Genomic DNA, 72,089 nt, shown 5'->3' with positions numbered 1-72,089 from the left:
TTCATGAAAGTTGGCAAATTTTGTGCTTAGTTTCACCTCCAATTGGTCTCATACCAATTGGAGCCACACACTTAAAGTTATAGGCCTAAAACACAAACTGCCTTATTGCATTTCTTTCATACACATCAAGGATCACTCCTAACACTTACCAAACTCAATATTCAAGTCAATTCTGGTTGTATCATGACCTAAACATAATTCACAACACATTATAGGTCATTTTGGCAGCTTACAATTACATTCAACATAAACCATAAAGTGCAGAATTTTTTTAACTCAATTTACAACAATTCAATCACCTAACCATAACACTTTTTTCATGTCCAACTTCACACCATCATATATACACTCAAACTACCATAACATCCAACACAAGTCAACATTAATATACTATAAACCAAGTATGAATTCCAGCATTCTTCAACAGTTAACAACCTGCCGCAATGGTGCCTTTACATTCCATAAATTTCCAAGCTTCAAATTTCAATTCACATTTACATATACTAAGTATACATCACCCAAACAATTTCCTACACAATATACATTTAATCAATCATTTAATTCACCATTTACAAGCAAAAATAAACTGCCTTCAAAGTGTTTCCATGGCTGCCAAAAGTACACATCCCCATTCAACATCAAACCTCAAAAATTTCTCCATAAATCAAACACCCATAACATCCTTACAAACTTTAACAAAGCAACAATCAAAAACTCAAACTTACCTATTGTTAGGACTTGCTAAATCTTCACTAAACTTCCTTGATTTTGGTATCTACTTCTTCCTTGTGAGGTGGGGATCAAAATTAATGAAGAAGCTTTGGTGTTTGGAGGTGAAATGGAGGAGATGATGAAGCTTGAATCAAATGCGGCAATGGAGGTTTTGGTGAGTGTTCTTTCGGCATGGATGGAAGGAATGTTGAAGATGAAGTGTGAGTGGGAGTAATCTGCCCACTTATGATTAAATTTAATCCATAGTGCTCCACTCACCAATTATAAACTATATTATATGTTTAAATGTGTTAATTACTCCATTTACACTCCATTTTTGCTATTTACATTAGGTACCACTAAATTAATTTTTCATTATATTTTCCAAGTGTAATATTATTTATTTTTAATGGACATTTAGGTCAAAAGACAACTCGGGGTGTCAAATGACCACAATGCCCCTGTTCGGGTTACATTCCCGATTTTTCGGTCACACCGGGTTTTATCCGTTTTTCGATTTCTCACTTTTCTTTATACTAATTAATTAATTTTTCTTTGATATTTCTAATGGCATTTATACTTCAATAAGGGTCTATTTAAGTCCTAAAAATATTTTTCAGGGTTCCCCGCAGTCCAGGGCTAGTCAACGGTCCACGCCGTGACTTCCCGGTGCGGTCACTCATCGCTAGGGTTCTCGGCTCGCTTAACTTGGTTACATTTCTTTGCTATTATTTTTCTTTGTTTTTCTTATATTTTCTTTTCTTGTATTTCATTATTTTATGTCTCCCCACTCGTATCGAAGTGTAGTTCTAGGCATCCTAGCTGTCCGGACAATACTGGTCACTGGAACAGTAGAACGCACTACCGAACTTAGGGGTGTTACAGTAGGCACCCCGAGGAGCTTTATCAGTATGACAGTGTGAAACTTGTGGTAGAACTCACAGTGGGGTTTGTTTCAAGGCCACCGATGCATGTTTTAACTGTGGAGGGAGTGGACATTTCGCTAAAGATTGTACTAGTCCGCGCCGGTCTGGACCTTCTGCTACATCTGAAGGATCAGCCCAAGTCTCTGCACCTAGAGGGTCACAGTCAGCTGCTAAAGGTTGAGGCAGAGGTAGGGGTCCTGGTAATACTCCTGGAAGTCAAAGCACATTAACTACCAAGACCGTGGTGCACCAGTCAGAGTGTATACCATGCATCAGAGGGAGGAGGCTGAAACATCAGACGTTGTAACTGGTAATTTTTCCATCCTTAACCAAGATGTAAATGTGTTATTTGATCCTGGCTCCACACATTCGTATGTTAGTGCTAGTGTGATGTGTTCTACGGCTATTCAGTGTGTACCAATGGACTATGATGTGCTAGTAACTAGTCCATTAGGCCAGGAGGTCAGGGTAAATAGGCTATATAGGGATTGTCCTTTGGTGATCCAAGGACACACTTTTCTATCTGATTTAATTTAAATGCCCTTCAGAGATTATGATATTATCTTGGGCATGGATTGGTTAGCCAGGCATCACGCGATGATTGATTGTAGACTGAAGACAATCACTTTTGGTCTTCCTCAGTATGCTGATGTAGTAATTCATGGGGAGAGGCAGCTATTGCCTTCAAACATCATTTCAGCTGCACTGGCCAGAAAAATGATTAGGAAAGGGTGTGAGGCGTACTTGGCACATGTGATAGACACCCAAGTGGGGAGTCCAGCATTGAAGGACATCCCTATAGTATGTGATTTTCCGGATGTATTTCCTGATGAATTGCTAGGATTACCTCCAGAAAGAGAGGTGCAGTTTGAGATTGATGTAATGCCTGGTGTGGACCCAATCTCCATAATGCCATACAGAATGGCACCAGCAGAACTAAAAGAATTGAAAGTACAGTTGCAATAGCTGCTTGATAAGGGCTTTATCCGCCCTAGTGTGTCACCTTGGGGAGCGCCAGTATTGTTTGTAAAAATGAAGGATGGTACTCTCCGGTTATGCATTGACTATCGGCAGTTGAATAAGGTGACAATAAAGAACAGATACCCATTACCCCGCATTGATGACTTATTTGATCAGTTGAGAGGTGCAACTGTGTTCTCCAAAATTGACCTGAGATCAGGTTATTATTAGCTGAAACTACAAGAGTAGAGTATTCCTAAAACTGCCTTCAGAACCCACTATGGCCATTATGAGTTCTTAGTCATGCCATTCGGGTTAACTAATGCTCCGGCTGCTTTTATGGATCTGATGAACACTATCTTCAGACCATACCTCAACCAGTTTGTTGTGGTATTTATTGATGATATATTAGTCTATTCGAGGAATGCAAAAGTGTCACACCCTACCCCCCTGTAAGGCATAACATGATCCCGTAGTATACCTAATGAATTACCAACTTCGTCTACTGATAACCCATTAAATACACTACAAGGGATTTTAAAACTTTTCTTACTTCTTTTTATAATGGTGAGCACTATTTACAGGTGTTAAAAACCTTTTTGAACTGAAGTGAAATAGCTAACACATTTGGACTATTAATAATTTCTGTAAAAATTTTAGCAGAGTGCCATCTGTATTTTGAACAAAACAGTTCTTCAAAAACCTGTAAAAAGCACTTCAATATGTTTCTCAATCTCAACTCCAAAATTTAATCAACACAATATATTTTTTCAACTCAAATCCACAATAAATTTTCATAAACTGAGATAAAAGAAATATAATACATTTTTTTTTCAAGTCAAAATACTCATAATTTACTTTACAACTTCAATGTACAATTTTAATTTACAATTGCTCAAGACCAAAAACAATATGAACATATAGTGAACATACATTACAGTACAAAATGCAAAATATAGTATACTCAATGTACCCGACGATCTCTCGCTGAATGCACTAGCAGCCTAGTCTGCTGCCTTGTCGATCATGTCACTGCGACAAAGAATGAAAAGCTATCGCTGAGTAAAATTTACTCAGTAGTGCACAATAACAATTTGAAATGCGATACATAAATCTTTTATTGACAATTCACAAATCAAATAGTTCACAATTCCATTTCACAATTTACAAAGTTCATATAACATAAATTTGATCAAATAACTGTGTAACACAGTTTTGCCAATCAATAACACAATTTGATCAAATAACTGAATAACACGATTTTGCCAATCCATAACACAATTTAATAAAATAACTGAATAATACAGTGTTGCCAATCAATAACACATTTTAGGCCATGACACAGTTTTTCCACACATGCCGTGTTGTACACTACGACAAGACACACTCACCCCAATAATTGAAATCAATGAGGGAGGAAGCTAGCTGAATAATGAGTACTCATCCACACTCACCTCAGACTGACAAGTCAAAGAGGGAGGAACATAATCACACTCACCCAAGACTGATAGGTCAAAGAGGGAGGAAGATATCACACTCACCCCATAAATGGAGGAGGAACATAGTAACAGTGTCATGCCAAGTGTGAATCAAAACAATTTCAAATCATAATATTTCATACAAACCATAAATCACATTTTATCTCAAAATTTCCATTTGCAAAGTTGGCAACACAATAATTTCCAAATAATATTCCCAAAACCAAAGCAATCAAAAATTATTCATAACTCATTTCTCCAAATAAATTTGCTAGTAAAAGCAGTGAATATAAAAGTATTATGCACGGACACAATTTAAAACTATAATGTTCAATTAAATTTTTAAGTAGAAAATGAGAAGTCAAAATTATTGTGCACAAACATAATTTAAAATAATGATATACAAAAATCATAATTTATTTCAACTGAAAAATTCAAAAGAAATAACTATTATGCACACACACAATTTAAAACAATAATGTACAATAGTCATAATTCATTTCAATTGAAAAATTCAAAAGAAATAGCCGTTGTGCACAAACCTCTGATAACTGTCTCCTGGCCTTGACTCAGTGTTTCCTTCCCTTTCCCTGAGTCTTTGCTAACTGAGAAACACAATTTGAGGTGTTTCAGTACTCATTTAAACTGTCTCTAATGATAATGCTTGATAATTAATTCACTGAATTCTATTATTTGCTTAGTCAACCTAATATGTCGACCCTAAATGCATTCTAAGTAAATTAGGTTTTAATGTCACCAATATGTCACATTCAATAGTCTTTTAGGGTTGGTACATGTTACCAATTTCATTTCCATGTATACTGCGTTTTATTGCAACTTGCTAGATTTCGGGATACTAGTTTGACCTAGCTGGACAACCTAGTTCCCTTGGTTTTCGTGTTTCTGTCAAAACTACAAACTTGTATATCTATGTCTTATTGCACGCGGGGCAAAATTTTTGGTCATTCTGAGTTATGTAGACCAAGTTATGGTCATTTTACTATTGCTGGTCAAAGTGCATCAAAATTGGTCACTTTAGGTCATTTTAGGTCATTTTAGGTTTGGCCAGTTTTTGGATCCGAACTTGTGCAAGCTATTTGACTTGCTTATGGTCATTTCTGGGCTTTTGTGTCTTCATAAGACTTGTAGATATGGGTCTTATCTATTCGTGGTTAAAATTTCAGGTCAATTTGACCTGTTTTGAGTGAGTTATGGCCTAAACACTAACTGCTGCCCAAATGGTCAATTTTCAGGCCTCAATTGCACTAATCCAGATTTGATCACTTTTCAAGTTACCTTACAAGCAGAATTTTGGCAAGCTTCCTTCATGAAAGTTGGAACATTTTGTGCCTAGTTTCACCTCCAATTGGTCTCATACCAATTGGAGCCACACACTTAAAGTTCTAGGCCCAAAACTCAAACTGCCTTATTGCATTTCTTTCATACACATCAAGGATCACTTTTAACACTTACCAAACTCAACATTCAAGCTAATTCTAGTTGTACCATAACCTAAACATAATCCACAACATATTATAGGTCATTTTGGCAGCTTACAATTACATTCAATGTGCACCATTTAGTACAGAATTTTTTCAAACCCAATTTACAACAATTTAATCACCTAACCATAACACTTTTACATGTCCAACCTCACACCATCATACATACACTCAAACTGCCATAACCACTATCATAATTCAACATTATTATACCATAATCCAAACATAAAATAACATCCTTATGGTTCACCAAACTAGGCTACCGATTCATGCATTTACATTCCATTAATTTCCAAGCTTCAAATTTCAATACACATTCACATATACTAAGTATACATCACCCAAATAATTTCCTACACACATAAACATTTAATCATTCCTTTAATCTATCATTTACAAGCAAGAATAAACTGCCCTTAAGGAGTTTCCATGGCTGCCAAAAATAAACATTTCCCTTAGAACATCAAACTCCAAAATTCTTTCCACAATTCAAGTACCCATAACACCCACACAAACTTTAATGAAGCAAACATAAAAAATACCTACTTACCACTTTGGAAACTCTTCAAAACTTCACCAAAACTTGATCTTCTTGCTGCCTATCTACTGCCCAAGCTATGTAGAGCAACTTTAATGAAGAACAAGTGAAGAAATTATGGCTTGAAATGGTGGATTGGAGTTCATGCATGGAGCTTGGAAGCTTTGGCCATGGAGTTCTTCATTGGGAGCATTTCGGCTGAATTTGAGAGGTTGAAGAAGAGGATGAATCTGCTGTCCAAATGCAGATTAAGTGGTCCACTAAGTGTCCACTTAGTGCTCCACTAATTAACATTAACATTATAATAATCTAAGTTTTCAATTTCCACATTTAACTCCTAATTTTTGCTATTTAATTTATGTACCACCAATTTAATTTTTCATAACATTTTCCAAATATAATATAATGTATTTTTAATGGAAATTTAGGTCAAAAGACAACTCAGGGTGTCAAATGACCACAATGCCCCTGTTCGAGTTGCATTCCCGATTTTTCGGTAACATTGGATTTTGTCCGTTTTTCGATTTCTCACTTTTCTTTGTACTAATTAATTAATTTTTCTTTGATATTTCTAATGATATTTATACTTCAATAGGTGTCTATTTAAATCCTAAAAATATTTTCCAGGGTTCCCTGCGGTCCAGAGCTAGTCAACAGTCCACGCCGTGACTTCCCGGTGCGGTCACCCATCGCTAGGGTTCTCAGCTCGCTTAACTTGGTTACATTTCTTTGCTATTATTTTTCCTTTGTTTTTCTTGTATTTTCTTTTCTTGTATTTCATTATTTTATGTCTCCTCACTCATATCAAAGTGTAGTTCTAGGCATCCTAGCTGTCCGGACAACACTGATCACCGAAACAGTAGAACGCACTATCGAATGTAGGGGCGTTACAAGAAGAGCATGATAGACATCTGCAGATTGTACTATAGACTTTGAGGGAGAAACAGCTATATGCCAAATTGTCAAAATGTGAATTTTGGCTGAAGGAGATTGTAACACCCTCACTGTAGCAATTTCGCACATTTTACTGTTCTGGTGACTGGTGTCGGTTTGAATAGCTAGAACGTCTGGAAAAATATTTAGACTAGAGTGAGGAGTCATAAATAACTCAAATAAGTGTAAGCAAAATTAAGGAAAAATTTTAGAAATAAAATACAACCAAGTTAAATGAGTCGTTGCCCTAGCGATGAGTAACCTAGTGAGAAGTTGCGGTTCTCGCAACTAGGAGCCCTAGACCAGGGAGAAAATTCATAAAATAATTTTTGGGACTTCAGAGAAGAGTCATTGAGGTTTCTATGGCATTAGAATGGCAAGAAAAGGCTTAGAAAAATTTTTCAATCGGTACAGACAATTTTGGCCTGTTAAGCCAAATGGAGGAGGGCATTTTGGTCATTTCGCCTTCAGAGACGATTTTTGACCGACTTGTCCAGTTAAGTAAATAATTATTATGATCTAAAATGTGAATAAATATTGTTAAAAATTGAATTAAAAATGAGTAGAAAAGAAAAGAAAAGAAAAATGAAAGAAATTGGGAATTATGACATCACATAATGTCATTAACATGCCCCCACCCAATCACAACTTGACAAACTAATTAAAAGGGATAAAAAAAACTAATTAAAAAGAGACAAAATGAAAGACCAATCTGCACTCCCATCTTTATCCTTTGGGTAGCCAAAACGTAGAGAGAGAGAGAGGAGAGGGTTTCCACCATAGTTCAAGCTTCTAAGCTTGGAAACCTTGCTTATCTTGCACCAAAAACCCTAGATCCCTTCAATAAAAATTACCCCCACACCTTGTAGGAGTGTTTGGCTGCCAAGAAAAGCCAAGAAAGTGAAGGAATTGCTTGGGGAAATTCTGCTCAAAAAGGGTTAGTGCACTAAATAATTTCTTTTCTTTCTTTAATCTTGTAAGCATGCTAAATCAAGTAGAAATTGTGTGAAATTAAAAGAAACACTTGAGTAAATGAAATCTTTAAATTTGGCAGCCATGAGCAAGTTTAAGGATTGTTGGTTTTTGATGAAATTAAGTGGCTTAATTATGTTATTGATGAGTATAAATGATGGATAAAGTGATTTGGTATGAGTTTGGTGTGTGTATGCCATGAATTTGAAATTGGAGTTAGGGTTTGAGCATGAAATGGAGACTTTGATCATGTAATGATGAAAGTGAGTTTTAATGGTCAATTAGTGACCATTTGGTTATGTGTAAACAAGAAATGAGGTGGTTTGATTAGTGGGAATTGCAGTTGGTGTGGCTGCCCATGGTGACCTGCAAAATTAGACATGAGTCCAACAGGTTTGGGTAGCCATAACTTGAATTTTACAGGTTCAATTGGTGCAAGACCAATTGGACATGAAACTAGACACATAATGGCACAACTTTGGTGAAGAAAGCCTGCCCAGAAAACCAAACCAAGTTGACCTAAAAATTACCCTAATCCGGGTGACCTGCAGTCTGCCTGGGCAAAAGACTAAATGAACAGTATTTAGTCATTTGGTCATAACTCAGTGTAGAAAGGTCCAATTGACCTGGAATTTTACCAGAAAAAAAGAAGAGACATAGACCTAAAACTTTCATGAAGAATACAAATCCAAATTCTGATCATAACCTAGTCAAATTGCCAACCAAACTTAGGTCACCAAATCTGGCAGAACCAAATTGCCCAGAAATTCTGGGTACAGGTCACTCCGGCCAGTTATGGTAAAATGACCATAACTTGAGCTACAAAACTCCAAATGGAGTGATTCAAAAAGGGAATTAAAGAAGACATAATAAGTAACAACTTTGATGAAGAAAAGTTAGCCCAGTTTCCACTCTAAAATTGTCCAATAGAACAGTAAACTTAGGTAATAAAAACTGAAAATTTAGAAATGCATCTAGAGGACTTTAAATTGCAATTGGCAATTAATACTAGCAAATGTAAAACTCAAAATGTGGGATCTTGGTGTAATTAGAATTAACATATCCATTAAGTATGAAGAAGTCAACATTTTGGTTGACTAGTAAGGTGAATAGTAATCAAAATAATTAGCAAATTAAGATGAAGACCTAGAACCAATTCTAAGCTTAAATGCTTAGAATTCTATGACAAATGTGGACTATGCATCTTAGTCAAAATTGTTAAAAGGAAATTAAGACCATAAATTTGAAATCCATGTAATGTTCATGGATTACTTGAAACATGAAAAATAAGTCACCTAATTGATGTGAATAGACAGTTAGGGCTTATATGCCCATCACAAATAGAATTCATAAAATATTAGTAACTCAACTTGAAATATAAAATTTGTAATTACATAAGTAGATTTTTGAATGTATAAATGAGAAAGGAAAAATGTTTTGAATACAATGCTACATGTGAACCATTGTTTTGAATTGTGATCAATATGAATGACATAATGAATGAATAAATGAATCATATTAATGTATGAATGAGACATTAGTTCTCATTATTGTACAAAGGAAAAGTACTTTGAGTACAATGGTATAAAAGGATAATTGATGTGAATTGTAATCACATAAATGATCAACTGAATGTATGAATTATAACTGAAATTTATTATGAAATAATGAAATCATAAAACACAATGTATTAATATTTAATGATATTATTTGCCCTTGTATTGCCTAGACACGTGTGTCAGATTGGATAGATTGGCATGCCAATAGGGTATTGTTTTAGTAGTACTGCGAAAGGCTTTATGCCTGTATTCGTGGCTTTATGCCCGTATTCCTGGCTTTATGCCCGCATTCATGGCTTTATGCCAACATTCATGGCTTTTATGCCCGATTATGTGTTATCATGGCTTTTTAGCCATACTGACTGCATAAGTGGTTGACGTTATGCGTCCTATGGTATGACTGCCCGAGGCACAACGGTGTCTAGTGCCAACGACCCGTTATCCAGTTTAGTCAGCCTGTCATAGGTTACTTGGGCAGTGAAATTTATTGAAATAAGTTAAACATATTAGGAATTAAAAATATTAGAAATTAAATAAAATAAATGAGTAAGATGACCTAAAATAAATTAGAATAGTTATTTATTAGAAAGAATCGAAATGAACTGGACCGATATTAAAATTTACTTATTATGAGATAATCTGAGACAACCTAGCAAGTATTGAGAAAATGCTAAAAGATTAGCAAAGAAAATTATAACATAAATAAATATTGCAAATGTGACTTATATAATAATATAAGCATAAATTTATTATTTTTAGATCTTTTTTTTGTACATTATTACTATACATTGGCGAAATAAACATTTCCAAAGAAGACTAAATTAGGATAAAATATATTAAATTTTAGAAACCGCATGTGAAGTATAAATAAATCTTAATTATCCAAATTTTGTTTCTATCTTTATTTGTATATTATTTTCTTGTTATATTATTGCACCACTAAGCAGCAATGCTTAGCGCGATGAAATTGTTTCCTTCGCGCAGGTACTGAACCTAGAACCCAATGGACGTTTGACTGGGAATTTTGGGAATTCTGATCTGTAGAAGTGTCTGAAGTATTCAAGGTTGTCACCTCCTCAGCAATGCATGTAGATAGAGCCCATATAGATTATATTTTATATTTTGTATAAAATGCTTAGATATTATATTGTAATGTATATTATGAACAAGTAATTAATAGGAATGCGATATAAATTAATTAATTAGCTTTTTCATATGTAATTAATTTATATATCACGTAAATTATGAAATTTTATAATTATTTTGTAAATTATGTAAATTAAGGAAATTTGAAAATTTTGCTTATGTAATTTGAGAATGTTTACATATGAATTGAGTATGAATGGAAATGCATGGATGAGATTTGAAATATGAGAAAAATATGAGAATGATTGATGAGATAATTATGATTAGCATGGATAAGATTTTATTTTGAAAATATTGTTGAATTTCAAACAGGTAAATATTGAAATATGCCAAACGATAATAAAATAGGAGAAACTCCGCTGGTTTCTCCATCGAAAAATAATTGATGTTAAATTAAACAAATTGAAAATTATTAAAAAAATAAAGTAAAATAAGTTAGGGTGCTTGGCACCGATTGTAGCACGCCTTGCTCGGCTACACTATAGTCGGGTGAGGGGTGTTACAGAGATATCCTTTTTGGGGCACATAGTATCAGCAGAGGGTATTAAGGTAAATCCTAGCAAGATTGAAGCTGTCCTTAATTGGAAGCCACCTAGAAATATCACAGAGATTCATAGTTTTCTGGGGTTAGCTGGATACTACCGTCGATTTGTGAAGGGATTCTCCATGTTGGCATCTCCATTGACCAAGCTACTTAGAAAGGATGTGAAATTTCAGTGGACGGACAAATGCCAGCAAAGTTTTGATGAATTGAAAAGGTGTTTGACTGAGGCTCCAGTTTTGACTTTACCTACACCGGGTAAAGAATATACAATTTACAGCGATGCTTCTCACAATGGGTTAGGTTGTGTGTTGATGCAAGATCGAAATGTCATTGCCTATGCAACACGCCAGCTAAAACCGCATGAGAGGAATTATCCGACACATGACTTGGAGCTTACAGCTATTGTGTTTGCTCTTAAGATCTGAAGACATTATTTATATGGGGAGAAGTGCTACATCTACACATATCATAAGAGTTTGAAGTATTTGGGCACCCAGAAAGAGTTAAATTTGAGACAGAGAAGATGGTTAGAGTTGATAAAAGACTATGATTGTCTGATAAACTATCAGCCAGGGAAAGCTAGTGTTGTAGCTAACGCCCTAAGTCGCAAAACTATGGCAAGTCTACGGGTTACTCCTTTGTCTTTGGTACATGAGTTGAGATCATTAAATGCCAGTTTAGAGATTAATGATGAGGGGCAGACAGCAGTTGCATGGCATGTACAGCCAGTGTTGATTGATCAGATCAGAATGGCTGTTCAGAATGATGAAAGGTATCAGAAGCTGTTAGAAGAAGTCCAGTAGGGTAAGAAACCAGAATTCTCAATCAGAAATGATGGTTTACTGCTACACCAGGGTAGAATGTATGTTCCTAATGATGTTGATTTGAGGCAGATCATTTTGAAGGAAGCACATGAGTCTCCTTTTGCCCTGCACCCTGGTGGTATAAAAATGTATAGAGGGCTAAAGGAGCATTACTGGTGGATGGGTTTAAAAAGAGATGTGGCAGAGTTTGTATCCAAATGCCTAACTTATCAGCAAGTAAAGGCAGAGCATCAAGTACCCCCTAGGTTGTTACTTCCACTACCAATACCAGAATGGAAATGGGAAAGAATAACGATGGATTTTGTAATGGGACTTCCAAAGACACAGAAGAGTCATGATGTAGTATGGGTCATTGTCGACAGACTGACTAAGTCTGCTCATTTTCTGCCAGTCTGAATGGACTACAGTTTAGACAGATTGGCCAGGTTATACATCGATGAGATTGTGAGGCTTCATGGAGTGCCGGTATCCATTGTATTGGACAGAGATCCTAGGTTCACTTCTAGATTCTAGGGTAGTCTTCAGAGAGCCCTAGGAACTAGATTGAACTTCAGTACTGCATTCCACCCACAGACAGACGGCCAGTCTGAGAGGGTAATTCAGATCTTGGAGGACATGCTACGAGCTTGTGTGATTGAGTTTGAGGGTAGTTGGGATACACACTTGCCTTTGATTGAGTTTGCTTATAACAACAGCTACCAATCAAGCATTAGGATGCCTCCATATGAAGCTTTGTATGGCAGAAAATGTAGAACCCTGTTGTGTTGGGATGACGTGGGTGAAAGAAAAATGATTGGACTCGAAATTGTTCAATAGACTGAAGAGAAAATCAGGGTGATCAGAGATCGACTTAAAACTGCATCAGACAGTCAGAAGTCCTATATTGATTTGAAAAGAAGGGATATTGAGTATGCAGTAGGTGAGAAAGTTTTCCTCAAGGTTTCTCCTTGGAAGAGGATTATGAGATTCGGTAGAAAGGGGAAACTAAGTCCTCGTTTTATCAGGCCATATGAGGTTCTGGAAAGAGTGGGTCCTTTGGCATATCGTTTGGCACTACCCCCAGAGTTGGAGAAGATACATAATGTCTTCCATGTGTCTATGTTGAGGAGATATCGATCAGACCCATCTCATGTACTACCAGTAGAAGAAATTGAAGTGAATCCAAACCTCACATATGAAGAAGAACCCAAAAAGATTCTGGCTTATGAGGTGAAGCAGCTATGGAACAAGCAGATATCGTTGGTAAAAGTGCTGTGGAACCATCATTCGGGCCAGGACGATACTTGGGAACGAAAGGAGGACATGAGGAGACAACGCCCACAGCTGTTCAGAGATTGATACCAGGTAAAATTTCGAGATGAAATTTATTTTAAAGGGGGGAGAATTGTAACACCCCTATTTGAATAGCCTGGTATATTTCACTGTTCCGGTGACCGATGTCGGTCCGGACAATCAAGGGGATTATAACAACACTTAAGACAACTAGAGAAGCCATAAACACAAATAATTAGTAATTGCCAATTAGTTAAGTATAAATAAGAAAAACAGAATATAAGAAGTTAAATGAGCCGAGAGTCATATCGATGGGTGACCTTCTCGGGAAGGACTGCGAAGTCATTTTAAACTCAAATTTCAAACTGTAAAATGTGACGCCGCGGTCCTTAGGACCCTTATGAACACAGTGGAAAAGAGAAATCACAAAAAAGAACTGTTAAGCCAGTCAAATAATTAGGTCAGGCAGCCGGAAGAAATATTGGATTATTTACAAACCGGGATGAACCGACGAGGGGCAATTTGGTCAATTGACCCCGAGAGTTGACTCCTGACCTATTTGTCAAATAAAATAAAAGAAAAGAAAATTTCGGAATCGAGAATTAAATTAAAGAACTAATAGAAAAAAAAAAGAAAATGAAAAAGTGTAGGGAGATGACATCATGCATGACATCATGCATGATGCCATAAAAGTAATAATTAATATATTTAATTAATTAGATTTTTTTGGGGTATTGCATAAGCTAAAATAAATAAAAGAAAATAAAAAAAAATTTAAGTTGTCTTCCTTTCTCCCATTGCCGCCTCACTCTCTCCCTTATTTCTCCATGAAAATTCCTCCATTAAAGCTTGTCTTCAAGCTTTGAAACTCTTACCAAATCCCAACTTCTTTCATAATCACTCCATAAAACCTTATTCCCTTCCCTTGAGAAAGAAATTTAACAAGAAAGAAAGAAGAAAAGAGGAGAAAAATTGAAGATTGGATATCAAAGTTGAGGTAAGCAATCTAAATTGAAAATTTTAGTTTATTGGTTATGTTTGTGGTTTGAGTAACCTAGAATTTTAATTAAAATCAAACGAAAACATTTGTAGAGGACCAAAGAGAATTTCAGCCAGCCATGGATGTATGAGAGTATGATGTGTTTTGAATGAATTAAATTTGTTAGTAAGCTTGTATGAAAGTGGTAGTAGGATTAAAAGCACTAAATGTGGTTAAATGCATGAGGTTGGTGAATTAAGATTTTGAACATTAGGGTTTATGGACCAAAAATGTGAGAAATGAGTAAATGATGTCTTTGACCTATTGTGAAGTGAAAAATGGTCATTTGTGACCAAGTGAGTTGTGTTGGAATGGTTGGAATTAAAGTCAAATTCGGAGGGAGTGTGGTCATGCTGCTAGTAGCATGACCAAGTCAAGTTTGAAGGACCAAAAATGAAATTTTACAAGTCCAATTGGTATGGGACCAATTGGGGATGAAAATAGACACTAAATGACACAATTTTCATTTAGGAAGCATGCCCAAAAAGTGACCAAAACCTAGTGAACAAATTGACCAAAGTTGAAAAATTGCAGGCTGCCCTGTACAAACTGACCAAATGAACAATGTTTGTTCATTTGGTCATAACTCGAGCTAGGCAGGTCAAAATGACTTGAAATTTTACCAGAGCTTAGATGAGATATAGACCTAAAACTTTCATGCAGAACACAAGCCCAAATTCTGCCAGCAACCAAGCCATTTGGCCACCCCAAGTTGGTGACCCAAAACTGCCAGCACCAAAATTGCCCAGAAAATCTGGGTTGTGTCCAATCCGGCAGCCATGGTTCAAATGGCCATAACTTGAGCTAAAAAACTCCAATTGGAGTGATTCAAAAAGGAGAATAAACTTAAGACAATAGGGAACATTTTCTATGAATAAAGGTTTACCAAATTCCAACAGTAGAATGACTAATGGAACAATGCTACTAGGGATACCAAAACTGAAAATTTGACAATTTTGCCTAAAGGACTTAAGCTTTGAGAAAATGACCAAAACCAATAAATTTAATGACCAAAATGTGGTATGTGGGTGAAGTTGGAGTTCCCATACCTATTAAGCCTTAAAAAGTCAACAATTTGACTTGAATAGTGTAGTGCATAGTAACCCGAAACACAAAAATTTTGAGAACGTCGAATTTAGCACATTAAAGCTAGGTAAAAGTGAAGTTAAATTTATTTTTGGATTTATGCTAAGTTATGGTATTGAAACACTGTGAAACTGTGTGTTTCAGCTGAAAAAGACTTGGAATCTCTGAGAGACTGAGTCAAGGCCTAGAGGCGACTCACGTCAGGTCTATGCACAATAATTCTTGTTTAAAAATTTTATTCTCAAAAATTCGACTTCTGTGATTAATTATGTATTGTGTTGCCATTTTATGATCGCAAATATGACTTTGGAAATTGATCAGATTTCTCATAAATTATTTAAATAATTGTTTTAAATTGATTTTATATTCACACTTTGTTAGTAGTATGCCTTAGAGCATATCATTTAGTATGTATCTTGTACATATTTTATTAATAAAAAGGCATTTCCACTTTTCTGTTTATATAATATATTTATGTGTAATAGAAAAGGTCCATTGATATTTTGTTAGAAATATTATTCTTAAGTTGTTAAAAATATGAGTGACAATATTTCTAGCACAAAGTATCATAAATAGGTTCACAATCGAGGATACTTCATAATAAGGACATGACTTATCCAGAAAGATTGTATTCATGTTTGTTCCCAAGTTATTTATATGAGATATAAATAAGATGGAATGGTGAGTCTCATGCCATATAACAAACATGATAGGCACTTATAAATGATAAGTAGGCCGAACCAGTGGCACTTATGACAAGCACATGGAGTTTACTCTTGTCAATGTTTTGTCATAAATCATATCAGTGCATATAATCTTTAGACCTGAGATAGCACAGTTATCTTGTATATAGGTAGTTTGAGTTTGATACTGCTTTCATACTTGTACTGTGTATGGGTATATGGGCATGTGTTGGCTCCTACTAGTTATATATGGAGGTAGGTGTTGATCAAGATGGAATCTGTTCCTCTAAGTAAATAGAGATAAAATCCTATGTTCATTTAATTGTTCTTGATGTTTCAAGTTCCTGGCCAGGACAGATAGATTTATTCAGAAAAGAGTTTCTGATGAGAAAATCTTTTAATCAAGAACTGGAATTAAAAGAGAACATAATATTCATAGCAAATGGAGTTTGACATAAACCATGACTCCAGCTTGAGTTGGGATTTTGTAACAGAGAGATTCTAGTGCATGGTAACATATGATTATAGGTTCATTTAAGGTAAACCTTATTCCTAATTGGGTGGCCATGGCATGCTATGCTAGGTGTTAACCATGGTCTATGAGGTTCATAAAATGATTTAGAGAAATCATTTATGGTAAGAAAGAGTTCTGATGATATTAAGAGTTGATATCATGTCTCATTGCCAATTAGTGATGAGCCTAGTAAGTCACACACATACACAAGTTATCACCTAATTAAATATGATTTAATTAATTAATTAAAGAGTTTAATTGACTAATTAAATAGGTTTTGTTTTCAATTAGATTGCAAAGTCCCTAGCATGACTTGAAACCAAATCTAGATTATTGGATGTATAATATAAGTTAAATTTATATTTAAAGTGTTTAAATATAAATTTAATTAATGAGAAATTAATTAATAGAGATTAATTAATTAATTTATATTTGATATAAATTAATTAGAAGAAGAAAATAATTATTTTGGGTTAAGAACTCAAAATTAAGACACAGGGGCATTTTGGTCATTTTGCAGTGTGACACGTGGCACCATGAGATGGTGACACATGGCATAACACATAAGCTTGCCAAATGTTTTTTAATCATGTAAGATGATTAAAATCAAGATTAAATATAGGTTTGACACTTGGCACAATGTGATTGGGTCACTTAAACCTAGAGCTAATCAAAGGGTGACATGTGGCAAGGGTTTAATGTGTTAACCTAGCTATTTAAGTGTTGTTATGAAAAAAAAAAAAACAACCAGCAGCCACTCCTCTCCTTTGTCACGCCACTTTGAGGGTTTTCATCTATTTTTCTTCATCTCCCATCAATTCAAAGAGATTAGCCATCAATCTCTTGAATTAAGAACGCTAGAAATTGTTTCTAGTGTCCTGTTTACATCTCTAGTCTCTTAAAAGGCAGAACTTGATTTTGTAATTAATAGAAAAAGCTTTAGAAGCTCTTCAAGGGCTGCCATAGGTGTTCTTGGTGTGGACAAGCTAGAGGGACAACATCTGGTGTCCTGAAGACGAATCTCAAAGGCGCAGACACGCTGCAGTGCATCAAGAGGTTAGTGTAATCGTTCTTGATTTAATCTAGGGTTCTAAAATTAATCTGATTAATTTTAAAATCTTAAATGGCAAATACAGATCCAAAAACATATTAAAAGAGTTTTAATATGTTATTTATCATTGAAATCAAATAGATAAAAATAAATCTTGCATGATGCATGTGACCCTAGGTGAAAATTTTTGAATTCAATAGTATAAACTTGTGTTTTCACGCTTCCATTCCTTCACACTTAGCATGACAGTATCACATTATTCTTCCTCCATTTATGGGGTTGAGATCGTTTATTTTCCTCCCTCTCTGGCTTGCCAGTTGAGGTTGAGATCGGATGAGTACTCATTAGCTAGCTAGCCACCTCCCTCATTGATTTCGATTAATGGGGTTGTAGATTGCTTTGTCGTGGTGTACAACACGGCATTGATCGGAAATTTTGTGTCATGGCTTAATTTGTGTATGATTTTGGCAACGCTGTGTTTATGAAATTATTTGATTAAATTGTGTTATTATGAGCTTTGATAATTTGTGAAATGTGATTGAGAAATAATTAAATTGTGTTTCATCAATGAATGATTTATGTATTGTATTTTAAATTTTTATTGTGCACCGCTGAGTATTTTTATACTCAGCAATAGCTTATTTTGCTGTCACAGATAAGAGCAAGGAAAAAGCAGCAGAGTGAGTTGCTATTAAATTGAGGACCACTCTGATTTTTTATACGGGTATTATTTTATACCCTTGTAGTTTATTTTGATGTAAATATTATAACGCTTTTTGTATGAATGCAAAGTTGAGCAGTTGTAAAATAAATTGTAATAATATTATTTTTTGGATTTTCTTCTGTAAATTAATATTTGTACTTATGAATTTCATACTTTATGCTTTATGAATGAAGTTATTAAATATTTTGAGATGATAAATTTTGATTTGGATTGTGGAATTATTTTGAAGTGAAATGAATTGAGTTGATTTGAGATTAATTGAAGGTTGGGAGTTGAGTAAATTATTGAAAGTGTTTTTTTCAGGTATTTGAAGAACTGTTTTCTCCAAATACAAACGGAACTCTGTCAAAATTTTTATAGAATTTGCGGCAAAATTAAAATGGACAAAAAATTTTACTAGTATTTAAACTTTGAATAAATGGTTTTAAATTCCTACCAAAATGCTCACCACTTCCAAAATGTAAGAAAATGGTTTTAAAATCCCTTGTAGGGTACTTAATGAGTTATCGGTAGGTGAAGTTCGGTAGTTCATTAAGTATTCTACGGGATCATGTTATGCCTTACAGAGGGGTAAGGTGTGACAAAGTCTCTCTCATACTCGGCTATAGTCTTGCTCCCTTGCTTCAAACTGAGAAACTCCTGTAGCTTCATATCCACATAGGTATCAGGAACATACTTCTGTCTAAACTCCCTTAGAAAGTCATCCCATGTCAGCACTGGCGGCTCAGCCAAACTTTGGGGAATGGTCTTTCACCACTCATATGCATCTCCATGCAACAGGGAAATTGAATATTCAAACTTCAGCTCATCTGTGCAGTGCAATTTCTTGAAGACCCTTTCCATCCGTTCTAACCATTGCTCAGCTTCCAACAGGTCTATTGTACCCTTGAACTCTGTTGCCCCATACTTCATTAACTTGTCATATTGTCTAGCTGGGGATGGTGGTTGCACTGGAGGTGCTTGCACAGGAGCTTAGACTGGTATATTGCCAGCCATTTGCTAAAATAATGCAGTCATCTGCTGAGCGAACTAAGCAGGAAACTGCATGGGTGGGACGAGTGCCGCTGACCCACTGGCATTCTGAGGAGCTGGGGCTTCCCCCTGCACCTCAGCTGCTGCTGATTGCTCTACAGTGTGATCCCCCTCTTCCATACTGAATCACAAAGAATTCTACTCCCAGGACAACCAACACAAGGAGATTTCCCTCCATTAGTCCATATTTATGATGTAATGCACTATATGTATCAATTAATGACAGTTGAGCATTTGTACTTATCAAAATTTTTCAAACATGCAATTTCAAAACTTGTATAAAAACCAAAGCTCTGATACCACTTAACATGTCACACCTTATCCCTGGTAAGGCATGACATGTTCCCATAGCATACCTAAGGAATTACCAAACTCCACCTACCGATAACCCATTAGTTATGCTACAAAGGATTTTAAAACAAATCATAGCTTTTTATCTTATCAATTATTTTATGGAACACTGCATGAGAATAGTTAAAATTCCATGTAAACATTCATTAAAAAATAATGATAGACTAAATATTGCAAAAGTTACATTTTCATAAGTCTCAAAGTAAAATATAAAATAGTTACAAACTCTAAATGTGATAGCAAAGCAATGCTTTTAAATAAAAACTGCTCAATGTCCGTATATCCATATATATAGATACAAAATACATCCAAAGGAATCACAAGGGTATACCTAACGTAAATACCCACAAACAATACCAAATTACTGCTTTCAAGTCTCTCACTCGGCAGCCTTCTCTTTTCCCTTACCTGCGACAGCATAAAGAAGCTATCGCTGAGCATATCACTAAGTGGTGCACAACTAATAACTTTAAAACTTAAGGTAAAACACAATTTGTCAAAGCATAATCAATCACATTTTTCTTAAGCATGAAAACTTCACAATAGTTCTAAGTCTATAAGAGCCATTTACTGGAATAACATTTCAAATGAGAAATCACACTTCATAAATCACAATTCACAAAGCATTAGTGTTGCCAACATCAACACACAGTTTAGGTCATGACACAAAATATCATGATCAGTGTTGTGTTGTACACCACGACCAAACAATCTCAACCTCACTAACCGTTATTAATGAGGGAAGGGCTAGCTTGCTAATGAGTACTCATGTAGTCTTACCCCACTAACTGTTATTAATGGGAGACATAATCAATATCAATTATCAACCCCAAGTAGCCGTTACTAATGGGGAGTTCCGAAAGGGACTGTCATGCTAACTGTGATTTCAAAACAGTTTTCAAAAATTTCTCACGCAACAATCACATTTATAAACCAATAAACACATTTAAATTTATCATAATATCCATATAAAGGTGGCAATACCCAAATTTCTTAAATACAAGAGAAAAACCATATTTCAGTCAAAGTAAACTTGTTCAAAGCAAACTCATTCAAATAAACACATTCCAAGCAATTTACGGTTTAAAAATGAAGAAAAGGTTAGTTGTGTACAAACCTTCAATGCTCTCCTTTCTCTTTACTCACTATTCCTTGTCCGTTCCAACTTCTTTTTCTACTGAAAATACACAAATAAAATACCTCAATACCAATCTCAATTGCTGCCAAAAACTCATTATATGCATGTCTAATGCATCCAAAAACTCATTATATGCATGTCTAATGCATCCCAAGTTAGCTTTGCAAATTTTAGAAAATTTTGGTTTTGGACAACTTGGTGCCCCAATTTTTGAATCCAATTTTTACCTAGTTTTGATCATAATTTGGTGAGGTGTTCTTCATGAAAATGGTTTGTCTAGGTCTTCACTTTATTTTCCTTTTTGAATCACCTAATTTGGAGCTGTGTAGCTCAAGTTATACCCAAAACACGATTACTGTTCACGACACTGATCATGCTGCAAATTCAGTTCTGGTAGATTTATCGATCAAATTTCGTTCATCAATTTGGTCAAGTTAAGTCCTTAATTTGGTCTAATGTTCTTCATATGAAATGTTCTACTATATCTTAGATTTCCACTGGTTCACGAATTGCCTAAATCAGAGTTTTCTAGAGAGAGTTATGGCCATGCAAAATTTACTGTTTATATGGTAAATCTGCAATTTTGCAGATTCAGTGATTCAACTTTGCTCAGCAATTTGATTGGGTTAAGTCCATAATTTGGCCTCCAATTCTTCATATGAAATGTTCTACTATGTCTTAGGTTTAAATCGATTCAGGAATTGCCTAAATCGGAGTTTTCTAGAGAGAGTTATGGCTATGCAAAGTTTACTGTTCATATGGTCAAATTTTGCAGCTTCCAGAATTATGTCTCTAAGTTCAAGCCAAGGTTTAGGAAATTTCTAGGCAGTTTCTAGGGTGGGTCTCTTCATTAAAATTCTAGCCCTATGTCTTAAGTTTCATTTCTAACTGGTTTCACACCAATTGGAGTTGTGTATCTCAATTTATGGGCTGTCAAACACACTAAACTCAGTGTGCAAATTCTGCCCTAGGTTTAAAATTTTCATTTCTTCAATTATTCTCTCTAACCAACCTCAATTCACATTTAATTCACCCAAAATGACTATAATTTAGCATTGACACATCAATGGCACTTCCTAGCACAAACCCCACAATTTTCAAACACCAAAGTTTGCAATTTTCCCTAATCCTACCATTTCATTACCTCCATTCATCAACTCAATGTCAATTCAAACTAAATAAACCTCAAATGACCATAATTTAACACTACACATACCAATTTCACTCTCTAGCACCAAAACTCCAATTTTCCCATGAACCCTAATCTCCCTTAATTAAATTTATACATATTTCATGCAATTTCTTTGCTCTAATCATGCATACTACTTCAACTAAGCTTGATTTCATCATCATTTTCATTGAAATATATCAAACCCTAATTTTTCTCCAATTTGTCCAAAACCCTAGTTTAGGTTCCATGCATGTTTCCTTTCATTTTCTTGTGAAATTTCATCATAATCTAACTTAATTTAAGGTTTGTATAACAAAATGAGCATTAAAGAACTTACCTCTTGATGACTTCCTTCCAACTCTCCAAATCTTCAATTTTCTTCTAATCTCTTGTTTCCCCTTGCTTTTAATCTTTAAATCAAATATTAATTTGATGCTCTCTATCAATTAGATGCAAAACCCATAGAGGAAAAGCAAGGAATTGAGTTTTGAGAATGGGTGTCAATGGAGAAAGAAGGAAGAAGAAGAAAGAAAGAAAGAGAGAAGGAAAGAGAGCGGGTGGTAACTAAATGGGAAAGAAAAGGAGGGTTTTGTCTTCTTTTATACTTATTTATTCCTTTTTAATTCATTTAATGAGTTGTCCAAAGCCCATTGGTCCCTTAAATTTTAATTAGGTCAAAAAATATTATTTAAATTCTAGATTTTTGCCTCTTTTATTTTCTTTTCACTTTCACTCTAATTTTTCCCTTAATATTTCTTCATAATTCAATATTTTATTTTTCATTTAATTAAATTGACATTTTGATCAAAAATCAACTCTTAAAGTGAATTGACCAAAATGCCCCTTATCGGGTCATAATCCCTTTTTTACAATATACCCAGTGAGTCCTTATATTTTTGGATCACTTGAATTTTTATTACATCTGTTTCAATTAATTTTCTATTTATTTTTGATCCTCAAGGTGTCTTTGAATAGTACTAGTCACAGACCAAAAATGAAACTATTCATAACTCGGAGGTTCGGGGTGTTACATTGCAATCTCATTGCAAACCAAACCTATTTAATTAATTAATTAAACTCTTTAATTAATCAATTAAATCATACTTTGTGATTAACTTGTGTAGGTGTGTTACTTACTAGGCTCATTACTAATTGGCAATGAGAAATGATATTACCTCTTAATATCATTAGAACTCTTTCTTACCATAAATGATTTCTCTAAATCATTTTAGGCATCTCATAGACCATGGTTGACACCTAGTATAGCATGCCATGGCCACCCAATCAATAATAAAAAATACCTTAAATGAACCTATAATCATATGTTACCATGCACTAAGATCTCTCCATTACAAAATCCCAATTCTAGCTAGAGTCATGGCTAATGTCAAACTCCATTTGCTATGAATGTTATGTTCTCTTTTAATTCTAATTCTTGATTTGTTAGACTTTCTTGTCAGAAACTCCTTTCTGACTAAGTCTATATGTCCTGGCCAGGAACTTGAATCATCAAGAACAATTAAATGAACATAGGATTTTATCCCTATTTACTTAAGATAATGGATCCCATGTTGATCAATACCTATCTCCATATATAACTAGTAGGAGCCAACACATGCCCATATACCCACACATAATATGAGTATGAAAGCAGTATCAAACTTAAACCACCTATATATACAAGATAATTGTGTTATCTCAGGTCTAAAGATTATATGCACTGATATGATAAATGACAATGCATTGACAAGAGTAACCTCCACGTGCTTGTGATAAGCGTCACTGGTTCAGTCTACTTATCATATATAAGTGCCTACCATGTTTGTTATGTTGCATGAGACTCACCACTCCAACTTATTAATATCTCATTTTAATACTTTGGAAACAAACAAGATCATAATCTTTCTGGATAAGTCATGTCCTTTGTGAAGTATCCTCGATTGTGAACCAATTTATGATACTTTGTAATAGAAATACTATCACTCATATTATTAACAACTTAAGAATATGAAGGAACGGAAGCGTGAAAAACACAAGTTTATACCATTGAATTCAAAAATTTTCACCTAGGGTCACATGCATCTTGCAAAATTTATTTTTATCTATTTGATTTCAATGATAAACAACATATTAAAACTTTTTAAATATGTTTTTGGATCTGTATTTGCCATTTAAGATTTTAAAATTAATCAAATTAATTTTAGAACCCTAGATTAAATCAAGAACGATTACACTAACCTTTTGATGCACTACAGCGTGTCTGCACCTTTGAGATTCATCTTCAGGACACCAGATGTTGTCCCTCTAGCTTGTCCACACCAAGAACACCTATGGCAGCCCTTGAACAGCTTCTAAAGCCTTTTCTATTAATTAGAAATTCAAGTTCTGCCTTTTAAGAGATTAGAGATGTAAACAGGACACTAGAAATAATTTCTAGTGTTCTTAATTCAAGAGATTGATGGCTAATCTCTTTGAATTGATGAGAGATGAAGAAGAATAGAGGGAGGGCTGCAAAATGGTGTGACCAAGGAGTGTGGCTGCTGGTTTTATTTTATTTTCTCATAACAACACTTAAATAGCTAGGTTAACACATTAAACCCTTGCCACATGTCACCCTTTGATTAGCTCTAGGTTTAAGTGACCCAATCACATTGTGCCAAGTGTCAAACCTATATGTAATCTTGATTTTAATCATCTTACATGATTAAAAAACATTTGGCAAGCTTATGTGTTATGCCATGTGTCACCATCTCATGGTGCCACGTGTCACACTGCAAAATGACCAAAATGCCCCTGTGTCTTAATTTTGAGTTCTCAACCCAAAATAATTATTTTTCTTCTTCTAATTAATTTATACCAAATATAAATTAATTAATTAATCTCTATTAATTAATTTTTCATTAATTAAATTCATATTTAAACACTTTAAATATAAATTTAACTTATATTATACATCCAATAATCCAGATTTGGTTTCAAGTCATGCTAGGGACTTTGCAAACTAATTGCAAACCAAACCTATTTAATTAATCAATTAAACTCTTTAATTAATTAATTAAATCATATTTAATTAGGTGATAACTTGTGTATGTGTGTGACTTACTAGGCTCATCACTAATTGGCAATGAGACATGATATCAACTCTTAATATCATCAGAACTCTTTCTTACCATAAACGATTTCTCTAAATCATTTTATGAACCTCATAGATCATGGTTAACACCTAGCATAGCATGCCATGGCCACCCAATTAGTAATAAGGTTTACCTTAAATGAACCTATAATCATATGTTATCATGCACTAGAATCTCTCTCACATAAAATCCCAACTCAAGCCGAGTCATGGTTTATGTCAAACTCCATTTGCTATGAATATTATGTTCTCTTTTAATTCCAGTTCTTGATTAAAAAGATTTTCTCATTAGAAACTCTTTTCTGAATAAATCTATCTGTCCTGGCCAGGAACTTGAAACATCAAGAACAATAAAATGAACATAGGATTTTATCTCTATTTACTTAGAGGAACAGATTCCATCTTGATCAACACCTACATCCATATATAACTAGTAGGAGCCAACACATGCCCATATACCCATACACAGTACAAGTATGAAAGCAGTATCAAACTCAAACTACCTATATACAAGATAACTATGCTATCTCAGGTCTAAAGATTATATGCACTGATATGATTTATGACAAAACATTGACAAGAGTAAACTCCATGTGCTTGTCATAAGTGTCACTGGTTCGGCCTACTTATCATTTATAAGTGCCTTTCATGTTTGTTATATGGCATGAGACTCACCATTCCATCTTATTTATATCTCATATAAATAACTTGGGAACAAACATGAATACAATCTTTCTGGATAAGTCATGTCCTTATTATGAAGTATCCTCGATTGTGAACCTATTTATGATACTTCGTGCTAGAAATATTGTCACTCATATTCTTAACAACTTAAGAATAATATTTCTAACAAAATATCAATGGACCTTTTCTATTACACATAAATATATTATGTAAACGGAAAAGTGAAAATGCCTTTTATTAATAAAAATATGTACAAGATACATACTAAATGATATGCTCTAGGGCATACTACTAACAGAATAGAATTTCTAACAAAATATCAATGGACCTTTTCAATTACACATAAATAAATTATGTAAATAGAAAAGTGTAATTGCCTTTTTATTAATAAAAATATGTATAAAATACATACAAAATGATATGCTCATAGGCATACTACTAACAAAAAACTCATGTGATTAATGCATTGCATATGTATGAATTGAATAATATGAATAATTTATGTTTGTATTTTTTACTCATTGAGTTCTTTAAAGCTTACCCCATTCCCTTAACCCCAAATGCAAAGTTACAAGGATAGAAGTGTTTTCTCAAACTAGCATTAGGATCGGATATAGGTTTCCTTTTGTATGTTTAATGGTATTAGTTTAAACATGTAAATTTTTTAATGGATAGACACTGTGTATGGTTGTGAGGGATTGTAAAAAATTTTGTTTAAATTGGGTATGTATGGATGTTACCTTAAAGCATACTCTTGTATTCTATGAATGAATGTACGAGTTGCACTTTAACTATTTTAAATGTTATGAAAAGGTTCAATTTATGAACCATTTTAAAGGAGAAATGTATTATGTTTCAATGTAAAAGTGAAAGTGTGATTGATATGAGTTACTTAAATTATGGTTTATAAAAAAAAGAGTTTTATATTAAATAAGTTTTAGGCTTGCAATGGGTTCCAATAGCCTTAAACTGACCCGATCCCTAGCTTCGGTGGCAGCCCCTAGTTGGGTCCTTACACACAACTTCGAGAGTCAAAGATGCATATGATTGGCTACTGAAGTTTACCTACATCTCAAATATAAAGTACATTTTAAATTCAAATTAAATGGTTAAATAAAATATATTTTATAAATTTTCATTTCTAGACTTGGAGAATAAAGTTTTAAGGACTAGAGCTAACTGAAAGATACATAATTAGGAGTAAGTGTCAATGTTAGAAGGGCCACTATCTAGCGAGTAGAAATTACATAATGCTTTCTTAAATTTACTATTTTACTTGTGCATCCATGCATCAGTGATTATTTTTAAAATTATATATATTGCACATAGGACTGATTGTTTAATTATAAGTATTTAACTCACAAAAATGTTGCATATCATTTACTTGTGCTATGCAAAGTAAAGGAAAGAGTATGCATGCATTATGAGCTCAAATATGAAATAAAGGAAAGAGATGTCCAGGTAAGACAATTCCGTATCTTTGGCATCTAGGTTATTTGAGTAAGGCATTTTTGTATCTCTAGATTCATTGTTTGATCTGATATGTTAAGAGAAAGTCTTGAGGAGCTCCTATAATGGGCTAGGCACATTGGTTATATGAAATGATATGATATGATATGATATGATATGAAAGTAAAAAGATGGGGGAACCTTTGGTGATATAGCTACCTCATTGTGACTTGTTTGTGTTGTGGAATGATTCATGAAAGTAATGCATTGAAGTGCTTAAAATATATTTTATTAATACAATTTTCTTCCCTATGTAATTATGTACTAACTGGGTTTAATAATCACTACCCCTTTCTTATCTACCCCTTTTAGGGACATGAGTAACGCAATAGTGAGCAGTTTTTGGATAATTAAGCTTCAACTTTTGATATAGTCAAGTTTATGTATTTTATACTATTTTGTAGAGCTCTTTTGAGACGTATATAAATTTTGGTTACTTTGGCATTATGCTTGTTATTATATATTTTGTATAAAAGGATATTAAAGAGAATTAAAGTTTCATGAAAAAGCATACTATTTTTGTAGTAATTATATATGACAGTATGAGAAAATGGGAGGCACCCATTTACATAGATTCTAATTTCGAAGGAAAGAATGAAACTGAATGAGATGGAAAGCCTTGCCCAAGCCTTATGAATGAGCTCCATGAAATGAAAGTAGATCCCTAAATATTTTATTAAGTTCTAATACAAATTAGTTAAAGGAAAGGCCGAGATAAAGCTTGCTATGGCTTTGGTGGCCTTATGCCTTTTAGTACTATAATGACTATAATGGTCTGGATTTGGGTTGTTACATTCATTTTGCCTAGGATAATAGCCAAGTTTTTTGTGCTGAGCGTTACCATCGATTTTTCTCTCATATCGACCAATGGGTACATAACTTTAGCTAAGTCCTTCTATAATTCAAGCTTTTTGAAGACATTCAGGGTGGTGAGATTCACTGAGCTCTTAGTGTCAATCAAGACTAGTTTAATGGTGTACCTATTCATACACAAACAAAAAACCAAAGGGTTAAAATGTTACTAAGTTACCTTTTGGTCCTCCAGATCGAATGTGATTAGATCATTGCATAACTCGTCCCCCTCTACCAACAGGAATCTCATGTAGTTTTTGCTCTTTGTATTTGTTGTTTCCTTTATTAGCACTTGGTCCACCTATAATAACATTGATCACACTTATCAAATCCTTATCCTTGGCCTTTCTTGTCTCTTTAGCTCTCGATGTTCCTCGTCCTTTTTTTGCTCTTCTGCTCACCATTCCTTTACAAAACTTTTAAAGTGGCCATCTTTGATCAGCCTCTCAATCTCATCCTTGAATTGCCTACACTCATCAATCACTACAAGAAAATATCAGAATAGAAACCGAATTTAGAAACGGATTTATATCGGTTTATAATTTGAAACGGATTTTGAAACGGAAATCTGGTAGAACAACTTAAATACATTAAAAACCAAATAGCAACTGATTAGAAACCGAAATTAGAAACGGAAACTCGTCGGTTTCTAAATTATGAAGAACATTTTGATGGCAAATTTAGCAATCGTTTATAAACCGATTACAATCGATTTTTGAAACCGAATAATTTTCCGTTTCTAATATTTGTCATATTAGAAACCGAATATATCGGTTCCTAATTTCTTTCACTTTAATTTAGAAACCGATTTCATTCGGTTTCAAAATAAAAGTATTATCTATTTATATTTAGAAACCGATTCGTATCGGTTTCAACATTCATATAATTTCCATTTTATTTACTAAAAATTAAAGTCTGTGTAGAAACCGATTCCTATCGGTTTCAATTTTCCTTTGTTATATTTAGAAACCGATTTATTTCGGTTTCAAAATAAATCTAATCATTAATTTTATTTATTAAATTTTAAGGATAAATTAGGAACCGATTCATATCGGTTTCTAATTACCTAAAAATGTAGAAACCGATTTATATCGGTTTCAAAAGTAATGTAATTTCTATTTTATTTACTAAATTTTAAAATAAAATAGAAACCGATTCCTTTCGGTTTCTAATTACTCAATAAATTTAGAAACCGATTGCTTTCGGTTTCAAATTTTACTTAAAACGTTAGAAACCGATTCCTATCGGTTTCTATTTTCTTTTATTATATTTAGAAACCGATTTATGTCGGTTTCTAATTGAAAGTAATTTAGAAACCGATTGCTTTCGGTTTCAAATATTAAATTGTTCTCTAATTATATTTATAATTTCTATATTATTTACTAAATTTTCAAAATAGAAACCGATTATTATCGGTTTCTAATTTTTTCACCGATGCTTAGAAATCGATAACTTTCGGTTTCAAAATTTATCGATTATATATTTGATTTAATAAATTTTAAAGTAAAGTTAGAAACCGATTTACATCGGTTTCAAAATCAATGAAATTTTAAAATAAATTAGGAACCGATTTATATCGGTTTCTAATTCTTTTAGTTATATTTAGAAACCGATAGCTTTGGTTTCAAAAATTAAAGTGTTATCTAATTATTTTTATTTAATTTTAATTTTAATTATATAGAATTATATTAATTTTATTTTCATAAAACTATAGGGATAATTTAATTTCAAATATATATATTATATTAATTTTTTTTCAACTATATTAATTTTTTATACCATTCTAGAGAAATGTCTTTCATAAACTTACGCTATTAAAATAATTTAAATCAAAAATTAATTATATTTATAAAAATAAAAAAATATTTACAAGTAAATACTAATTTAATACTAGCTCCATTCTATGTCAATAATTTTTAAAATTTTTTATAAGAATTAAAAAATTATTGGATAAATATTTTATAAAAATAATATTAAAAATTAATTAAAATTTCTTTATAATATCCTTGAAATGTAAAAATATGTGAAAAAAATAAATATATTGAGAATAATAATAATTAAAGTAAAGTTAAAAAATAATTAATATTTTCATAATTTTATAAAATAACAAATAAAATAGAAATTTTTTTTTTAAATGAGAGTGCTAAATTACATAAAACTACGTAGTTTTAAGGATAGGTGACCTTAACAAACCTAAAACGCTCCTCTGTTCTTCATTGCCGCCCCTTGCTTCTTAAAGTTTCGATCACTCCTAGACGCGATGCCCTCAGTTGAACGAGTGTCTTGTCAAGCTTGTCGTTGCATTCCTTCGAAGCTCATCGTTCAAATTTTGTGCATTTTTACCTCTATTTTCAAGTGAAGCTCCTGTAATTTTCTATTTCCCTCTCTCACTCTCTTTTTGTTTATTTGTTTTTTTTTATTCCTTCTTTCTGCTTACTCTTTTGTTTTCTCCTATACTCTATGTGGACCATCATATCATATTGTAGTTAGGGGTTTTTCTTTGAATTGCTAGATTTGCGCTTGCTTCTTCTATTTTGAGTTCATTGACCATTGATTTGTAGGGAGATTTGTTCTTTTGGGACAATGGTTATAAAGGGAGATTTGGGTTTTGTTGCTTCTTTATGTATTAATTTAGACCTTTAGATTTGAGGTGTTTTTCTAGAAAATTGCAGGTTAGTTTTTTAGATTTTATTATCTGTTAGTTTTTTGGAGCTTAATTATACAGTTCCGGCGTTAATTTGAAGCTTTCTTGGTGGTCATTCGGTTTTCTCTTCTAATAAGCCTTCTGGTGAGCATATGTTTTCTTTCTATATTTAGTTACTGATTTGTCTAACTTGTCTTTTTGTTTAAAGCTCTACTGGGTTTCTTGAGCCGAGTATAGGTTCTACTGGATTTCTTGAACCGAGTATAGGCATTCATTTCTCTTGCATTGGTATATTTGTTAACTTGTAAACTCAAGTGAAAATAAGAAATTTCATTACTTGATTTTCATCTGTATATGTAGCTTGTGCATGAGATATGAAATTACGAACAGGGACTATTCCCATTCTCGTTTCTTGATTGCTAAATTTGATTACTGACCTTAGTATAACATTAATATATGCAATGGTAGTGGGGGTGAGTTTGGTTGGTTGTGTGAGATTCATCAAACTTTAATGTCATTTTTATTGGGTAGGCAGTTGGATTTTAATTCTATTGTGTTATCTACATCATTGTGCCACATTCCTGTTTGCTACTGGCCTCCTTCACCATCCAACCTAATCTCTACTGAATCCTCTTCCCATCCAACCCTTCTCCGCCTCCTTCACCAAACCTCCATGAAACTCTTTTTGGTTGTGTATATAGAACAAAGCAGGGAATCAAGCATTAACTTGTTTGTCTGAAGCTAGTCCTTTTAAGGTGGAACCAATCCAATTTTCTTTCATTTTGCTGGAAAAGGTAGATCTTTCACCGGTTTTCAAAACAAAGACCTTTCCTCCAGAATTGTCAACTCCATTTTGTTGAGAAGACAATGAACATGCGAAGTTGCCCTGGTTCTCGTGAGTGGCTTCCACAAATGATCCTCTAATATGCTTATCCGATAGCACGGGTTCTTTATTCTGTCCATCCGCCCACCTTCCGGAGTCCATGGACCTAAACGTCCTCGCGACCTCCTTCGAGAGGTAACAACTTCTTTCACTTGTCCTCTCCAATTGGCGCACACCGATTTTGACTCTAATTCAACAAGATCTCAACATTTCGCTCAAAAGATTTAGCATAGGAATCGTCCATCTGTTTGTGTCCACATGAATCACTTACATACCGGCGAGATTTTGCTTCAGAATTGCTTCATATGCAGCAAGCAGATTGCCAAGTTGCACCGCTTGTTCTTATCTGGCTCCAAGGACAGAGCTTTCCTGCAAAATATATTTTTTTAATGAAAATTAGCCTATTACATTTAGATTAAAATTCTATTTGTAATTTTAGTTACTGTTAAATTAGAAGTGACAGATGAATTAATTTGATTTGTGAACTCAGATTTTCTCTTTTCTTCTGTTGTCGAGTTTCGATTCAAAATCATTTATTTGATAATTTTCGTGAATAACAAATTCGTTTCATCTATATTTGTTAGTTCTTGTCTTCTTATAGCTTTTTTCCTCGCAGATTATAATCACAAATATGTAGTTTTCTTTTAGGATTGTGTTATAATTCTTGACATGGAGATTGAATTCATCTGTTGAAAGAAGGCCGCTTTTTCCCTTTTAATTAAGTTTTTAATGGGCTTTGGATTAATTTTTATGTATCACCTCTGAGTTTTGTGATGGTAAATTCTTTTTATGTATATCTTTTTTTTTGGTTTGAATTACTTTTGGTTTCAATTGGGTTGTCTGTTGTTTAATGTCAAATATTAGATTTCTTTGTTAAAACCTTGAAACTAGTCTCCGGAATAGTAGTAAGTTCCTCTAAATCTTGGTACACCTCGTTCATGGTGGATGGTTGCCATGCCCACCGCCAACACTAGGCACCATAATTGCAATTATCTCTTAATTATCTATAGCAGATAACAAAATTAGGGCTTTTGCCTACATGGTTCATTGGTTCTTTTGTGATTGATGCCACCAATTGCTTACATGGTTCTTAAGGAAGATATCTTCTCCTTATTGGTTTCATCACTTGTATCGCTTATCGATGAATTGAAACTTTCTGTCATTTTATTGTTGTCAATATCTAGTGATTATTTATTTCTTTGATGAGAGTGTAAGACACTTAGCTAATTGATATCCATTTTTATATGAACCTTTTAGTATAATTCCTTTCCAAAGTTCTTATTTACGAGCGGATATATTGTACAAGTTTCCCTTTTACTTGCCATTACGATATTACCATTTCAAGATTGTCTTTTGTTTTTATTAGAAGATGATGAATGCATTTCATCTTCGCCTCACCTCAAGAATGGCCATTGTATTGTCTTCATTCGGTTGGCGAGCAGAGCACCAAATGTAGGCTCATTTTTCCTAGTTTCATAACATGGAAAGTAATCACAACTCAAACACACTTGGCGTTAATTGCTTGCATTTTGTACCTATCTCCCTTCTGACAAATGAGTAGGATACTTCCCCTTCAAGATTTGTTATCCGATGAACCTTTTTCTGTTGATAGGTCTTATTTGAATTGATAGAGAACAGGTAGATGAATAGATGGATTGACTGAGGAAAACAGTCAGGTTTGTTCTATTACTTCAATATGAAAGTTTGCTTCACATAAATCTAGTTTAGAGAAATTTCTTTCTTATTATAAATTAAATTAAACTAACTTTTTACTTATATTTTTGAATTATTTCGTTAACTACCTCAACTTTTAGTTGATATGTAATGTTATCTCATCATAATATTGCATTAGTTTAGAGATATTCCCAATACAGATTGGTTTGAATGCACTCATCAAATTTTCTATACCTTGATCTTCCTTGCACCTTCTAAATTGAACCGCCCATAGTATTTGTTTGAATTCAATGATTTGCAAGTTTGATGGCTTAGTAATCAGACTGCAAGTGTATGCCATTTTCTTAATAAGATTTTGGTTGGGTTGTGTCATCCAACTAGTAATACTGAGAGGGAGTAATATTATAGCTTTTGAAAATACAAAAAACCAAGTGAAAATTTCAAAGAATCTTAACAGAGTCCTATTACAAAAAGAAGAAAAGGCATATAAAAGGAGAATAATGTTTCCTCCTAAAATGAATAAAACAAAATGAGATAAATCTGTTGAATATTCAATCAATGCCCGACTAAACAACTCCTCTAAAAGCTCATCACATGACCAAAGGAAAACCAATAAAAATAAAAATGTCTAGAGTAATCGCACATGCACAGACTGGTTGATGCAGTATTAGAAGATACAATTTAGAAATTACGTTCCATGTAAAATTAGGAATAGAAGATTTCAATTATTGAAACTGGGGGACTGACGTATTGCAAATAAATGAAACAGTGGTTGATCAAGTAAAGTGTCTTGCGGGTGCTTTGAATTATCAAGGTAACTTACAGTGCAACAGGAACTTCTTTTTATTGGTGTTGAATGCGACTTTGCTGCTTACATGTTATTAGCAAGGGTCTTTGATTGTGGTCTTGTTGTTCTGTATGTGTTTTTGCATTGTGGGTAATTTATAAAATAGCATGTGCATGACTTAGTATAGTCTGCATGTTATAAAGGCCATGTACATTGTCGCTGGTCCTTGTCTCCAGCAGAGAAAGGTTGTGGAGGGTAGTTGAATAGCCTGCTTTTGAAGCAGAGAACAGGGTTAATAAATGAAATTTTGATTTCTGAAAGAACATGGAATTGATGTCCATACATTCTATGGAAATTATTCTTATACACACCATCCTAAGTATGTTTGTATCTTGACCATGATGTTCAGATGTGCAATTTATATTTAGCTGGAGTAACACAGAATAAGGTTTTCATTAAACTGAAAATCTTTAGCAAGCCTCTGAAGGGTAAAGGAAGGAGGCTTTTTTTTTTTTTTTTTTGTGGGGGGGTGGGTTTCATTAATATTCTCAACAATCTCTGTGGGACTGTATCTTTCAAAATTTGTTCAAATTTTGGTTGTGCATAACACAAAAGAGAGACACACACACAGAGTTGGCAGCTGCTAATTTTGAATGTTAAAATTATATGTTGATCTTTAATATTTTAAAAAATAATAAATAAGTCTTTATATTAAAAAAAAAATCAACGATAATATTATGAAAAGAGATTAATGTTGGAATTGTTGAATTTTTTAAATAAAATAAATTGATGATATTTTTATTTTTAATTATTGTAATTTATTAATTTGTTAATTAGATATTGCTATCAATTTAGAGAGTGAAATTCACATTGTCCTTAAATTGAACTTGGACTTAAATGTGAAGCTCTAAATGATATTTGAGTCGATGAACAATGCATAAACCATTTTTATATAATTTGTTTTCGTTTTAATAGGATTGTTTGATCTGCATTTGTTTTTCTGAAAAAAGAATACACCTTTATATACCATTGAAAATTTTAATTAAAATTTGTTATTTACAGTTTTATTAATAAAATGTGTTAAATTTAATTTTTTAAAATTATTATTATTATTAAAAAAACAGTAGTAATTGGATACACAATTTTGAATTGAACTCATGACAAGGGATTTAATCTATTTAGTATTGATGTTGGAAAAAAAAATTAATTAAAAAATATTAAAAAAATAATTTAAAATTAAATTTAATAAATAATGCGTTAATTTACTTAATAGTTATTTTCTTTCATCTGTTATTTCAATTTATATTTAATTTAATTAGGCGATAAATTTAAAATGATATTTTTTTTTCTCTGAACAGCAATTTTGAGCTTAAAATCTCAATGCCAAACAAGCGAAACAATGCCCATGGACATTTAAATGACAATGATTAGCATCTGCCTTATAAATTTGGCTGTGTTTGGGCTTCTTTCACTCTATTATTTGGAATGGGCTTTGCAACTTTTTTTTTTTTTTTATCATTTAATATCAATTATGACTTAAATTCAAAAATTCATAATTTTAAAAATGATTTTAATATTATTAAATTAAAATATGTTAATTTACTTAATAGTTATTTTCTTTCATCTGTTATTTGAATTTATATTTAATTTAATTAGGTGATAAATTTAGTTCTTCAATTGACTCAAGCTTTAAATTGGAATCATTAATTTTTTTCACTTTCATAGAAAAAAAAAAAAAAACATTGCAATTTAGTAAGCCACATAACACAGAATGGGAAGTACATGAACATAATAGACATCTCAAGGAGACTTCAACTATGAAGCCAACAGGAAGGGATTTGGGAAATCTGTTAATACAAAAATTCTAATTCTTGAAAGAATTTTTTTTTTTTAATTATTATTTTATAATGAGTGGTAAATCCTTGTTTATATATACTGCCATGCATGCAGTTTTTTTTTTTTTTCTTAATTCTTTAATCTACCAATCATGCTCATTACATCAATTTTTTTTTTCAAATTATTATTTTTAAAAATAGGTATTATGAGAGTCAATAATATATTAATTTTTTATTAGATTAGTAACCCAATTGTTGAATATTTGTTTTTATAATGGAGAAGTTCATAATTTAAATTTTAATAGTTTCATTTCTTTTAAAAATAATAATAAAAAAAGAGTTGGAAACCCACTTATTTTTTATCCAATGTATAAGTGGAATTAATATAATATATATTATTTATGGGAATATATAAATAAGATATAACCTATCAACTTTCAATATGTAAGAAATTAAAAAAGGTGATATGAAAAGCTGATTAATTTACATATGGTTAAATAGAAATATTTGTGGTAGTCATCTCCATCATCTCGTGGGTGATTAATAATGATCATATGCATAAATCAAGGGCTAAAATCTAAGATAAAATGTAATAAATTAAGTGAAGTAAAGCTAACACATGCACAGCCATTTACAAGTAATTTAAGGTTGAGATTATCACTATGTTCAGGAATTTTTTCAGAGTGAAAGGAAAATAAAAGATGGAAAGTAAAGAATATTTTCTAGTTATTATTTTCTATACTCTTGCTTGGATAAGCAAGTTATGAATTTATAATTTTATCCTACATATTTTTAAAAAGAATTTAAATAGAAAAGGAAATTTTATATTTTTTCTTTTTGATAAAAAAAGTAATCTTTCTCCACAGATTTCTTATTTCCTCTTTAAATTAAAAAAAAAATAAAAAAAAATCATTTCCTTTATTTTTCAGTCTCTTTCTAAACAGAGGAAAACGCCAATCCTCCCTTATTTTCCTCAAGTTATTTGCATTTTCCTCCATCTTCAACATATCCAAACAGGCTTTTAAATTCAACACTAATGTATAAACTATTAGGTTTTATAAAAATTTTGTATTTTTATATTTTTTTTTATTAATTTAATTTAGATTGATATTCAAATTTGAAACCTTATAATTCAAATGCAAACAGCAGCAACAATCGTAATTTGCTACTTTAGCACTTTTTTTTTTTTTTAAAAAGAACAATTATTTATAGATTCTCTGGTATGGTGATGCAGTGCAGTGTCAGCTACTTTAAGTGCAATTGTTAGAAGTCCTACTTGCTCTCTTGAATGAATTCTTATGGTCATGCTGGTTTAATGTTACTTGAAGAATGCTACATATTGTCCAAATTAACCATTGAAAGGGAATGAGAAGAACCATTAACGGAATGCATTTACCTTGTTTAATTGAGTTCTCTTGAACAAAACATTTACCCAAAATTTCCCTTCTCTACTTCAATGAGAGAAGTTTTACCAATTTTCTAATTTATTTCCTCCCTCAAGAGGATGTATTCCTTGTTCTGTGCTGACTACATGAGGGATTGTGATTGACTGATTGTAACAATATGCAAAGTTCAAACTTTAATGTGATTACTTTCTAAATATTAAAGTAAACAGTTCAGAGCACGCGTCAATTATCTTTTGCATTTTTTCGTTTACTGGTAAATCTTTATCTGTCTCCTACTCATTTGAATTCAAACCCTGTTTGTTTTGTAGGCACTCTCTTATTATCCCAAAGTCTCATTTTTCTTCCTTGGAAGCCACTCCTCCATCTGTAAGTTAATTTCCCCCTCATTTGGTGCAATTATTTGTGGGTCCTTCATGAACTCACAGTATTTTAATGTGTATTTGTTGCAAATTTTGTTGTTATTGGATTAATTGCCTCACAAAATCCTGTTAATTTTAGTTTGCGCTTGGTCAGATTTCTTCACAAAGTATTGTTCTCGTTTATGTCTTACAATCAATTGTAATTGTGTAACTTGTGTTTTGGTTGCTTGTCTTGGTTCGCAATACTCCTTTATTGTACTCAGTAAAACCAAAATTGAGGTGACTGCTTGAGTACTTAGATATCTTTTTTGAGGTTTCACTCTCTTTTACTGCATCTAAAGTGTAGTGTAGAATAAAAACATATTTTTCATTCCCATTAGAAGCATAAAAACCCAAAGGTCTTCTTTCATCTGACTTCTGTAAATGACTTTAAAGAATGGATATTTCATCCTCATTAGACTGCTCTATCTGATGTTGATATTTTAAATTATTGTCTGTTGTGAGATATTGTTACAAAATAATATGTTTAATATATCTAATTTCATAAATGAATTCTAATTTCGTGTTTTTTTTTTTTTTTTTTTTTTTTATAGGTATGTATATTCCATTTGGTTCTTCGAGCCCTTGACACTGTTGGTTTGTCTCTATCTCTATTATCTTTAACCTTACCAATTTGGTGCGATTTTTCTTACATCATCAGGTGTCAAATTGGATTTGAAGTTGCTATCTTTAGCAATAGATCTATTTTATTAAATACTCAGGAGAATTTTAAGCTGAAGGCAAGTATATATCAGCTTAGGTTGGGTTGAAACTGAGTGAGGTCCCTTTTTCTCTTTGCATTTTTCAGCATGAGAATTTGTTTCATTCATGGTTGTATAAGCAAACAGGAGGCTTGATTACATTTCAAATGCCTTTAATAATCTTCTGCTTGCAATGAATGCCACTTGTTGGATCTGAGATAATATTTTAGTTTTACATTTAAGAAGATGGATCTTGTCATTGTGAAAATGGACTAGTACATCATGCCAAGCGGCCCCATGTTGCATGGTAGAACCAGAAACTCTCAGGCCACCATGTTGTGCAGGGTTTGAGAAGATAGAGAAGAGAAATATAGGTTTTATTTTAGGAAAAATTGTTATTTAGTCTTTCTATTTTATTCTTTAGTCCGTCTATCCAATTTAAATTAAGTTTTCTATTAGTCAATGTGATGCAATGTGTAGTGTGTAGAGATAATTACATGAACAAATCTTCAAAGAACAGCAAAGGTTTAATCCAAAACTTCAAGAAGAAAGAGATAAAAATAAAGTAAAGAAACTTTATTGAAAATTGAAGAAATAAATAAAATTACAAATAAAAGATTGTATGTTTATTTTATTGCTATACTAATATCTATTTTTTCATGTCCTTTAATTTTAATGATTATTATGTTTTTTAATTTTATACTATTATGCCATATAATGTAGTTATTTATTTATTTATTTACTTTGAGGTGTTAAATTTTATACAATAATTTACTGACGGAATTTCTTTTTTTTTTTTTTTGAACTACAGTCTGTCTCATTCTCTTTTGGTCACTATCTCTCGTTATTTTGTCCCTTGCTTTCAGTATCACACAGGTAAGTAATATTTTAATATGGCGTTTTAATTTGTAGATGCATGCATATCAATTTTTGAGGTGATAATTTTTTCTATTTGTAGAAATTTTGTAACATCTCTCATTGTTCTCTGGGTGCAAATTTTATGTTGTGCACTTGGAGAACTAATGGGAGATGCTGCTGGAATTTTTACAAATATATGACATGTCATTATCTGTCTGTTATTGGTAGAGATGATACAATTCTAATTGGGTTAGGGCCTTACCTTTCAACGCATGATTGGGGATATGATGTAATTCTGATATATGACATATCATTACTAATATTCACTTAATTATTACACAGCTATTAGGAAAATGGGATCAGATCGGAGATGGATGTATGCTAGGTTAAAAGATGGTCTATTGACCTCAGAATTCATAGAAGGTATTGAACAATTCATAACATTTGCTAAGCAACATCCAGAGTGGATGGATGGGGATAAACTGAAGTGTCCATGTAATCATCGAAAGTGTCAGAATCGTAATTATGCTGATGAGAATACAATTCGGTTACATTTGATGAAGCATGGATTTGTGCCATATTATTATAAATGGATTCTACATGGGGAACCCCGCACAAGTAATATTGATAGTCAAAACATAAATGTTATGATAGCTGAGTCTGTTCAAGAGGTTGATAATAGCACAAGCAATACCTATGAGCAAATGGTAATGGATGCAAAGAGTCCCGATTTCTTTCAGATGTAATGGAGGAGCCTCCAAATCCATCACTCAAAAATTGTATGACATGTTGCAAGTCGTTAATCAAGAGGTGTGGCAGTTGTGAAAGCCATTCGCAGCACTCAGATGTTGAAAGGATGTTGAAAATCAAGGCAGAACATCATTTTTCAGAAAGTTGTTTTTATTACATTTGTCAACTTATGAAACAGTTGTTACAGGATTAAAATTTAATGACAAAACTTTTACAAGATGTAAGAAGTTGGTTCAAGCATTGGGCCTACTGTTAAGAAGATTCATTATTGTACTAATGGATGTATGTTATATTGGGCTGAAGATAGTGAGTTAACGAATTGCAAATTTTGTGACCATCCACGGTTCAAACGACATAGTCGAGGCTCTTCTAATTTTCAAACCAATGTGCCACATAAGAAAATGTACTACTTTCCTCTCACACAGAGATTGCAAAGATTATATGCTTCGAATGCAACAGCAAAAGAAATGAGATGGCATGCTGAGCATGACCATGAAGATGGGGTAATGTGTCATTGTTCAGATGCAACTACATGGAAGCATTTTAATAAAACACATCCTTCATTTGCTGCTGAGGTTCGGAATGTAAGGCTAGGACTGTGCACCGATGGGTTTCAACCATTCGGTCGATCACCGACAACAATATTCATCTTGGCCAGTCATTGTCACTCCTTACAATTTGCCTCCTTGGTTATGTATGAAGGAAGAGTATATGTTCCTAACGGTACTAGTTCCTGGTCCGAGAAACCCAAAAGACAAATTGGATGTGTACTTACAGCCCCTTATTGCAGAGTTGAAACAGTTGTGGGAAGTTGGAGTTGAGACATATGATGCATCAAAGAAGAATAATTTTAATATGAGGGTTGCGTTATTATGGACAATAAGTGATTTCCCTGCATATTCAATGTTATCCGGTTGGAGCACAGCAGGCAAGACTGCTTGTCCATATTGTAGGGACGATTCAGATGCATTCACATTGACAAAGGGTGGTAAACAATCATGGTTTGACAATCACCGTAAATTCTTACCAGCTAACCATCCTTTCAGACGGAATAAAATTGCTTTTAGAAAGAACAAGACAAGTTATAAAAGTGCTCCCCATTCTATCCGTGAGGAAATTTTAGAACAAATAGAACATCTAGGATTAATGTGTGTCACGATATGGGTGCAGATGAGAATAACAGTTGCAAAGCAAAAAACACGGGTTGGAAGAGACGGAGCATTTTTTGGGATTTGCCATATTGGAGTACTAACATGCTTCGCCACAACTTGGATGTCATGCATATAGAGAAAAATGTATTTGAAAATATTTTTAATACTGTGATGAATGTTGAAGGGAAGACGAAGGACAATGCAAAATCAAGAGAAGATTTGAAAGAGTTTTGTCACCGACCTGAGTTAGAGAGGGATATGGCAACAGGAAAGTATCCTAAAGCATGTTACACATTAGACAAACAATCAAAAGCAGTGTTGTGTGAATGGCTTAAAAATCTTAGATTCCCAGATGGTTATGTGTCAAACATGGGTAGGTGTATAGACATGAGAAAACTAAAGTTGTTTGGGATGAAAAGCCATGATTGTCATGTCTTTATGCAAAGATTACTCCCAATAGCATTTAGGGAATTGCTTCCAAAAAATGTGTGGCAAGCATTGACCGAATTGAGCAATTTCTTTAGAGAGTTAACTTCAACAACACTTAGAGAAGAAGCCATGTTACAGCTCAATGAAGAGATTCCTATTATATTATGTAAACTAGAGCGTATATTCCCTCCAAGTTTCTTTGACTCCATGGAACATCTCCCAGTGCATTTGGCTTATGAAGCATGGATTGCTGGTCCTGTGCAATATCGGTGGATGTATCCATTTGAGAGGTAACTAGTTTAATGTATTGTTGTATACTATCATTACATGGAGAAATAAAAACTTTGTTGTGACTAAATAGTAAATGGTACAGGTACCTTAGGAAGTTAAAAAATAATGTGAAAAATAAAGCCAAAGTGGAAGGTTCCATATGCAATGCATACTTAGTTGAAGAAGCATCGTCATTCTGCGCTCATTATTTTGAACCCCATGTCAACACAAGGCATCGAAAGGTTCCACGCAATGATGATACAGTCGAACATATGGATGAACATCTAGCCAATAAATCAATTTTCACTCATTCCAGGTAGGCCACGGGAAAAGGAAAGGTTAGATATCTCACGAACAAGAATTTCAAGCAGCACAAATGTACATCTTGTTGAATTGTATAGAAGTAAAACCGTACATTGAGTAAGTTTTTCTAATATTCAATTATTATAATTGTTGCAATGCCATTATTGATTCCAAACATTTAATTAACTATTTTCATTGTGTGCAGCATTTTTGTTAATGAGTTACACATGGCCAATCCAAATATCAATGATAAACAAGTTGATGAGAAACTAGAGCGTGAATTTGACAAGTGGTTCAATAAATATGTTCACAATCCCTCCAACAATATATCAAGCCAGTTTTTAAAGGATCTATCAAAGGGTCCATTAAGAAGTGTTATGTCCTACAATAGTTATGTAGTTAATGGTTATAAATTTCACACTAAAAGTCATGGTTCGCATAGGGCAACGATGAACAGTGGGGTATGCATTAAGGGGACTAATTATAGTATTGACGAGAGTGACTACTATGGACAGTTAATTGAAGTGCTACGATTGGAGTACACTGGATTACCAATCAAAAGAATTGTATTGTTTAAATGTGATTGGTTTGATCCAACAATGAATGTGGGAACAAATATTCATCCAAAATATAAACTTGTGGATATTAATAAAAAAAGATCTTTCAATAGATATAAACCATTTGTTCTAGCTATCCAAGCTGCTCAAGTCAATTATTCGATATATCCAAGCTTAACACACGATAAGGATGAATGGTGGGCTATGTTCAAAATCAAAGCGATATCTGTTATTGATCTTCCTAATCAAGTGAATGTGACAACCCCCCCTACACGGGAAGAACCATTTCAAGAAGATGAAATGGAAGTCCCTTTGATTCAAATTGATGATGATGATGATCAACAACAATATTTGAATGATCAAAATGGTGTACTAGTTGAAATTAATGAAGAGGATGTTGAAGATGAAGAAGAGCTTGAGTTGGACTCAGAAAGCGATGAGGAATGCGATGATGTATATGATAGTGATACTAATTAGAATTAGGTATTTCTCTTAATGAATTTATATTTCTAAACTTGAAGTATAAATTCTAACTATTGGAAAATTTCATCTGTATTATGTATCATAAGTTGAATGAAGCTAACTTGTTAATACAATTATTTATGCAGGATGCGAGGCAACGGTCGCAGGGGAGGTTTGTTGGGTCATTCACAGTCAAGGCAGTTACCTGTGCAGGATGAGTCCAATGATCAACTAGACCAATCTACACAGGGTCAGCCTCAGGTTCCTTCACGATCCACTGGGAGGTCGACACCAGATCCGGAGGGGTCTACTGCTTCAACACAGCATCGAGCTACACCTCCACCTCCACCGCCACCACCTATTACCCCATCTTCTGAGCCTGCAATTGGATCAACCTCTGGTCATGAAGGTCATTCAGTTGGGGCAGCACCAATATCATCAATGGATGGTCTATCACTCACTACATTTGGAAGAAAGAAACGAATAAAGCTCATTAATGGCACGTAAGTATTAAAAATTAATTAACTTTATCTATGATTTGGTATTACATATCATTGGCAATTGAAGTACCATGTTTCTACATTTACATAAAATCAATATATTTGATGTCTTTCTTTTGTACAGGTTACATCCATCTGAGGAATGTGCTAAGAAGATGAAGAATATCTTCAAGGAGAGGATGGACCCAGAGGGGCACTGTTGGAAAACTATCACGCCTGAAACAAAAGAGTTTTACTGGGATGAATTTCAGGTAATAAAATAAATATTTAAATATAATTATCTATCAGATAACTAATTTGCATAGTTTATGAAACCTCAAAAAAGAATGTTACAAACAAATATCATTTAAGTGATGAGAATTTCTGAATTAATGTAAAAGAACACAATTGAAGTATATTAATGCTTAAATGTTCTATGTACAGCTTGTGTGTTGAGGATGTTGAAAATATATATTGTTGTGAGTTGTTGTAGTTGGGGTGGATGTTATTTGTTGTTGAGAATATATGAAGTGTTTTTTACAGGTGCAATTAATACCTAATAACTAGGCTGGATTGTCCAAAATTAAGGGGAAATGCTGTCAAATTTTTTCTAAAATATTATCATACTAATACAACTGTCTTAATTTTTATTTGTTTTATAACAGAAATACTTTGATTGGCAAGAGGTGACTCCACTGGTAAAGGAAGCTTGGAGGCGTAAGGCTGCAGAGCGCTACAAGGCGCTAATGTGCAATGTCAGGAAAGGAAAATCCAAGGTCATCGTGCCTAATAGTACAATGCAAAAATGGAAGGAGGCATGGAGTAGCCCAGAGTTTAAAGCCAAGAGCCATCAGTTCACTGCTAACCGCTGTAGTGAGATAGGGGGAGTTGGGGCAGGCATCTCTAGACACACAGGGGGTTCAGTTTCACATGCTACTCACGCAGATAGAATGGTAATGATTTCATATTTACTGGTTTTGTTATTGTCTGTCTACATATTAGTAGCAAATAATCGAACATTATTATAAACATCACTAAAATCATTATATCTTTTCAGGAAGCCAAGCTTGGCCGAAGACCTTTTCCTTATGAACTTTTCCATAAGACCCACACTAGGAAAGGCACCTCCGATATGGTTGATTCACGAGTACAATCAATTAAGGTAAGTGAACAAGTATTTTATGTCTTTCAATTATACGAAAAAAATGAATAAGTGAGTTTGTTTATTCAATTGCCAAGAAAAATAAATTTAAAATATGTGTATTAACTTATGCAGGATGCATTTTTGGCGCTTAAGGAGCAGTCGTCTCAACCACAAGAGGGGTGCAATGACCCTCCTATTGTAGATGAGGTCGCACTATATTATCAAGTTGTGGGGGGGGAGAAGAAGAACAGGGTTTATGGCATTGGATCTCAAGCATCAATTTTTTACCCTAGCTCATCACATGGATCATCTTCATCGCATCCTATTGCGCCATCGGAGGCAATGGAGGAAGAGATTCAACAATTGCATCGATCTGTAACGCTCAAGGATAGTTTGGTTGCAATGGAGGAGATAGAACGACAACGAGAGTTGATGATAGAGGAGAGATATAGACAACGTGAGCGGACATCGAGGAGCGCATGCAACAAATGATGCAAAACATGATGGCACAAATGATGCAGAGTACGCAGCTTCTGACCCCAACTCTGCATGCGACTCATCAGGATGATGGTAGAGAGGCTGATAGTGGTGTTGAGTGATGATGTTGTTAATGACAAGTAGCTTGTTTTTTTTGTTATTATGATATTTTATTTTTCCATACAGTACATTATTGTCATAACCCTTCACTGTCATATTTATATATAATATTGACTGATATTTGATATTTGACAGCCTGATATTGTAAATATTATGATGTTGAGCATTTAAAATTAATATTATATTATATGCTTCAATACAGGAAATAATATATTAAAAAAAAAATAAAAATTTTCTACTAGTAATTTGAAACGGATTAAAACGAATTTTTCCGCTTTCTAATCCAATAACACAAGGATCGGTTTGAATTTAGAAACCGATTTGAACGGAATTTCGCTTTCAAAAAATTGAAACCAAAATATCCGTTTTTAAATTAAAACGGAATTTGAAACCGAATATATGTGGTTTCTAAATTTGAAACGGAATAGTGGTTTGAAAATAGCTTCAGAATTTGAAACGGACGCCATTTTCCGTTTCAAATTTATTTAGAAACTTGTGGATTTAAAACTGAATATTTCGGTTTCAAATCGGTTTCTAAATGTATTTAGAAACCGATTTTCACTGATTTGAAACCGAATATTCGGTTTCAAATCTCCTTTTTTCTTGTAGTGAATTGTACAGCCATGGTTTTCATGAAACTTGTGATGTTTGCTCCTATCCCTTTTGTTGGTGATATTCAAGTTTAGTTTCTTTGGCCATTTTATCTACTCGTCATTCTTTTGAATTCACATTAAGACCCTTGATTAGGACTTATTGAATGGAATGTAGCTTTTGAATCTTTCCCTACTTCTTTCATTACCCTTGTCCCAACCATAATCTTTTCTCTCTAAGCCATAATTTCTCCTCCCCTATTTCCTATCATTGTTCTGCCCAGACTTCCTATATTCTTTGAGAGCTTTCCACTTGTCATCCAGTTTGATGCACTTTTAGACCCTCTCCATTAGTTGCTAATAATCTAAGGCAGGATTCTTGATCAATAAGTCACAAATTTGACATTTTTTGTTCCCTTTTTCAATCCTTCATAGGCAATCTTGTGGCTGAGGTTTTCCACGTATATTATTTGGCATTGAACTGGCCAATGTTGTGATGCCCCTTACCTGTCTACAGTGTAGCCGAGCAAGATGTGCCACATTCGGTGCCGAAACACCCTATCATGTCTTGTTGTGTACATTATTAATTTAATGTCTATTTCTAAGTATTATCCCATGTGTGGAAATTTTTTTTTTTATGGATATTCGGATAGAGCCTCCTCTATTAATTTAGCATATGGCAAGTTTTACTATTCACCTATTAAAGATAATTTCATATATGTTTCATTTATTCCTATATCATATCATGTCATCATTGCTCACATCCATTTCAAATAAATGCATTTCATTTCATTCGTATAAATATTTATATACAATAATTTACAATTGTATTTACAATCCAAAATGATATACATCACTCACTTATATATAATAACAAAATACAAAATCTAACTGAAGCACTTGAATTGTATAGATATTTTTAAGCACAATTGTTACTATCTCATAGCATTTAGGTAAGTAATCTCATACATAGTAGTCGATTTCATTAGTTTTTGTAATTTCTATTATCAAGCCCTTAATTCCATGTTTTCTGTATCATTTCAGGTGTTTAGGTGAAGCCCCAGAGTATAGGAGTGCAAAAGGGAAGCTTGGAGAAGTCAAAAGGCTCATAATTTCTGCTGATACAAAGTACACAGGCCGTGTAAGCCAAGCCACAGACCCGTGTAACCTTCTGCCAAACGAAAGCCAGAGAGCCAATGGAGAAACAAAAGTACATGGGTCATGTAATTGGACCTGTGTAATTTGCAGGGACCCGTGTAAGTCTCTGTCAGGCACAAGCTTGAAGAACTTTGTGAGAACAAAAGTACATGGCCCTGTAGCCAGCGTAGACCCGTATAAGTCTCCGTGCCAATGCAAGACTCCGTAATTCTGCTCCAGTACACGGCCCTGGGCTGTGTAGTGACACACGGGCCGTGTACCTTGCGACAGCCAGATTTCAAACCCGAATTCCTGCTCTTGTTTACAGATTCAAATCAGACTCCTAAGGCTTTTGGTGTAACACCCTCCCTGTAACAACTCCGTACATTCTACTGTTTCGATAACCAGTGTGGGTCCGGACAGCTAGAATGTCTAGAAAAATATTTAAACTAAAGTGAGAAACCATAATTAACTCAAATATTAATAAGAAAAATTTAGGAAAATTTTTAGAAATAAAATACAACTAAGTTAAATGAGTTAGTGCCCTAGCGATGAGTAACCTAGTGGGAAGTTGCGGTTCTCGCAACTAGGAGCCCTAGACACAAGGAAAAATTCATAAAATAATTTTTGGGACTCTAGAGAAGGGTTATTGAGGTTCCTATGGCATTAGAATGCCAAGAAAATGCTAAGAAAAAATTTTCAATTAGTACAGACAATTTTGGTCTGTTAAGCCAAACAGAGGGCATTTTGGTCATTTCGCCTTCAGAGGTGATTTTTGGCCGATTTGTCTAGTTAAGTAAATAATTATTATGACACAAAATGTGAATAAATATTGCTAAAAATTAAATTGAAATTAAGTAGACAAGAAAAGGAAAGAAAATGAAAGAAATTTGAATTATGACATCATTATGATGTCATTAAACATCCTCTCACCCAACCAAATTTTGACACATCATTATAAACTACTTAAAAATGAATAAAAGGAGATAAAAATTAAAGAACTAAACAGCTATCTTTAACCTTTGGTGTAACACCCCTATTTGTATAGCCTGGTATATTTCACTATTCTGGTGAACGGTGTCGATCTGGATAATTAAGGAGATTAGAACCATACTTAAGACAACTAAAGAAGCCATAAACATAAATAATTAGTAATTTCCAATTAGTTAAGTATAAACAAGAAAAACAGAACATAAGAAGTTGAACGAGCCGAGAGTCACAACGATGGGTGACCTTCTCAGGAAGGACTGCGAAGTCGTTTTAAACTCAAATTTTGAACCGTAAAATGTGACGCTGTGGTCCTTAGGACCATTACAAACACAGTGGAAAGAGAAAATCATGAAAAAGAATTGTTAAGCCAGTCAAATAATTAGGTCAGGGAGCCAGAAGAAATATTGAATTAATTGCAAACTGGGATGAACCGGCGAGGGGCAATTTGGTCAATTGACCCCGAGAGCTGACTCCTGACCTAACTGTCAAATAAAATAAGAGAAAGGAAAATTTCAGAATCAAGAATTAAATTAAAGAACTAATGGAAAAATAAAAAAAAAAGGAAAAGAAAAGAAAAAGTTAATTACATCACCTTATGACATTAAAATGATGTCAAAAATTTATTTTTTAATTCCCACAATTTTTTGCCCATTCAAATACATAAAGTAAGACTTAAATTACATAAAAACAAAAAAAAATAGAACCCTTCTCCTACCTCAAGATTTCGGCAGCCAAGGTTCTCCATAAGCCCACCATTGATTCCTCCATGAAAGCTTGAATACAAGCTTTTAAACACCCATTTGACCCTACCATACCCCAAATTCTCCCATAAAAACTTGATTTAATCACTTGAGAAGAAGATTGGTCATCAAAGAAAGAAGAAAATAAGAAATAAAATTGGAGAAAAGGGGAATTAGAAGTTGCTACACAAAGGTTAGTAATTTTAGTTGCAAATGAGTTTATTACTTGTGTTTATAACTTAGTTAACTTAGAAAAATGCTTAAAATGAAATAAAAATTTGCAGAGGGACTAAGCTAAAATTTTGCCAGCATGAAGGGGAGGGTGATTTGCATGATTTGAATGGTTTGAATGGGTATAGGAACTTTAATTAGTTGAATGGTTAGGATTAAAGGCTTTGAAAGTAGCTAAATGCATGAGTTTTTGAATTAGGGTTTTGAACATTAGGGTTTAGAGACCAAAGATGTGAGGAAGTGGTAAATGATGTCTTTGACCTAATGTGAAGTGAAAAATAGTCATTTATGACCTAATGAAGAGTGTTAGAGGTGTTTGAATCAAAGCCAAATTCGGATGAAGTATGGTCATGCTGGTGGCAGCATGACCAAATTTCCTTTGAGGGACCAAAAATGAAATTTTAGAAGTCCAATTGGTATGAGACCAATTGGGAATGAAAATAGACACTAAATGACACAATATTTATTTAGGAAGCATCCCAAAAAGTGACCAAAACCTAATGAATAAATTGACCAAAAATTAGAAAATTGTAGGCTGCTCTGTACAAACTGACCAAATGAATAGTGTTAGTTCATTTGGTCATAAATTGAGCTAGGCAGGTCAAAATGACCTGAAATTTTACCAGTGGTTACATGAGATATAGACCTAAAACTTCCATGAAGAACACAAACCCAAATTCTGCTATTAACCAAGTCATTTGGCCACCCCAATTTGGTGACCCAAATCTACCAGCACTAAAAATTGCCCAGAATTCTGGGTTGAATTCAATCCGGCAGCCATGGTTCAAATGGCCATTACTTGAGCTACAAAACTCCAATTGGGGTGATTCAAAAATAAGAATAAACTTAAGACATTAGGGAACATTTTCTGTGAAGAAAGTTTTATTAAATTCCAACAGTAAAGTGACCAATGGAATAGTGCAACTTTGAACTCCAAAACTGAAAATTGGCAATTTTGCCTAAAAGACCTAAGTTTTGAGAAAACAACCAAAACCAACAAATTTAGTGATCAAAATGTGGTATGTGGGTGAAGTTAGAATTCCCATACCTATTAAGCCTTAGAAAGTCAACAATTTGACTTGAATAGTGTAGTGAATAGTATTGTGGTTGAGAAAATTTTTGGAAGTGCTTTTTTTTTTTCAGGTATTTGAAGAACTGTTTTCTCAAAATACAGACAAAACTTTGGCAAAATTTTTATAAAATTTGTGGAGAAATAAAATGGACAAAAAAAAAATATTAACTAGTTTTAATGTTAATTAAATGTTCTAATTACCTATTAGAAAATGCTCACCACTTAACAAAAGTAAGAAAATTGTTTTAAAATCCCTTGTAGGGTACTTAATGAGTTATCGGTAGGTGAAGTGCGGTAGTTCATTAGGTATTCTATGGGATCATGTTATGCCTTACAGAGGGGTAAGGTGTGACATGTTTTAGTGGTATGAGAGCAAAATTTTTGAAGTATGTTTTAACTTGAGAATTTGTGTCTTTCTTGTTAAGTACAATTGCTCAATGTCCATATTTGTCACATATAATGCATTACATCATGAATATGAACTAACGGGGGGAAATCTCCTTGTGTTACTTATTCAAGAGATACCCTAACTTCAGATTGAAATGGAAGAAGGGGATCGCTTAGTTGAGCAATATGTTGAAGCTGAGGCACAAGGGAAAGCCCCAGCTCTATAAAACGTCAGTGGATCAGCAGCACCAGCCCCACAAATGCCATAGTTTCCTGCACAATTCGCACAGCAGATGGCTGTGATGTTTCAACAAATGGCTGGGGGTATGCCTGCTCAAGCTCCACCCTAGACACCTGTGGCACAACCACTACCTCTAGCCAGACAGTATGATAAGTTATTAAAGTATGGGGCTACAGAATTTAAGGGTACAGTGGACCCTTTAGAGGTAGAGCAATGGCTTGAAAGAATGGATAGAGTATTTAAGAAGCTGCACTAACAAGATGAACTGAAGTTTGAATACTCTGTGTCTCTACTGTAAGGGGATGCATATGATTGGTGGAAGACCATCCCCCACAATTTGGCTGAACCACCAGTGCTGACCTGGGATGACTTCATCAGAGAATTCAGACAGAAATACATCCCAGATGCATATGTGGATCAGAAATTGCAAGAATTTTTGAGTTTGAAACAAGGGAATAGATCAGTGGCAGAGTATGAGAGGGAGTTCTCCCACTGAAGTCATTATGTTGGGAGTCTCCTTTCCACCAGCAAGGCAAGGTGCAAGAGATTTGAGATTGGTTTAAAGCCCAGTTTGAGAATGCAAGTTGTGGGATTCAGACACAGCAACTTTTCAGAAGTTATGTCTTAAGCACTTGAGCTGGAGAGAATAGAATCAGAAGCAACCCCTGTGAAACAAAAATCAGAGAAAGCTGAGAAATCAGAAAAAGACAAGGGGAAAAAGTCAGTAGAACAGAGTTCTGGTGGTAGCTCTAGAAAGAAAAAGAAGTTTAGTGGACCCAGCAGGGGTCGAGTTAGAAGATTTGGTAGGGGCAGATTTTCCGGACAGAGACCCCCTAGGTCTGGTCAGCAGTCGAGCAGGGGTTCACATTCGGCCCGCCCCTGCAAGACTTATGGCAAGATTCATGGGGGGAAATGTTATTGGGCTACTGGGGCCTGCTTTAACTGTGGAGGCAAAGGCCATATAGCTAAGGACTGCACTAGTTCTCCGTCTCTAAGATATGGTCTAGCTCCTACTACTGCCGAGGGATCTATTCAGAGTCCTGCTCCCAGTGTAACACCCCTAAGTTCGGTAGTGCGTTCTGCTGCTCCAGTGACCAGTGTTGTCCGGACAGCTAGGATGCCTAGAACCACACTTCAATGAGAGTGAGGAGACATAAAATAATGAAATACAAGAAAAGAAAATACAAGAAAAACAAAGGAAAAATAATAGCAAAGAAATGTGATCAAGTTAAGCGAGCCGGGAAACCTAGCGATGGTGATCAGACTGGAAGTCACTGCGTGGACCGTTGACTAGCCCTCGGATCATGGGAACCCCGAAAACATTTTTAGGACTTAAATAGACCCTTGTTGAAGAATAAATATCATTAGAAAGATCAAATAAAAATTAAATAATTAGTATAAAGAAAAGTTAGAAATCGAAAAACAGACAAAACCCTAGACACTAAAAATCGAACGAATCGAACAGGCATTATGGTCATTTGACGTCCCAAGTGTCTTTTGACCTAAATGTCCATTAAAAATAAATAATATTACACTTAGAAAATAAAATAAAAATTAATTTGGTGGTACCTAAAGTAAATAGCTAAAATCAAGGGTTTAATGTGGGATTAAATGAAAGTTTAGCTTAAAATATGATTAAAATTGTGAGTGGACCACTAATGCATAAAATAAAAATATAATAGGGCAGCTGTAACTCCACTAAATCAGCTGAACTTCATCTTCCTCAAAGTGATCTCAACATTGCCGTGAATGAAGGTGAGAGGAAAACCATGGCCATTTCTCATGCAAGCTCTCTTAACTCTCCATTTTCAACTCCAATCTCTTAAGTTCCTTCATGAAACTTTGTCTACTCATCACAAGGAAGAGTTTGATACTAAATTTGAGAAGTTTAAGCAAGGTTTAACAAACTCCAAGCATAAGGTAAGTTCATAATTTTGAAGATAGCTTTGTTAAGTTTTGTGTGCATGTTATGGGTGTTGGTTTTGTGAAGGAAATTTTGAAGTTAAATAGTTATTGAGATAGCCATTTTTGGACAGCCATGGGGTCACACATTTGATGATTTATTATGCATATAATTGATGAGAAATAATGTTGATCATGGTAAATTAATAACCTAGTGAATTATTTCATGTTTATATGGTGATTTATGCACTTGGATGGGAATTGGTAACTTGGACAGCACTTTGATGTTGAAGGACAAATTTGGGCAGCCTTGGGGACACTTGAATAAATGTGTATATTCATGGGAGTGTTGGCAGAATTGTGGCATTAAAGAATGAAGGATATGTGTATGAAATTATTGTGTAAAGTGTATGTGAGAATTAGTGGTGTTTAGGTGTGTATGTAATGGTATTGAGATATTGTAAATGTGAATTATATTTGGTGTGTTGAGGGTAATGTTAATCTGCCCAAAATAATGTTAATGTAAAGTAGATTATACTGTGGTTAATGTACCAAAACAGATTGGTAGGGAAGTGAACCAAATTGCAAGGTATATGTGTGTTTGAAGTGGGGTGTGAAATGCATATTGAGGGCAGTGTACATTTTAGCCCATAACCTGAAATGTGTAACCTCAATTGGTATGAGACCAATTTGAGGTGAAACTAGGCACAAAATGTGCCAACTTTCATTGAGAAACCATACCAAAATTATGCTTGCAAGTTGATGTGAAAAATGACCAATTCGGATTAGGTACACTTGAGACCTAAAAACTGACCATTTGGGCAGCAGTGAGTATTTAGGCCATAACTCACTCAAAACAGGTCCAATTGACCTGAAATTTTAACCATGAACAGTTAAGACCCATACCTACAAGTCTTATGAAGACACCAAAACCCAGAAATGACCAGAAGAAAGTCAAAAAGCTTGCACAAGTTCGGGTCCAAAAACTGGCCGAACCAAAGTTGACCAAATTGACCAAAAATGACCTAATTGATGCCATTTGACCAGCAATAGTATAATGACCATAACTTGGTCTACTTAACTCGGATTGACCTGAAATTTTGCCCCGCGTGCAATAAGACCTAGATCTACAAGTTTGTAGTTTCGACTGAGACTCGAAAACCGAGGGAACTAGATCGTCCGGTTAGGTCAAACCAGTGTCCCGGAATCCAGCAATTTGCATTAAAATGCACTAAACAAGGAAATGACTTTGGTAAAACATACCGAACCTAAAACCCTATCGAATATGACATATTAATGACACTAAGACCTAATTTACCTAAAACGCAACGAGGGTCGGTATATTAGGTGATTAAGTGAATAATTGAGTTCAGTGCATTATTTACCAAACACCATCGATAGAGACAATTTAAATTAGTAATCAAACACTTCAAATTGTGTTTCGCTACCAAAGACTCAGAAAAGGGAAGGAAACACCGAGTCCGCATCGTGGGGACAACATCGAGGTTTGTGCACAACGGCTATTGCTTTTGAATTTTTCAATTGAAATAAATATTGAATATTTGTATATTATTGTTTTAAATTGTGTTTGTGCACAAAAACTATTTCTCTTGAATTTTTCAATTGAAATAAATATTGACTATTTGTATATTATTGTTTTAAATTGTGGAAATGTGTTTGATGGACACTTATTGATTGAAAAACATTGTGAATGGTTTGAAACTGTGAAAAATTGTTTGAATGATATTGATGGATACTTATTGATTGAAAAGCACTGTAAATGGTTTTTGTGGAAATTGAAGTGAATTACGAATTGTGTTGCCATTTTGCGAATGAAATTATAACTTTGGAAATTTATTGGATTCTTACGGATCATTTGAATAAAATGTTTGGAATTGTTTTGACTCACAATTGGCATGACATCGATAATATGTTCCTCCCCATTAATGGGGTGAGTGTGATTATTCCTCCTCTTTGACTTATCACCGGGTGAGTATGATTATGTTCCTCCCTCTTTGACTTGTCAGTCAGAGGTGAGTGTGGATGAGTACTCATTAGATAGCTAGCTTCCTCCCTCATTGATTTCGATTATTGGGGTGAGTATGTCTTGTCGTGGTGTACAACACGGCATATATGGAAAAATTTGTGTCATGACCTAAATTGTGTTATTGATTGGCAACATTGTATTATTCAATTATTTGATCGAATTGTGTTATTGATTTGCAAAACGATATTATTCAATTATTTGATCGAATTGTGTTATTGATTTGCAAAACGATATTATTCAATTATTTGATCGAATTGTGTTATTGATTTGCAAAACGATATTATTCAGCTATTTGATCAATTGTGTTATTGATTTGCAAAAAGGTATTATTCAGTTATTTGATCAAATTGTGCATGAATTGGCAATACGGTATTCTTAAACTATTTGACTAAATTGTGTTATTATGAATTTTGATAATTTGTGAATTGGAGTTTAAATTCCTTATGACATTCATTGTCTTGAATTTAACTATGGTTTTAAGTATCCACTAATGATATGATTTATGAATTGTGATTTAAAATTGTATTTGGTTAATGTTGTGCACCATCGAGACATTGTCTCAAATGATAGCTTTTATCGCCGCAGTAGAGAGATAGACAGGCAGCAGACTAGGTCGCTAGTACCGCCAATGAGAGATTTTGGGTATAGTGAGTATACCACATGTGGCATTTTGTAATCAGAATGTATATTCACCGTATGTATATTTTGTTCTTGGTTTTGAGCAGTTGTAAATTTAAGTTGTACAGTAAAGTTGTAAAATAATTATGAGTTATTTGGCTTGTAAAAATTGTGTTATATTTTTGTATCTTAGTCTTTGAAAATCACTGTGGATTTGACTTGAGAAATGTGTTGTGTTGATAAAAATGTTGGAGTTGAGATTTGAAAATATATTGAAGTGCTTTTTACAGGTCTTCTGAATAACTGTTTTGTCCAAAATAAAAATTGCACCTTGCCAAAATTTTTACAGATACTCCAAATAAATCAAATGAGTTAGTTGTTTCACTTCACCACCAAAGTCTTTCACACTGTAAATAGTGCTCACCACCGTAAAAGAAGTAAGAAAAGTTTTAAAATCCCTTGTAGTGTATTTAATGGATTATCAAGAGACGGAGTTGGTAATTCATTAGGTATACTACGGATCATGTTATGCCTTACAGAGGGGTAGGGTGTGACATGTTTTAGTGGTATCGAGCAATGGTTTTAAAGTGAATTTCGAATCGTGAATTTGAAATCTTTTGTCAGAATTACAATCGCTCAAATGTTTGATACATACAAGACATTACATTATAAATATGCACTAACGGGAGGAAATCTCCTTGTATTATTGTACAGAGGTCGTGGAAATAAATTTTGATGCATTAGTGACTAGTCCTTTAGGATAAGGATTGTGATAACAAGTGAAATTAGTTTTGGAAGAGTTTATCTGAAAAGTATTTGCCGACACACCATAAAATTATAAGCTAATTGGCGAGCCTACTTAATGTAAGGCAAGAGGACGTAAATGTAAGATGCAAGAATGGAATTGCTCTAGATGAGGGCAAGGAGGTTATCATAGAAATTGCTAATGGATATTGTAATCGTAATAAGATTCGAATATCGTTGAATTCAAAAAGAATAAAAGATAACAAAGTTTGATCTATTGGGATGTATCGTAGTAACTATGCAATGTTCTTGATGTTTATACCGTAGTCGCAGACACAAGATCGACTTGAGATTATTGTGTAGAGCTACGCACTACCCGATAGTATACCTAGCTAAGAATAGTTACCAACGGCATCTGCTTTGGTATAGTTATGCCGTGACGTAATTTAATTGTTAGAAATAAGTTTGAAAATCCTACTTAGGATCTAAAACTCAAAAGTTAAAATATCGAAAGGTTATAGTTCAAGACAAAAAGGAAGTAAGTTATAGAACATTGACAGATAAAAAGAGTTATGGAAGTAGAGACTTGAACAGCTTGATTCATATGTAACAAAGAAATATTCCGAATGTGAGGAAGACTATGGACTAGAATGGTCGAGGACCAATGATCGATGAATGATTCTAACATGACCTCAAGGGTCATTCAAGAAGGAACGTGAACCAAATATTAGACAACACAATAGTAAGAGGAGATTAGTATTATACAAACAAATAAAACGTGGTATTAGATTGTTAAAAGTCTTATACAAATTTGAGGAAAAGAAGATTATACGAACATATAGACAGGAGAAAATAAACGTATGACTCTTGTAAGATGATTACTGGGTAAAATTTCGTGGACGAAATTTATTTAAGGGGGGGAGAATTGTAACACCCCTAAGTTCTCTAGAGTGCTCGTTGCCCAAAGTGACCGGTGTTGTCCTGGACAGCTAGGATGCCTAGAACCACACTTCAATGAGAGTGAGGAGACATAAAATAATGAAATACAAGAAAAGAAAATACAAGAAAACAAAGGAAAATAATAGCAAAGAAATGTGATCAAGTTAAGCGAGCCGAAACCTAGCGATGGTGATCAGACCGGAAGTCACTACGTGGACCGTTGACTAGCTCGGATCATGGGAACCCCGAAAACATTTTTAGGACTTAAATAGACCCTTGTTGAAGAATAAATATCATTAGAAAGATCAAAGAAAAATTAAATAATTAGTACAAAGAAAAGTTAGAAATCGAAAACAGACAAAACCCTGAATACACTAAAAATCGAACGAATCTAACAGGCATTATGGTCATTTGACGTCCCAAGTGTCTTTTGACCTAAATGTCCATTAAAAATAAATAATATTACACTTAGAAAATAAAATAAAAATTAATTTGGTGGTACCTAAAGTAAATAGCTAAAATCAAGGGTTTAATGTGGGATTAAATGAAAGTTTAGCTTAAAATATGATTAAAATTGTGAGTGGACCACTAATGCATAAAATAAAAATATAATAGGGCAGCTGTAACTCCACTAAATCAGCTGAACTTCATCTTCCTCAAAGTGATCTCAACATTGCCGTGAATGAAGGTGAGAGGAAAAACCATGGCCATTTCTCATGCAAGCTCTCTTAACTCTCCATTTTCAACTCCAATCTCTTAAGTTCCTTCATGAAACTTTGTCTACTCATCACAAGGAAGAGTTTGATACTAAATTTGAGAAGTTTAAGCAAGGTTTAACAAACTCCAAGCATAAGGTAAGTTCATAATTTTGAAGATAGCTTTGTTAAGTTTTGTGTGCATGTTATGGGTGTTGGTTTTGTGAAGGAAATTTTGAAGTTAAATAGTTATTGAGATAGCCATTTTTGGACAGCCATGGGGTCACACATTTGATGATTTATTATGCATATAATTGATGAGAAATAATGTTGATCATGGTAAATTAATAACCTAGTGAATTATTTCATGTTTATATGGTGATTTATGCACTTTGATGTTGAAGGACAAATTTGGGCAGCCTTGGGGACACTTGAATAAATGTGTATATTCATGGGAGTGTTGGCAGAATTGTGGCATTAAAGAATGAAGGATATGTGTATGAAATTATTGTGTAAAGTGTATGTGAGAATTAGTGGTGTTTAGGTGTGTATGTAATGGTATTGAGATATTGTAAATGTGAATTATATTTGGTGTGTTGAGGGTAATGTTAATCTGCCCAAAATAATGTTAATGTAAAGTAGATTATACTGTGGTTAATGTACCAAAACAGATTGGTAGGGAAGTGAACCAAATTGCAAGGTATATGTGTGTTTGAAGTGGGGTGTGAAATGCATATTGAGGGCAGTGTACATTTTAGCCCATAACCTGAAATGTGTAACCTCAATTGGTATGAGACCAATTTGAGGTGAAACTAGGCACAAAATGTGCCAACTTTCATTGAGAAACCATACCAAAATTATGCTTGCAAGTTGATGTGAAAAATGACCAATTCGGATTAGGTACACTTGAGACCTAAAAACTGACCATTTGGGCAGCAGTAGGTATTTAGGCCATAACTCACTCAAAACAGGTCCAATTGACCTGAAATTTTAACCATGAATAGTTAAGACCCATACCTACAAGTCTTATGAAGACACCAAAACCCAGAAATGACCAGAAGCAAGTCAAAAAGCTTGCACAAGTTCGGGTCCAAAAACTGGCCGAACCAAAGTTGACCAAATTGACCAAACCAATGACCTAATTGATGCCATTTGACCAGCAATAGTATAATGACCATAACTTGGTCTACTTAACTCGGATTGACCTGAAATTTTGCCCCGCGTGCAATAAGACCTAGATCTACAAGTTTGTAGTTTCGACTGAGACTCGAAAACCGAGGGAACTAGATCGTCCGGTTAGGTCAAACCAGTGTCCCGGAATCCAGCAATTTGCATTAAAATGCACTAAACAAGGAAATGACTTTGGTAAAACATACCGAACCTAAAACCCTATCGAATATGACATATTAATGACACTAAGACCTAATTTACCTAAAACGCAACGAGGGTCGGTATATTAGGTGATTAAGTGAATAATTGAGTTCAGTGCATTATTTACCAAACACCATCGATAGAGACAGTTTAAATTAGTACTGAAACACTTCAAATTGTGTTTCTCGACCAAAGACTCAGAAAAGGGAAGGAAACACCGAGTCCGCATCGTGGGGACAACATCGAGGTTTGTGCACAACGGCTATTGCTTTTGAATTTTTCAATTGAAATAAATATTGAATATTTGTATATTATTGTTTTAAATTGTGTTTGTGCACAACAACTATTTCTCTTGAATTTTTCAATTGAAATAAATATTGACTATTTGTATATTATTGTTTTAAATTGTGGAAATGTGTTTGATGGACACTTATTGATTGAAAAACATTGTGAATGGTTTGAAATCAGAAAAATTGTTTGAATGATATTGATGGATACTTATTGATTGAAAAGCACTGTAAATGGTTTTTGTGGAAATTGAAGTGAATTACGAATTGTGTTGCCATTTTGTGAATGAAATTATAACTTTGGAAATTTATTGGATTCTTACGGATCATTTGAATAAAATGTTTGGAATTGTTTTGACTCACAATTGGCATGACATCGATAATATGTTCCTCCTCCATTAATGGGGTGAGTGTGATTATTCCTCCTCTTTGACTTATCATGGGGTGAGTATGATTATGTTCCTCCTCTTTGACTTGTCAATGAGGTGAGTGTGGATGAGTACTCATTAGATAGCTAGCTTCCTCCTCATTGATTTCGATTATTGGGGTGAGTATGTCTTGTCGTGGTGCACAACACGGCATATATGGAAAAAATTTGTGTCATGACCTAAATTGTGTTATTGATTGGCAACATTGTATTATTCAATTATTTGATCGAATTGTGTTATTGATTTGCAAAACGATATTATTCAATTATTTGATCGAATTGTGTTATTGATTTGCAAAACGATATTATTCAATTATTTGATCGAATTGTGTTATTGATTTGCAAAACGATATTATTCAGTTATTTGATCAATTGTGTTATTGATTTGCAAAAAGGTATTATTCAGTTATTTGATCAAATTGTGCATGAATTGGCAATACGGTATTCTTAAACTATTTGACTAAATTGTGTTATTATGAATTTTGATAATTTGTGAATTGGAGTTTAAATTCCTTATGACATTCATTGTCTTGAATTTAACTATGGTTTTAAGTATCCACTAATGATATGATTTATGAATTGTGATTTAAAATTGTATTTGGTTAATGTTGTGCACCACTGAGACATTGTCTCAGCGATAGCTTTTTATTGCTGTCGCAGGTAGAGAGATAGACAGGGCAGCAGACTAGGCTGCTAGTACCGCCAGCGAGAGATTTTGGGTATAGTGAGTATACCACATGTGGCATTTTGTACTGTAATGTATATTCACTGTATGTATATTTTGTTCTTGGTTTTGAGCAGTTGTAAATTTAAGTTGTACAGTAAAGTTGTAAAATAATTATGAGTTATTTGGCTTGTAAAAATTGTGTTATATTTTTGTATCTTAGTCTTTGAAAATCACTGTGGATTTGACTTGAGAAATGTGTTGTGTTGATAAAAATGTTGGAGTTGAGATTTGAAAATATATTGAAGTGCTTTTTACAGTGTCTTCAATAACTGCTTTGTCCAAAATACAAATGGCACCTTGCCAAAATTTTTACAGATACTCCAAATAAATCAAATGAGTTAGTTGTTTCACTTCACCACCAAAGTCTTTCACACTGTAAATAGTGCTCACCATCGTAAAAGAAGTAAGAAAAGTTTTTAAAATCCCTTGTAGTGTATTTAATGGATTATCGAGACTGAGTTGGTAATTCATTAGGTATACTACGGATCATGTTATGCCTTACAGAGGGGTAGGGTGTGACATGTTTTAGTGGTATCGAGCAATGGTTTTAAAGTGAATTTCGAATCGTGAATTTGAAATCTTTTGTCAGAATTATAATCGCTCAAATGTTTGATACATACAAGACATTACATTATAAATATGCACTAACGGGAGGAAATCTCCTTGTATTATTGTACAGAGGTCGTGGAAATAAATTTTGATGCATTAGTGACTAGTCCTTTAGGATAAGGATTGTGATAACAAGTGAAATTAGTTTTGGAAGAGTTTATCACGAAAAGTATTTGTCGACACACCATAAAATTATAAGCTAATTGGCGAGCCTACTTAATGTAAGGCAAGAGGACGTAAATGTAAGATGCAAGAATGGAATTGCTCTAGATGAGGGCAAGGAGGTTATCATAGAAATTGCTAATGGATATTGTAATCGTAATAAGATTCAATATCGTTGAATTCAAAAAGAATAAAAGATAACAAAGTTTGATCTATTGGGATGTATCGAGTAACTATGCAATGTTCTTGATGTTTATACCGTAAGTCGCAGACATTAAGATCGACTTGAGATTATTGTGTAGAGCTACGCATCACCCGATAGTATACCTAGCTAAGAATAGTTACCAACGGCATCTGCTTTGGTATAGTTATGCCGTGACGTAATTTAATTGTTAGAAATAAGTTTGAAAATCCTACTTAGGATCTAAAACTCAAAAGTTAAAATATCGAAAGGTTATAGTTCAAGATAAAAGGAAGTAAGTTATAGAACATTGACAGATAAAAAGAGTTATGGAAGTAGAGACTTGAACAGTTGATTCATATGTAACAAAGAAATATTCAATGTGAGGAAGACTATGGACTAGAATGGTCGAGGACCAATGATCGATGAATGATTCTAACATGACCTCAAGGGTCATTCAAGAAGGAACGTGAACCGAAATATTAGACAACACAATAGTAAGAGGAGATTAGTATTATACAAACAAATTAAACGTGGTATTAGATTGTTAAAAGTCTTATACAAATTTGAGGAAAAGAAGATTATACGATCATATAGACAGGAGAAAACAAACGTATGACTATTGTAAGATGATTACTGGGTAAAATTTCGTGGACGACATTTATTTAAGGGGGGGAGAATTGTAACACCCCTAAGTTCTAGAGTGCTCGTCACTCCCAAGGACCAGTGTTGTCCGGACAGCTAGGATGCCTAGAACCACACTTCAATGAGAGTGAGGAGACATAAAATAATGAAATACAAGAAAAGAAAATACAAGAAAAACAAAGGAAAAATAATAGCAAAGAAATGTGATCAAGTTAAGCGAGCCGGGAAACCTAGCGATGGTGATCAGACCGGAAGTCACTACGTGGACCGTTGACTAGCCCTCGGATCATGGAACCCTGGAAAAAATTTTTAGGACTTAAATAGACCCTTTTTGAATAATAAATATAATTAGAAAGATCAAAGAAAAATTAAATAATTAGTACAAAGAAAAATTAGAAATCTAAAAACAGACAAAACCCAGAATACCTAAAAATCGAACGAATCTAACAGGCATTATGGTCATTTGACGTCCCGAAGTGTCTTTTGACCTAAATGTCCATTAAAAATAAATAATATTACACTTAGAAAATAAAATAAAAAAATTAATTTGGTGGTACCTAAAGTAAATAGCTAAAATCAAGGGTTTAATGTGGGATTAAATGAAAGTTTAGCTTAAAATATGATTAAAATTGTGAGTGGACCACTAATGCATAAAATAAAAATATAATAGGGCAGCTGTAACTCCACTAAATCAGCTGAACTTCATCTTCCTCAAAGTGATCTCAACATTGCCGTGAATGAAGGTGATAGGAAAACCATGGCCATTTCTCATGCAAGCTCTCTTAACTCTCCATTTTCAACTCCAATCTCTTAAGTTCCTTCATGAAACTTTGTCTACTCATCACAAGGAAGAGTTTGATACTAAATTTGAGAAGTTTAAGCAAGGTTTAACAAACTCCAAGCATAAGGTAAGTTCATAATTTTGAAGATAGCTTTGTTAAGTTTTGTGTGCATGTTATGGGTGTTGGTTTTGTGAAGGAAATTTTGAAGTTAAATAGTTATTGAGATAGCCATTTTTGGACAGCCATGGGGTCACACATTTGATGATTTATTATGCATATAATTGATGAGAAATAATGTTGATCATGGTAAATTAATAACCTAGTGAATTATTTCATGTTTATATGGTGATTTATGCACTTGGATGGGAATTGGTAACTTGGACAGCACTTTGATGTTGAAGGACAAATTTGGGCAGCCTTGGGGACACTTGAATAAATGTGTATATTCATGGGAGTGTTGGCAGAATTGTGGCATTAAAGAATGAAGGATATGTGTATGAAATTATTGTGTAAAGTGTATGTGAGAATTAGTGGTGTTTAGGTGTGTATGTAATGGTATTGAGATATTGTAAATGTGAATTATATTTGGTGTGTTGAGGGTAATGTTAATCTGCCCAAAATAATGTTAATGTAAAGTAGATTATACTGTGGTTAATGTACCAAAACAGATTGGTAGGGAAGTGAACCAAATTGCAAGGTATATGTGTGTTTGAAGTGGGGTGTGAAATGCATATTGAGGGCAGTGTACATTTTAGCCCATAACCTGAAATGTGTAACCTCAATTGGTATGAGACTAATTTGAGGTGAAACTAGGCACAAAATGTGCCAACTTTCATTGAGAAACCATACCAAAATTATGCTTGCAAGTTGATGTGAAAATGACCAATTCGGATTAGGTACACTTGAGACCTAAAAACTGACCATTTGGGCAGCAGTGAGTATTTAGGCCATAACTCACTCAAAACAGGTCCAATTGACCTGAAATTTTAACCATGAATAGTTAAGACCCATACCTACAAGTCTTATGAAGACACCAAAACCCAGAAATGACCAGAAGCAAGTCAAAAAGCTTGCACAAGTTCGGGTCCAAAACTGGCCGAACCAAAGTTGACCAAATTGACCAAAAAATGACCTAATTGATGCCATTTGACCAGCAATAGTATAATGACCATAACTTGGTCTACTTAACTCGGATTGACCTGAAATTTTGCCCCGCGTGCAATAAGACCTAGATCTACAAGTTTGTAGTTTCGACTGAGACTCGAAAACCGAGGGAACTAGATCGTCCGGTTAGGTCAAACCAGGTCCCTGATCCAAAGAATTTGCATTAAAATGCACTAAACAAGGAAATGACTTTGGTAAAACATACCAACCTAACACCCTATCGAATATGACATATTAATGACACTAAGACCTAATTTACCTAAAACGCAACGAGGGTCGGTATATTAGGTGATTAAGTGAATAATTGAGTTCAGTGCATTATTTACCAAACACCATCGATAGAGACAGTTTAAATTAGTAATCAAACACTTCAAATTGTGTTTCTGCTACCAAAGACTCAGAAAAGGGAAGGAAACACCGAGTCCGCATCGTGGGGACAACATCGAGGTTTGTGCACACCGGCTATTGCTTTTGCCTTTGTCTATTGAAATACATATATAATATTTGTAAATTATTGTTTTAACTTGTGTTTGTGCACAACAACTATTTCTCTTGAATTTTTCAATTGAAATAAATATTGACTATTTGTATATTATTGTTTTAAATTGTGGAAATGTGTTTGATGGACACTTATTGATTGAAAAACATTGTGAATGGTTTGAAACTTTTAAAATTTTTTTTAATGATATTGATGTATAATTATTGATTGAAAAGCATCAGAATGGTTTTTGTGGAAATTGAAGGGAATGACGAATTGTGTTGCCATTTTGTGAATGAAATTATAACTTTGGAAATTTATTGGATTCTTACGATCATTTGAATAAAATGTTTGGAATTGTTTTGACTCACAATTGGCATGACATCGATAATATGTTCCTCCTCCATTAATGGGGTGAGTGTGATTATTCCTCCCTCTTTGACTTATCAGTCTGGGGTGAGTATGATTATGTTCCTCCCTCTTTGACTTGTCAGTCAGAGGTGAGTGTGGATGAGTACTCATTAGATAGCTAGCTTCCTCCCTCATTGATTTCGATTATTGGGGTGAGTATGTCTTGTCGTGGTGTACAACACGGCATATATGGAAAAAAATTGTGTCATGACCTAAATTGTGTTATTGATTGGCAACATTGTATTATTCAATTATTTGATCGAATTGTGTTATTGATTTGCAAAACGATATTATTCAATTATTTGATCGAATTGTGTTATTGATTTGCAAAACGATATTATTCAATTATTTGATCGAATTGTGTTATTGATTTGCAAAACGATATTATTCAGCTTATTTGATCAATTGTGTTATTGATTTGCAAAAGGTATTATTCAGTTATTTGATCAAATTGTGCATGAATTGGCAATACGGTATTCTTAAACTATTTGACTAAATTGTGTTATTATGAATTTTGATAATTTGTGAATTGGAGTTTAAATTCCTTATGACATTCATTGTCTTGAATTTAACTATGGTTTTAAGTATCCACTAATGATATGATTTATGAATTGTGATTTAAAATTGTATTTGGTTAATGTTGTGCACCATCGAGACATTGTCTCAAATGATAGCTTTTATTGCCGCCGCAGTAGAGAGATAGACAGGCACAGACTAGGTCGCTAGTACCGCCAAATGAGAGATTTTGGGTATAGTGAGTATACCACATGTGGCATTTTGTACTCAGAATGTATATTCACTGTATGTATATTTTGTTCTTGGTTTTGAGCATTGTAAATTTAAGTTGTACAAGACTGTTGTAAATTAATTATGTGTTATTTGGCTAGTATAAATTGTGTTATATTGTTGTATCTTAGTCTTTGAAAATCACTGTGGATTTGACATGAGAAATTTGTTGTGTTGATAAAAATGTTGGAGTTGAGATTTGAAAATATATTGAAGTGCTTTTACAGTGTCTTCAATAACTGATTTCTACAAAATACAAATGGCACAATTACAAAATTTTAAAAAATACTCCAAATAAATCAAATGAGTTAGTTGTTTCACTTGATTCACCAAAGTCTTTCACACTGTAAATAGTGCTCACCATCAGAAAAGAAGTAAGAAAGTTTTTAAACTCCCTTGTAGTGTATTTAATGGATTATCAGTAGACGGAGTTGGTAATTCATTAGGTATACTACGGGATCATGTTATGCCTTACAGAGGGGTAGGGTGTGACATGTTTTAGTGGTATCAGAGCAATGGTTTTAAAGTGAATTTCGAACTGTGAATTTGAAATCTTTTTGTCGGTAACTATAATCGCCAAATGTTTGATACATACAAGACATTACATTATAAATATGCACTAACGGGAGGAAATCTCCTTGTATTATTGTACAGAGGTCGTGGAAATAAATTTTGATGCATTAGTGACTAGTCCTTTAGGATAAGGATTGTGATAACAAGTGAAATTAGTTTTGGAAGAGTTTATCACGAAAAGTATTTGTCGACACACCATAAAATTATAAGCTAATTGGCGAGCCTACTTAATGTAAGGCAAGAGGACGTAAATGTAAGATGCAGAATGGAATTGCTCTAGATGAGGGCAAGGAGGTTATCGTTAGAAATTGCTAATGGATATTGTAATCGTAATAAGATTCGAATATCGTTGAATTCAAAAAGAATAAAAGATAACAAAGTTTGATCTATTGGGATGTATCGTAGTAACTATGCAATGTTCTTGATGTTTATACCGTAAGTCGCAGACACAAGATCGACTTGAGATTGTTGTGTAGAGCTACGTACTACCCGATAGTATACCTAGCTAAGAATAGTTACCAACGGCATCTGTTTTGGTATAGTTATGCCAGGACAGAATTTAATTGTTAGAAATAAGTTTGAAAATCCTACTTAGGGATCTAAAACTCAAAAGTTAAAATATCGAAAGGTTATAGTTCAGTACAAAAGGAAGTAAGTTATAGAACATTGACAGATAAAAAGAGTTATGGAAGTAGAGACTTGAACAGTTGATTCATATGTAACAAAGAAATATTCCGAATGTGAGGAAGACTATGGACTAGAATGGTCAGAGGACCAATGACTGATGAATGATTCTAACATGACCTCAAGGGTCATTCAAGAAGGAACGTGAACCGAAATATTAGACAACACAATAGTAAGAGGAGATTAGTATTATACAAACAAATTAAACGTGGTATTAGATTGTTAAAAGTCTTATACAAATTTGAGGAAAAGAAGATTATACGATCATATAGACAGGAGAAAACAAACGTATGACTATTGTAAGATGATTACTGGGTAAAATTTCGTGGACGAAATTTATTTAAGGGGGGGAGAATTGTAACACCCCTAAGTTCTGTGAGTGCTCACGCTCCAGTGACCAGTGTTGTCCGGACAGCTAGGATGCCTAGAACCACACTTCAATGAGAGTGAGGAGACATAAAATAATGAAATACAAGAAAAGAAAATACAAGAAAAACAAAGGAAAAATAATAGCAAAGAAATGTGATCAAGTTAAGCGGCTGAAACCTAGCGATGGTGATCAGACCGGAAGTCACGGCGTGGACCGTTGACTAGCTCTCGGATCATGGAACCCTGGAAAACATTTTAGGACTTAAATAGACCCTTGTTGAAGAATAAATATCATTAGAAAGATCAAAGAAAAATTAAATAATTAGTACAAAGAAAAGTTAGAAATCGAAAAAGCAGACAAAACCCAGAATACTGAAAAATCGAACGAATCTAACAGGGCATTATGGTCATTTGACGTCCCAAGTGTCTTTTGACCTAAATGTCCATTAAAAATAAATAATATTACACTTAGAAAATAAAATAAAAATTAATTTGGTGGTACCTAAAGTAAATAGCTAAAATCAAGGGTTTAATGTGGGATTAAATGAAAGTTTAGCTTAAAATATGATTAAAATTGTGAGTGGACCACTAATGCATAAAATAAAAATATAATAGGGCAGCTGTAACTCCACTAAATCAGCTGAACTTCATCTTCCTCAAAGTGATCTCAACATTGCCGTGAATGAAGGTGAGAGGAAAAACCATGGCCATTTCTCATGCAAGCTCTCTTAACTCTCCATTTTCAACTCCAATCTCTTAAGTTCCTTCATGAAACTTTGTCTACTCATCACAAGGAAGAGTTTGATACTAAATTTGAGAAGTTTAAGCAAGGTTTAACAAACTCCAAGCATAAGGTAAGTTCATAATTTTGAAGATAGCTTTGTTAAGTTTTGTGTGCATGTTATGGGTGTTGGTTTTGTGAAGGAAATTTTGAAGTTAAATAGTTATTGAGATAGCCATTTTGGACAGCCATGGGGTCACACATTTGATGATTTATTATGCATATAATTGATGAGAAATAATGTTGATCATGGTAAATTAATAACCTAGTGAATTATTTCATGTTTATATGGTGATTTATGCACTTGGATGGGAATTGGTAACTTGGACAGCACTTTGATGTTGAAGGACAAATTTGGGCAGCCTTGGGGACACTTGAATAAATGTGTATATTCATGGGAGTGTTGGCAGAATTGTGGCATTAAAGAATGAAGGATATGTGTATGAAATTATTGTGTAAAGTGTATGTGAGAATTAGTGGTGTTTAGGTGTGTATGTAATGGTATTGAGATATTGTAAATGTGAATTATATTTGGTGTGTTGAGGGTAATGTTAATCTGCCCAAAATAATGTTAATGTAAAGTAGATTATACTGTGGTTAATGTACCAAAACAGATTGGTAGGAAGTGAACCAAATTGCAAGGTATATGTGTGTTTGAAGTGGGGTGTGAAATGCATATTGAGGGCAGTGTACATTTTAGCCCATAACCTGAAATGTGTAACCTCAATTGGTATGAGACCAATTTGAGGTGAAACTAGGCACAAAATGTGCCAACTTTCATTGAGAAACCATACCAAAATTATGCTTGCAAGTTGATGTGAAAAATGACCAATTCGGATTAGGTACACTTGAGACCTAAAAACTGACCATTTGGGCAGCAGTGAGTATTTAGGCCATAACTCACTCAAAACAGGTCCAATTGACCTGAAATTTTAACCATGAATAGTTAAGACCCATACCTACAAGTCTTATGAAGACACCAAAACCCAGAAATGACCAGAAGCAAGTCAAAAAGCTTGCACAAGTTCGGGTCCAAAACTGGCCGAACCAAAGTTGACCAAATTGACCAAAAAAATGACCTAATTGATGCCATTTGACCAGCAATAGTATAATGACCATAACTTGGTCTACTTAACTCGGATTGACCTGAAATTTTGCCCCGCGTGCAATAAGACCTAGATCTACAAGTTTGTAGTTTCGACTGAGACTCGAAAACCGAGGAACTAGATCGTCGGTTAGGTCAAACGGTGTCGGAATCGACAATTTGCATTTAAATTCACTAAACTAGGAAATGACTTTTGTAAAACATACCGAACCTAAAACCCTATCGAATATGACATATTAATGACACTAAAACCTAATTTACCTAAAAGCATAGCGAGGGTCGGTATATTAGGTGATTAAGTGAATAATTGAGTTCATTGCATTATTTACCAAACACCATCTATAGAGAAAGTTTAAATTAGTCTTGAAACACTTCAAATTGTGTTTCTCGATTACCAAAGACTCGGGAAAAGGAAGGAAACACTGAGTCGGATCGAGGGGATCATCGAGGTTTGTGCACAACGGCTATTGCTTTTGAATTTTCAATTGAAATAAATATTGAATATTTGTATATTATTGTTTTAAATTGTGTTTGTGCACAACAACTATTTCTCTTGAATTTTTCAATTGAAATAAATATTGACTATTTGTATATTATTGTTTTAAATTGTGGAAATGTGTTTGATGGACACTTATTGATTGAAAAACATTTTTAATGGTTTGAAAGCGTGAAAAATTGTTTGAATGATATTGATGGATACTTATTGATTGAAAAGCACTGTAAATGGTTTTTGTGGAAATTGAAGTGAATTACGAATTGTGTTGCCATTTTGTGAATGAAATTATAACTTTGGAAATTTATTGGATTCTTACGGATCATTTGAATAAAATGTTTGGAATTGTTTTGACTCACAATTGGCATGACACTGATAATATGTTCCTCCTCCATTAATGGGGTGAGTGTGATTATTCCTCCCTCTTTGACTTATCAGTCTGGGGTGAGTATGATTATGTTCCTCCCTCTTTGACTTGTCAGTCAGAGGTGAGTGTGGATGAGTACTCATTAGATAGCTAGCGTCCTCCCTCATTGATTTCGATTATTGGGGTGAGTATGTCTTGTCGTGGTGTACAACACGGCATATATGGAAAAATTTGTGTCATGACCTAAATTGTGTTATTGATTGGCAACATTGTATTATTCAATTATTTGATCGAATTGTGTTATTGATTTGCAAACCGATATTATTCAATTATTTGATCGAATTTTGTTATTGATTTGCAAAGCGATATTATTCAATTATTTGATCGAATTGTGTTATTGATTTGCAAAAGCGATATTATTCGATTATTTGATCAATTGTGTTATTGATTTGCAAAAGGTATTATTCGATTATTTGATCAAATTGTGCATGAATTGGCAATACGGTATTCTTAAACTATTTGACTAAATTGTGTTATTATGAATTTTGATAATTTGTGAATTGGAGTTTAAATTCCTTATGACATTCATTGTCTTGAATTTAACTATGGTTTTAAGTATCCACTAATGATATGATTTATGAATTGTGATTTAAAATTGTATTTGGTTAATGTTGTGCACCACTGAGACATTGTCTCGTGATAGCTTTATTCTTGTCGCGGTAGAGAGATAGGCAGAGCGTGAGACTAGTACCGCCATGAGAGATTTTGGGTATAGTGAGTATACCACATGTGGCATTTATCTTGTAATGTATATTCACTGTATGTATATTTTGTTCTTGGTTTTGAGCAGTTGTAAATTTAAGTTGTACAGTAAAGTTGTAAAATAATTATGAGTTATTTGGCTTGTAAAAAATTGTGTTATATTTTTGTATCTTAGTCTTTGAAAATCACTGTGGATTTGACTTGAGAAATGTGTTGTGTTGATAAAAATGTTGGAGTTGAGATTTGAAAATATATTGAAGTGCTTTTTACAGGTCTTCTGAATAACTGTTTTGTCCAAAATACAAATGGCACCTTGCCAAAATTTTCTGAATACTCCAAATAAATCAAATGAGTTAGTTGTTTCACTTGATTCACCAAACGCTTTCACACCTGTAAAAAGTGCTCACCACTGTAAAAGAACTAATAAAAGATTTTAAACTCACTTTTAGTGTATTTAATGGATTATCGATGAAGCGGAGTTGGTAATTCATTAGGTATACTACGGGATCATGTTATGCCTTACAGAGGGGTAGGGTGTGACATGTTTTAGTGGTATCAGAGCAATGGTTTTAAAGTGAATTTCGAACTGTGAATTTGAAATCTTTTTGTCGGTAACTATAACTGCTCAAATGTTTGATACATACAGTACATTACATTATAAATATGCACTAACGGGAGGAAATCTCCTTGTATTATTGTACAGGATGTCAGGGAAATAAATTTTTATGCATGAGTGACTTGTGCTTTAGGATAAGTATTGTGATAACAAGTGAAATTAGTTTTGGAAGAGTTTATCGTGAAAAGTATTTGTGACACACCATAAAATTATAAGCTAATTGGCGAGCCTACTTAATGTAAGGCAAGAGGGCGTAAATGTAAGATGCGATAATGGAATTGCTCTAGATGAGGGCAAGGAGGTTCTTGTTAGAAAT

The 72,089-nt window shown here is 33.7% G+C and overlaps 2 protein-coding genes across 2 annotated transcripts; both read left to right on the top strand.

Annotated features, from left to right (window-relative positions):
- Positions 1-38,506: 38,506 nt before the first annotated feature.
- Positions 38,507-45,555, top strand: LOC110655974 (uncharacterized). The gene is made up of 7 exons (XM_058134591.1): positions 38,507-38,556; positions 39,472-39,536; positions 43,587-43,943; positions 44,065-44,191; positions 44,585-44,872; positions 44,977-45,081; positions 45,196-45,555. The coding sequence occupies exons 3-7, from the start codon at positions 43,588-43,590 to the stop codon at positions 45,553-45,555; spliced, it is 1,236 nt and encodes a 411-aa protein (XP_057990574.1). The 5' UTR covers positions 38,507-38,556; positions 39,472-39,536; position 43,587.
- On the top strand, positions 39,872-43,455 carry LOC131172956 (uncharacterized). The gene is made up of 7 exons (XM_058134592.1): positions 39,872-40,225; positions 40,694-40,852; positions 40,971-41,283; positions 41,439-42,138; positions 42,222-42,434; positions 42,627-43,284; positions 43,372-43,455. The coding sequence occupies exons 1-7, from the start codon at positions 39,872-39,874 to the stop codon at positions 43,453-43,455; spliced, it is 2,481 nt and encodes an 826-aa protein (XP_057990575.1).
- Positions 45,556-72,089: the final 26,534 nt, after the last annotated feature.

The sequence above is a fragment of the Hevea brasiliensis genome, chromosome 14 (assembly GCF_030052815.1).
Source record: "Hevea brasiliensis isolate MT/VB/25A 57/8 chromosome 14, ASM3005281v1, whole genome shotgun sequence".
NCBI lineage: Eukaryota > Viridiplantae > Streptophyta > Magnoliopsida > Malpighiales > Euphorbiaceae > Hevea > Hevea brasiliensis.
Note: the sequence above shows the minus strand (reverse complement) of the source record. Positions and strands in the feature narration are given on the sequence as shown.

Bases quoted from the DNA above. Each gene is read 5' to 3' on its own strand.
- LOC131172956 (XM_058134592.1), top strand. From the start codon at position 39,872: ATGGGATCAGATCGGAGATGGATGTATGCTAGGTTAAAAGATGGTCTA. The intron at 42,139-42,221 runs GTAACTAGTTTA...TAAATGGTACAG, and splicing joins TGGATGTATCCATTTGAGAG to GTACCTTAGGAAGTTAAAAA. The intron at 43,285-43,371 runs GTCCCTTTGATT...ATTAATGAAGAG, and splicing joins TTCAAGAAGATGAAATGGAA to GATGTTGAAGATGAAGAAGA.
- LOC110655974 (XM_058134591.1), top strand. From the start codon at position 43,588: ATGCGAGGCAACGGTCGCAGGGGAGGTTTGTTGGGTCATTCACAGTCA. The intron at 43,944-44,064 runs GTAAGTATTAAA...TCTTTTGTACAG, and splicing joins ATAAAGCTCATTAATGGCAC to GTTACATCCATCTGAGGAAT. The intron at 45,082-45,195 runs GTAAGTGAACAA...TAACTTATGCAG, and splicing joins CACGAGTACAATCAATTAAG to GATGCATTTTTGGCGCTTAA.